This window comes from Diadema setosum, chromosome 15 (genome assembly GCF_964275005.1).
Source record: "Diadema setosum chromosome 15, eeDiaSeto1, whole genome shotgun sequence".
Lineage (NCBI taxonomy): Eukaryota > Metazoa > Echinodermata > Echinoidea > Diadematoida > Diadematidae > Diadema > Diadema setosum.
In genome coordinates this window covers 32,060,541-32,132,629 of record NC_092699.1, presented here as the reverse complement: position 1 = coordinate 32,132,629, position 72,089 = coordinate 32,060,541, and the positions used below count along the sequence as shown (strand labels likewise).

The window sequence follows — 72,089 nt, the reverse complement described above, 5'->3', positions numbered from 1 at the left end:
TTGACCTTATGACATGAAACTCTCTCTGGAGAATCTTTACGCAGTAGTACATGTCTACACTAAGTTTCAAGAAAATAACTGCGGGCATTGCATAGATATGGGGGAAAAAGCAACATTTTTAGCATTTGACCTTGACCTTTTGACCTTTGACCTCTTGTCAATGTCACCAAAATCTCCTCAACTAATTGTCCCATCATACATCATTTTTGGACCAAGTTTGGTGAAAGCTGCTTCATCCAGTTTTGAGTTATCACGTAAACAGATAAATTTTAGGATTTGACCTTGATCTTTGACCTTTAACCTCTGTCTGATTTCACTGAAAAACTAATCAAGTAATTGTCCCATCATACATCATCCTCCAACAAAGTTTGGTGAAATTTGCTCCATCCAGTCTTGATTTATTGCGCAAACGGATGCAATTTCATGATTTGACCTTGACCTTTAGTCGATTTCACCCAAAATCTAATCAAATCATTGCCCTATCATACTTTATACTTGGACCAAGTTTGGTAAAATTCCAGTAAATATTACTCAAGTTATCGCGTAAACGAAAGCGGACGGACGTACGTACGTATGGACGTACGGACGGACGGACAACCCGAAAACATAATGCCTCCGGCACCACTTCGTGGCGGAGACATAAAGAGTGCTTGAAAAAATCTTGTTAGTTTTGAATCAATCACAGAAATTAAAGGGATATTTTTCCCTAAGACAATGTTTGCATGTAAATGTAATGCACTTTTCATTGTCCACTGAGGATCTGAAAGAAAAATTGTCTTGTTCATCTTTTGTCTTTGTTCATGCTTTGTTCATGCTTTATTAAAAGTGCAATGCTATTTTTAACCATCCGTAACAAGTCACAAATTTTCTCTGACATACGTTACCATGTTTTAAGGTAGTATTTTGTGAGCATTATAAGTCAGATATTTTGTTGACTTTTAACCATTTTCTAATTCACATTTACAAAACTGTACTTTTAAGCTGTGTAACGTAGGCCTACACTGTATGCTACTGTGGTTGGTAGTTTTTCAGAAGAGCAAGTGCATCAGACCTTACCTTATATTTGGTGCTAACTTTAGAAGGTAACCAACAGAGAAACAAGAAAAATACCAGCTTTATGCGTTTAGATATGACATTAAATAAAGATTTCGTAACAAATATTACTTTCAACATGCATACATGACCAGGCAATTTGATACATAATTCTTTTAAGGGGTCAAGGCCATGCTCAGTAACGACTTTGAAATGACACTATACAGGCTACAGCCACACATGTCTGGCTGTAACATGTGTCATTTCATTTTGAGGGTTTTTGTCATAATTTGTTTTTCTTTACTGCAAACTATCTTTTAAAGTTTGAAATCTAAATATTAGTTTGAAAAGATAAAAAAAAATGCTAATTCATTTTTTTTTTTCAGCAGCAGGATTTGCTTGATTTTTTCGCTTTCATCCCTCACTCCCACCATAATGCATTCCTCTGTCTCTATTTCTAAATCTGTTTCAATTTCAATAGCACACCCACTGAATAAATGAGATGCAGGAATCATGTTCTACAGTGTACAATGTCAAATACCTTGAATGTAGGCAAAATTGTCAGAATTGCTGAAAATGCTGAGAATGCTGAGATAGTGGGTTTGACCCTATAATGACAAAAGGTTAACCTCAGTGGGTGCCAGCTTTCTGTGTTCTATAAATGTGTAAAGAGCTGTAAAAAAAGTAAGAATCAATATGCATTATTCTGACCACCTTGAACTGAAGATATATAGTCCATGTACAACTTTTGTAGTACAGATAGTTTCATGCCTGTGCTAAAATCAAACATAAAATCAAAGTAAGAGCGAATATGATCGTGAGTGGGGCACTTTTGAGACAAAATTATCTTCTTTTCTTCCATATATCTTGCCTTTGAAATTCCATGAAACCATCAGATATGGTACATCTTAACATTTCTGATAGCCACAAGATATTTCATTGACAAATTACAGTAAAAAATGGTGCCAGTAGATCGAGAATTCTGGACACCAACGCCGGACAGTATCGTCTGTACAGTGTACTAGTATCACGGAGTAAAAATTCGTACAATGCTTGCATGCACTGCATTCACCATGCTCAAGCTGCACACTCATACATACATGTACAAAGGTACATGCAAGCTGTTTGATTTCACTCCAGCTATACAAGAAGTGACATGTAACCAACTAAGAGAATTTCTGATTAAAAATCTATAACCCCCCCCCCCCCCCCCAATTCTGATAAAATTTTCTGGACATACAGTACAAAACTTGAAGATGGTGTTGAATGCACTTCTGCCTGAATTATATGAATTAAGTTTTATCTAGTGTGTATCATAAACATAGTTTATGCCAGTTCTTGTTTTGTGTGTGTGTGTGTGTTTCTTTTTGTGTTTGTTTTGTTTTGTTTGTTTGTTTGTTTTTTGGAGGGACAGATTCCCATTCCAATAATAACCAATTTAGCAACTTGACACAATAATCAACATGCACTTGTTTAATAGCCAACTTCATCCAATGCTTAAACTAAAAGAGTAAAGTCTGACACTACCAGTTTAATTTCACCTGGACATTCCACGAAATGAAAGTTATGGAGTAAAAGTATATTTGAACAAAGCAATGCTTTTGATGCAGATTGATACATAGTGTACACTTATAAAATGCAAATTGTAATACTGAGCCAATGTAATTGTCCCACAAACCTCTGATTTTTGGGGTACATCATTTTAATGAATTTAACCTGTCAACTTCTGAGCCTATCCTTTATTCTCTTTTAGCAGTCATCATTAAAAACTTTGCTGCATGGATACAGTGCATTCTTCTTGAATTTCAGAAAGAGAATTCTGTTTGAATGCTAGGCAATGAGAGCCTTGGTGACCTACGACCTCATCTAATTTGCATGTGATGGCGACCAATTGCACTGTTTCATGAATCCCACTAAAATGTTATTCACTGTTTGGCAATTTCACCGCAAGAAACATCTGTACATGTTACATGCTGATTGAGTGAATGCAGCAATTTTTCACACATCAGTGAATGTTTCAGGAAAATCAGAAAATTAATTAAAAATTGATGAATTTTGAAGTTGCGGGGCTGCCATCGCTGGATGAGAAGACTACTATAGTTTGTGATGTCACATGTGTAAGACGGTAAAAAAAACAAGAGACCCGCGGGTCTAGCGCTCACCTGAGTTTTGCAAGTTCCCCTTTCAGGCAGTCACTTTAAGAATCTAAATTACACACAGCTCTACCAAAATTTGACCAGGCATTCTCAAGTAGAAGATGAACATGTACAATTAGGGCCCAAATTCGGACACCCCCCACTCATAGCATTAATTCTAGCTCTATCACTTCTGGTTCTAGAGAAGAACACTTTTTTAAAGATTCCTTAATTTGGGGGGATGGGGGGCAGGAGCATGGTGCCTATTTTAACAAATAGAGATCCTAACCCCCTAGGGATGCTACCTGCCAAGTTTGGTGAACATCCATCATGAGGTTTTCAAGAAGAAGATGAAAATGTACAAGTTAGGCCCCAAATTAGACCTCCCCACCCCTCCCCCCTGCCCGCAAAAAAAAAAAAAAAACTAGAAATGTCGCTACGGCGACTGATGCCTCCGCCATAATGCATGATTCTCCCAATAGGTGTATAGTACAATGTCTTGACAATGTGTGATGACAGTTTCACATACAGTAACTGGCAAAATATCGAAATAACAGGTTTGTCAGAAATATCTTGAATGTTCACTTTCCACGAACTGGGTTTGCTATAATTGTCTATTAAAGAGTGCAGGTACACATATTTGGGGAATTGAAAATTTTTACTTGACTTCTGACCGACCTTATTATAAGTTTATGCATTGAGTATAATTTTCAAGGTATGAAGAAAGAGTGTAATTACAGTACAAAATATTTTTTTATCATTTAAACCTGACCTTTGACCCTTAACCTTTGACCTTTGACCTTCTGGCTGGAAATTTCCAAGAGAATCTCCATCAAGTAATACATGTACATATATTAAACACTTTTAAAACTAATAATGCAATCATTGCATATACTAGTATACATGTATGAGGGAAATACAGTAGTAACATTTTGAGGAGTTGACCTTGACCTTTGAACCCCTGACTATTGACCCATGACCCCTAAATTCCCTAGATAATCCCTGCCAGTCAGTACATGCATATGTACCATGTTCCATGAAGATACATTGAACCATTTGCGAGAAAAGTGATATTGCAACATTTTCACCTAACCTTTGACCTTTTGACCTTTGACCTTATGACATGAAACTCTCTCTGGAGAATCCTTACGCAGTAGTACATGTCTACACTAAGTTTCAAGAAAATAACTGCGGGCATTGCATAGATATGGGGGAAATAGCAACATTTTTAGCATTTGACCTTGACCTTTTGACCTTTGACCTCTTGTCAATGTCACTAGAATCTACTCAACTAATTGTCCCATCATACATCATCCTTGGACCAAGTTTGGTGAAAGCTGCTTCATCCAGTTTTGAGTTATCACATAAACAGATAAAATTTAGGATTTGACCTTGATCTTTGACCTTTGACCTCTGTCCGATTTCACTGAAAAACTAATCAAGTAATCGTCCCATCATACATCATCCTCCAACAAAGTTTGGTGAAATTTGCTTCATACAGTCTTGAGTTATCGCGTAAACGGATACAATTTCATGATTTGACCTTGACCTTTGACCTTTGACCTTTAGCCGATTTCACCCAAAATCTTATCAAATCGTTGCCCCATCATACTTCATACTTGGACCAAGTTTGGTAAAATTCCAGTAAATATTACTCAAGTTATCGCGTAAACGAAAGCGGACGGACGTACGTACGGACGGACGGACGGACAACCCGAAAACATAATGCCTCCGGCACCACTTCGTGGCGGAGGCATAAAAAGGGGGGGGGGGGCACCCCTGGATCTGCTTTCAAACAAACTTGAAACTACAGTCATTAATGTACTAACTCATAGTATCAACTTAGCTCAATCACTTCTGATTCTAAAGAAGATTTTTAAAGATTCCTTTATAATTTTGGGAGGTTTGGGTCCCTTGGGGCCCTCCAGGTGGGACACGGTGCCCATTTGAACAACTTGAGATCCTACACTCCTAGGGTTGCTACCTGCCAAGTTTGGTGAAAATGGGTCATGGGGTTCTCAAGAAGAGGATGAAAATGTACAATTTAGGCCCCATTCGGACCTCCCCCCGCCCCAAGGGAGGCACCCATGGATCTGCCATGAACAAATTTGGAACTACAGTCATAATGTACAAACTCATAGTATTAACTTACAGTGTAGCTCTATCACTTCTGGTTTGAGAGAAGAAGATTTTTAAAGATTCCTTAATAATTTTGGGGGGTTTGGGGCCCTCTGGGGGCTCCCTGGGTGAGGCATGGTGCCCATTTTAACAAACTGAGATCCTTGGGATGCTACCAGCCAAGTTTGGTGAAAATTGGTCTTGGGGGTTTTCCAGAAATAGATGAAAATTTAAAAAGTTTACGCACGACACATGACGCACGCCGGACGCCGGACGAAGAGCGATCGCAATAGCTCATTTGAGCCATTGGCTCAGGTGAGCTAAAAATAGAATTCAAATCTCTCATTATATCATTCAATCACTTTCAAGCTACAAATAGGTGTCTTGAGCTAAGAGAGAACAAATAGGTCTAATGAGAATTGTCAAGAGGAAAGATACTATTTACTTACCGGCACTGCCTTCCCTTCGACACGTACAGCGCAAAAGGCACACAAAACAATAATGGCCATGCCAAGTTCAAGCCAGGATTTTAAGATCTTCAAACAAACAAGCACACAAAAACAAAATGGATAATGCAAACTTGAGAAACTAAGCAAATTTATGTGATTCAAATCCAGACAAACTACAACTCTTTCCCAAAAGTTAGAATACACGATAAGATATTGTAGATTGCAGATATAAAATGCAGATATAAAATGCAGATACTTGTACCCAGACATCCAAAACTGAAAAAAAAAAAATGAAGAAATTCACCCATCAAGTTGAATAAGCTAGTTGACAGATTGTACATTCATGGATAATTTCTTTTGAGACCAAAAAATTTAAGTATCAATAACAAGCCATTCAAAACCCGTACATGCCTAAATTTCATTCCAATAATTGGAATCCAGTTCTGGTTGTAAAAGAAAATGCTTTGATATGTTTCAATACACGTATGCACAGTAGATCAATCCATCACAGCATTTAGTTAAATACTATTAGAAACAAAACACAGGATGTTTCTGAAATAACATTGGAAAGACATTTAGGAACAAACAAAAGCAAACATATTACTCAATGCTATTGATATGCTGAACCATTCATAAAAGAATGAAGATGCTGTTTGTAACATCAGTGGCCTGACATGCACTGAAACAAAATAAAAATACAGAAATAAAATGGCTTTGCAGCTGGGTACTTGCTTTTTGGGTCAAATGAGTTCTAAAGCATCATTCTGGCAGACATTTTACATTTACAAACCATTCCTAGGACATACAATAATTATTGTACAGGTACACCAATGGTACCAGTACTCTGGGTTTCAACTTGACCTTTAGGAGAAGTGAATGTCACAAGTTAAGAAAATTCTTCGAACAGGATACTTCATTTTCAAACTGTTATGCCTTTTACTGTTTGGTTTTTGTTTATGGATGACTTAATTTGAGAAAAGTCGGTCATTTATCAGTTATCAGTGTATTCAGCAGGCTGGACTTGCAACAGGAAAGTTAAAAAAAAAAGGTACTTTACTATTGTATTCAATTTTTATTTGAGAAGAGCATAAGGTAAAATAAGATTTAATACAGAAATTTCATTTCTCTTCAGTCACTCGGCTTCCTTCACTGACGATCAAGAATTTTATCTTGACAGCATAAAACACTGATATAAAAGTCAAAGCAATACCTACTCCATTTCATTTTTGTTTTCCTCAGAAACATGAGCAACACTTCAAGGCTACATGCTACAACTGATTGCATCGATGGGGGATTTAATCCAGATATTTAAAGAGATGGAGTGCAAGCAGAAATATTGGAAGTATGAACAGGGAAGTTCAGACAATCCATTAAATTAAGTACAACAATGTCACAACTTTTAACAGCTAGTCCGATTATCCTTCAACTTTGCTGATGTGTACTGTACAGCGTACTACACATAGACTACTAACCTTGGTATGCTTCCTCATAGCCATATCAAATACCAAGTAGGCATACATTCTCCTTTAACATTAACAGAGCACAGACTTTGGCACAATGCCTCTCTAAAAATGACTTGAACCCAATGTTCTCTTCTGCAAGCACAGACTTTGGCACAATGCCTCTCTAAAAATGACTTGAACCCAATGTTCTCTTCTGCAAGTACAAGGGATGATATTCAGTCTCTGCTTGTCCCATGTTTGTGACAGGTGCAGCATACAAACCAGAAGCGATTATCATTTTTTTTTTTTTTTTTTTTTTTAATGCGGCATAGGTTATAATAATGGCTGCAAGTGGTGGTCGTGAGATGGACTTTATCCATAACGTGTTGATTATATCATGTTTATCACAGGTTAACATTCTGGGAAACAAAACATTCCTTGTAAAATGTCAAGAAAGTATTGTAATCTAAAGATGAAAGCAATGACAAGATGATTTGAGGAATGGACACAGACATTCATCCTACTGTAAGTACTACAGAAATATGATATTTCAGAATACAATTGTATAAAGCATGTAATATAACTTACAACAGATGCCATCCTCTTTCTGTTATCTGTGAAATAAGCATTCAGATCATTCTGTTAGTCAACTATGATGATAATGATAATAACAACAATAGTAGATACTGTACTAAGTAATAATAATGATGATGATATAATAATAATAATAATAATAATAACTATTATTTATTATAACAAATTATTATTATCATCATTACTATCATTTGTATCAGCGGCGGCCTTCCGCTATACAAACAGCGCCACTCGTATCGGCTGGCATGTTAATACACCTCTGCTCTGCTAATGTCATTTAGCAATACATGTCACATTATCCAATGTCATGTTTTCATTTGTGCAATAGCTGATGTGTTCAAGAAAAATGGGTTCAAGAATGTAGCCAATAGGAAGCGCTGAAATGAGTCACGTGGGCGTTGTTTATTTTAGTCCCATTGCACTTGCGTGTTATCCTATGGTAAATTGCCGATCGCCTGTGCGCGCGGCTCCTTTGAATTGCATGCAATGCTTATATGCAAAGGTTGATATCGCGATATTGATTGCCAGCGAAACGAACGAAAAAATGGCTGCCTCCAGCTCGGATCCGTTGCAGTCGCAGTTTGAACTGTTGAATGACAAGGAATTGGATGAATTAATCAATGGAACTGATTCGGCGAGCACGAAGCGATCTCTGAAATTCGGATGGCAAGATTTGAGGACTTTGTGAAATTTACCAAGACTTCATTGACGGATATTTCCCGTGAAAATTTGGATCAGCTACTGTCAGCAAAACGTAGTAAATACAGTATTCAGACAATCAGGTATGCAGTACAGTACAGTACAGTACAATACAGTATTACAAATGTAGATCTACTGTTAGTAGTACTTTATTCAGACAATCAGGTATCTCATGCAGTACAGTACAGTACTGTAGTGTTAGATCTACTGTTGCAGGTGAAGAACATAATCATAGACCCATTTTATAAAACAAATGATGCACAGGATTATTTCGTGGCGTTAGTGAAGGTGCGGCGCACTCGAGAGTATTGACAATGGTGCAACATGACTCGAGAGTATTGACAATGGTGCAACATGCACGAGGCTGTGCCTCGTGCATGTTGCACCATTGTCAATACTCTCGAGTGCGCCGCACCTTCACTAAACGCACTCTATCCTGTGCATCATTTGTATATCATTTTATTTTTGTAATAAACATCTGAAAAGGGAATCTTTCAATTTTTGTGTAAGTCATTCATGTTGTCAATCCACATAGGTTTTGATAAGGAAAATAAAATAAATAAGAATTTGGTCAACTCTTTCGTGCACGCAAGCCTCAACAAACACATGCATTCAATCACATGCACATCCAATTCATCCAATAACCAAATTCTCCTAAATAGGAAAAACATGAGAAAGACAACTGGACAGTAACACCGCCATGCCTGTTCGCGGACAGTGCAAGTCCGCGAGCCCTTTTCACATGCTTTCGCAATGGGCCTTGGCACTTTAACGCAACGTTCGCGAGCCAAAGCGAAGGCGTTCAGCAGAAGATCGCGGAGCACACGCGTATTGCATAGGAATTGTACATCAGGCCGCGAACCGAACTACAACCACGGTCACAAACCGGCGGACGCTGTACCGGATCGCGGTCGCGTGGTCTTTTTTTTACTATCGTGATGGTCATTGGTCTTGCGATTTTGACAATATTGTAAACTGGCAAGTGGTAAACCGTTCCAAACGCGTTTTGAAACGTGATTCGCTCTCTCAAGTTAGATAAACGCAGTCTAGATCATACAGTCTGTAGATGGGAGTTTGTACACGGGAGTATTCACTTTTCTAGCATTATGAAAGAGCACTTGACTATAACCGTTTTCAGAAAGCAGGGGAAATATTTGCTACCCTTAACATAATATGTCAGTATCAAGTTGATGGAATTTGTAATTTTCATGATAAATGAATTTTTGTGGAATTTTCTTTTCTTTGTATTGTTGTCCACTTATACGCCATAACCTCTAGTAGTCTCCTCATCCAGCGGTTCCAACACCAATAATTTAAAGATTCATAACTTTTGCATCGATTGTCCGATTTTCTTCAAACTTTCGCTGATGTGTTCTACTAATGTTGCTGCTTTCACTCAATCCACATTGCTCTTTGGGTTTGCGTTCCCTTAAAGTGTATTTTGCCATCCCCCCTCCCCCATTCTGAAAATTGTTCAGTCAAGTACATGTATTATTTCAAGTGTCTATATAACTCAATAGTAGCTGCAAAGTTGGGGTGCTTTCTGCAGGATGATTGACCATTTGTGTACTGAGAGACCTTCCCAGCTAGCTACATGCATTCACATGCAATATATTAATGAGGATGTCCCATACATGTACATAACGCATTTTTCCCATACGTAACATTATTTAATTGCCTAATAAAAAATATTTCTTTTACTATTATTTCTTCTTTCTATGGTATCTAACATCTTTAAACAATAAATTAGAACTTCCCACTTAACAGAAGGGCACTCGAATAACCTTAGAAATTTCAGAAAAAACCTACTACAAAATAACCTTTTGACTAATATTACGTATGGGACATCTCATGACAGGACACGAGCTGCATTTGAATTTGCATTCATGATCATTTGCATAATCCCTAAATTTTCATACCAAGTTAAACTATTTGATGAACTTATAAATGCAATCCACATATTTATCAAATATCATTTGCTTTCCTTTGAATAAATATGAATTTTTATAAATGTTCCATATGTAACGATGTATTTCACATTTATGCAAATAAATCCCTTGAAATTTACATAAATTTACATAATATAATTTTTTTCCTCCAGGGAAATCAAAACCACAGCTCATAAGCTTCAAAATAATACCAAACATGTCAAATAATATTGAGCAAAGATGAATTTTTGCCTTAGAGGGGACCTTATCTTAGAGTCGGACTTGCCCTGAACTGTCAAATTGAAGCAAATTCAAGTAGATCTAGATCTAGACTATAATGGTTACTATAAGTATAGGTTGGATTCTAGTAAAGCGCAACACTACCAAGTACGAGACCAAGAATTCGACTATCAACAGCCCGAAGGCTTTGCGTTCGGGCTGGTCGCAGTTATCCCTATAGTAATTAACCTAACCTCGCTTGCTATGTAAAACGCACGGATGCACGCATGCTGCGGTGGGGCCGATTTCACTATTTTGCCCCAATATAGCCTGACCAAACCACTGTGCAAAGCAGTGCGAAGCACAGCAGTCTGACATCTACTAGTGTTTTACGTTGTATACGACCGTCGCTTTTGAGGGCAAAATCACATAAAAATGTCTTTTATTTTGTTTGATTTCACCAAAAAGATGATTTTTACCACTCACCTACATCGTATTTTGCTGATGGTTGAGTTGAATTTGGTGTTTTGTTGGTATCCAGACCTTATTGTTGAATTTTTCGGAGTGGATTGTGTGATGATTCACAAAATCAACAAACTACCATGAACGCTCAACCGGAAGTACCGTGGTAGCATTTTACGTACGCCCATGCGTTTTGTGTGTTACGTAAAGCTTGTCGTCAGCTACGTACATATGTATTTCCGCGCGTGCTGCTCTCATGATTTGACCTTTGCATGGGTCACTTCCGCTCCGACAAGGTCATCACTTCCACTCCGACAAGGTCATGAACTTTTCCGACTCGCTACGTTGTAGTATACAAGAGTGATTGCCATTTAAATAACATGCATAAGATGAGGAGTGAAGCAATACGGACGCTTACAGACCTGATTTTAATCACCGATTTCGGTGGGTTTTTGACATAATTTAAAAAAAAATTGCATACTGATTATGCACTTGTCAATGTAATGACTCACCTCACTACCCCGGACATGGGTGCGTCATTTCCTCGTTTGGTCCGTCAAATTTGTGACCCAGGTGTTCGTCATTTTACTAGCTTTGTCCGTCAATTTTTTGACCGAGGGGTGCGTCATGGTACGTCACTTGGCTATGGAAAATAACACGCATTTTTGCACGCTACCAGTACCGGATACACGTACCGCGAGTGAAATTACAGTGAGCGCTTTCCCGCGGCAAGTGAAAATCAAAGTCGGGAAGCGTTTTGGAATAAGAGGGAAAAATGCTTGCCACCCTTTCTCCTTACATTTTCCCTCCAACAAACCCATGAAATCATGCATACTCAATCTCAAACCAGGGACTGTTCAGCGATGTAACAACTTAGTTCAACCTTTACTGTCGAACACTTAGTGCCTATTGTATTGCATATTGCGATGCAACACCAACACACATTGCTATCGAAGAAAGTTCGTTTACATTCCAATACAATGTGCATCTAAATGATGTTCTGTGGTGACGAAGGCGAATTTTTGACAGTAAAAGAAGCGGCAGCAGAAGAAGCTGCCTGCCGCATGTCACTGGGCTGTATGTAATTACTCGCAGGAATGCCGTGGCGTGGTGTGTACCTGCGCTGCAGCAGTATGCATCCACCGGACTAGCAATGTCCGCGCACACACAGCGCATCTGCACACATGTGATTGTCATGTATGGATTGCATGCACAGAATACATACTACTGTACGGAATATCGTAGCAGCAGCATGATGTACGGTGAATGACGGTACGGTGCTTACAGGGCCATGGTAAGGGAAACTTGCCGAAACTTTTACAAATTATGTTTACGAACCAAAAGAAAATGAAATTGCTTAAATAAAACGTATGCAAAAATCGTTTCAGTATTTACGGGGGTGCGTCAAATGTACCGAGGATGTCCGTCAAAAAAGTGACCGAGGTGTGCGTCACTTTCAACGTGTTGTCCGTCAAAAAAGTGACTGTGGTGTTCCTCACTTGCAGCGTTTTGTCCGTCAAAAAAGTGACTGTGGTGTCCGTCAAAAACCCCGTGTGGTCAGTCAAAAAATGACCATGACGAACCCATGTCCGGGGGTAGTGGGGTGCGTCATTACATTGACAAGTGCATTATTGAATGATAGACTATGGGGATTCCTTATATTTTAGTTTTTTACAATTAATAAAGATATTTATGAAGGAAACATACACCAGGGCTGCCAACCAACACTGGAAACTATAACGTTAGTTGAGAGTGAGACTCCCATAATAGGCCAATATGCTATAATTTAGGAGTCAAAATGAGTGAGATCAATAGAAATGCATGCAAATGAAATAAAGTTTTAGAGTGAGAAAGGACCAAAATGCGTGAGTCTCACGCTCAATGCGTGAGAGTTGGCAGCCCTGCGTACACCCACCGCTGAAAATGACGTCTACGAAGAGGGTAGACGTGCAGACGGCTGCGTGTATAGTTAGCCCCAACACAGAAGTCATGATAGGTTTGAAACCCTTTAGGCTTTTATTAGCATATAGAACTCTAGGGCCCGAATTCACGAAGATGATACAAATGAAACCATGGTCTAAACCATGGACAAAAACCATGGAGCGCCAAGTGCCGAATGGAATATTTCATTACGAAATTGGTCATTTCGTCGACAAAATGACTGTTTCATTAACGAAATTATCATTTCGTGGACGAAATGTTCATTTAGTCACAAAATGTTGTCATTTCTTTACAAAATAATCATTTCATAGACGAAATGACTGATTTCGTAGCAAAATATCCCATGCGACACTTGGCATTCCATGGATTTTCACGATTCCACGATTTCATTTGCACCACCTTCGTGAATTCGGGCCTAGGGGTCTAGATCAACTGTACTGATTAAGGATTTACGATTAACGTTTAAATAGTTACAGCATTCCATGCATATACACGACACTATGAATAGCAATGCCATAAATGAGGAAACTACAGTAATTCAAGGGTACCGGTTTTCGACACTTTAGCACATTTCCTTGTTTACCATCAATACTGCACCGTTTTACCTCGGAATTTCGATATGAAGTTGAGCTACAAAGGCCAATAATGATATGCCTTAAAGAATTCCCATTTGAATGCACTCGTGTTCAATTTCTAAGCGATTTCCGTCACGCCGTCGCTGGCATCAGATTTCGACACCCAGCATCATTTTTCGACACAATCACAGCGCGCATCACACATAAATCACATGGCGCGTACAGTACGCGTACACTGCACTGTGGACGCAAACCAGCAATCATACCAGCGCAAGAACTTGTTTCCTCTATATGTGTCTTAATATTGGAATGTCGAAATCTGGTGCCACATTCTCAAAGCCAACTCTTTCTACAAGTTTGCTCATTTATCACGAATTCAGCCATGAAATTACTAAAGACGATTATGAATTCAAACATCAGGATTTGGCAAACAAACTGATACTAAAGTAAGATAACCGGCACGGGTGAATTTGATTTTAAGGTGATGTATATACAAAATGCGTCATATTGTTTTGAACCCGTAAAAATGGCTGACATTAACATTTCTGATGACACTGTTACTTTTCTCCTAAATATTCTACCGCCGGATTTATGATTACAAGTGACAAACGGTGTTTGTAAGACTAGAAATGTGATTGATAACTTGGTTGATTGTTGAGGTCAGACATTTGTACCCGAGTATTAAATTTAATAAGAATTATCTGCTGGGTGTCGAAATCTGGGTCCTGTCGAAAACTGGTGCACTAACGGTACCACTGAATCTCACTGCACTGCAATTGCTTGTGCGACAAGAAACCTGTCCTTGTCCTTGCCCTTGGCCTTGGCTTTGTTATCGAATCGGTCAAAATTTCTTTTGCTTTATCATTATTTGGTCATCACCGAAATTGTGAATTGACCGATTCGGGTTCGTTGAGGGCAGCAGACATTTTACGGCACAGGGCGCAGCCATAGTGGGTGTATCAGCCGACCCCCCCTGCTCTCCCCCACCCCGGGGCAACATGTTTACACGCACTTGTAACAAAGGTTCGCGCACTAAGCAAGCATTCGCGCACTCAGTACGAGACGCCTATTGGCTAAAGCAGTTTTTCATTCTGCGCGCGTGCTAATGTAGGGAGAGGGGTGGGGGAGTGCGGAGGGGGGGTCGGCTGATACACCCACTATGGCTGCGCCCATGCCAAAAATACACATAGCGCGTCACAGAATCGGTCAATAGGCTTCACCGCAGTGCGCCAGATCCTCACTATCACTGCATCATGCTCTAATTAGAATCTTTAGCTCTAGAAAAGATTAATCGCACACTACACTGCCACTGGTTCCGACAATCATGAATATTACTAACGTTAGTTTAGACGACGTAGGCCTAGGCCTACATGACACCTGCCAACACCATATCCGCCACCTGTCGATCACTTGTTGGCATGCAGCCTAGCGCGGTTATCGGAAGCCCTACCTATACTGCATACATGTATGTACGCACTGTCAGCTACTTAGTAAATTACTGCACGTGCGTAATAATCACACGTTTTTTAATTTCAGCTGTTTGCTGGCCAAAACAAAAGAGAATCATGCACTTCAGTACAGGCCTAGCTTTACTTTAGGCGTGACGATGTAGCTGCTACATCGAGTGCTACCGTACGTCATGTACGTCGTGCTCTTTGAGAATTATAGGCAGGCCGAGAAATATCACACACCGTATCCCGGAGAAAACAGGCGAAATTAAACGATCTCAATCCTGATATCCCTCAAAGTTGCTCACTCACGACCGATCCTCACGATCACAGTCACAGTGCAGTCGATCGATGCGTGGTCATGTGGACGTACCTCTGCATGCAGTGGGTGATTTCAAGTTCGGTGCTAGTGCTAGTGCTAGTGCTGAGATAGCACTAGCACCGGCGATAAAACTGAACTTGAAATCACATCGGTGTTGGGGGTTGACCTCAAAATTATGACGTATTTCCGGTTGCTGGTGCTGGGCTCGGTGTTGAATGTCGTCTGCTGAACCGAGCTCCGCCGTTTGTGTTGGCGATTTACGTGCTTTTTCTCCATTGACTAACACTAGCCCCTAGGGATTATCATTTTCGTCATTTCAAGTTCGGTGCTGGTGTTAGCGTTGCCGTGCGAGACTCATAATACGTCCATAAGTAGTTACACGTTTTACGTGCAAAGTCTATGCTAATGCAGTGGTCGCCCACGTAACGTAAACGAACACCATCGACATGGCTTTATAAATCTGAGCCTATGAGCAAAATTAGGATAACTGTGTTCTAAAGAAGGGATGGAATTTGTGGCATTTTAATCATTCTTCCTCGTTATGTGTCCAAAACTAAATAGTCATGGCTACATCTTTTTATATTTGACTTTGACTACGCGCTATCACTTTTTTCGTCGTGCAATTCCCGCGGAGCTCGCGGTGCTGTGATTCCAACACCTAGTGCTGGTGATCGATAATTTTGATCGGTATCGCCTCGTTAATCTGACCGTCGGTGTTGGAGCTCGATTTAACGCTGTTATTCGGGGGCTAGCACTAGCACTAGCACTAGCACCGAACTTGAAATCACCCACTACACCACCACCAAAGAGATTATACCACAAGAGGGCGTAGTCCAGTGGGGAGGCAGCCGCGCGAGGGAGCTGCCATTTTGCGTTGTGGGAGCCGCCATTGCACGGATCCTGTACAGTTATTAATCAGTAGGTGGCAGCGCACTGTGTAATGCGCTCGACTTCAATATTCGGCGCAGTGACCTTGCGTTGTTTTATTGTGACGTCACAATGGTCATGTTGAAGCGTCATAATGGTGCTGATGTTGTTTGATTTTATGGCGTGAGTGGGAATGTACGCGAAACAAACGTCATAATGCTCAAGTACTGTCTAGTCTACACCCAAGTTCCCACTGTTTATTTTGGGAATAACAAAAAGGTCTGGACTCTACCAAATGGTTCAAATGATATGATATCATCGTAGAAACTAATATTTAAACAATTAACCACATTGTGATTCTGGAAATGAAAATGTGTAATGAAGAATAACATATAATTCCAGATATGATATGAGAAGATATGACTTGAACGTAGACTTAGGGTGCGTTTATAAGATTTTTCTTCTGGCCAGAAACATTGTTTTGAAACACTGTTTCTGGCCAAACAGTGATTCTAGCTCGAAAAAAATTCTTATAAACGCTAACCGTGATTTGAAACAGTGTTTTGAAACACTGTTTGTAAACGCACAAAATAGTGCGTTTACAAACAGTGTTTCTGTAGAATCAGTGTTTCAAAAATCTTATAAACGCAACCGCGATCACAAACACTGTTTATGTGACGTTACAATGCCTTGCGCGCACCCTGTTTGATCTTTTGCCGAGGAAAAACTGCGCAGAGTGAGTTGCGCAATGGCACAGTCTGAGCGAGAGCCCCAACACGCTCGGAGAAAAAATCTTATAAACGCTCTCCCGACGAAAGTGTGATTTGAAACAGTGTTTCAAAACAGTGATTCAAAACAGTGATTCTAGGCCCGCAAAATCTTATAAACGCACCCTTAGATCCAGTGCCAGGAGCTGAGTGTGCGCTCCCTCTTCAATTGTGGACGCACTATTTGTACGCACGCGTATGGCGACTACTTACTCTATTGACCGATTCGGGTTCGTTGAGGGCAGCAGACATTTTATGGCACTGGGCGCAGCCATGAGCTCAAATTGCGGTGTCTCAGCCGACCCCCCCTGCTCTCCCCCACCCCACGGGCAACATGTTTATCGCGCAACTGTAACAAAGGTTCGCGCACTAAGCAAGCATTCGCGCACTCAGTACGAGATGCCCATTGGCTAAAACAACCATGCATCAGTTTTTCATTCTGCGCGCGTGAGAGGGGTGGGGAGAGAGGAGGGGGGGTCGGATGATACACCGCAGTAATGGCGCTGCCCATGCCAAAAATACACATAGCGCGTCACAGAATCGGTCAATAGGTATAATCTCTTTGACCACCACACACACGTACGTACTGTAGTACACAATCATGCACATTGCACACACGGGATCCGATTATCGAGTGCGCACGTTGTTTTTGTTGTTGTTTTGGTTTTAATGGTGTGCTGTTGTGATTGCTAGTAGTCTGGCGTCCAGAACAGTAATATACAATCAGTTGCTTTTTTGTTTTGTTGTTTTGTTTTGTTTTGTTTTGTTTTGGTTTTGGTTTTTTGTGTGGTTTTTTTTTTACTGCTGCAGTGTAAAATACTTCACCTCTTTAATATAACAAAACGTAACAAGTACAAAAGTACCTTGTAAGGCTCTGAAATCAACTACATACTGTTACAAAACAAGAAAAAAGAGAAGAGAAATGAATTAACAAACACAAACGAGTTTTAAGATAAGCGACAGTGTGAGAAAGAATTCCAAGAATTCCAGGGGCCTGTCTTATAAAGACTTGTGATAGAAATCAATCACAAGTTTTGTGTGTGCTGCAATGCAAGTTGCCATTGATTTGGGGACTTGTGATTGATTTGAAGTCTTTATAAGACGGGGCCCTGATTTCACCACAGGTAGAACCTGTCTTATCTAATTGTCAACGGTTCATTAATATGACATCACACAAAAAGTACAATTATCTGACAAAGATACAAATTGTCTCTCTGGTATGACTAGATTCAGTTTTGTTACACATAGTACATACAACTGACAAACAGTTCTGAGCACAAGCTCAACGAACAGAACGTTTCTCGGATCTATCACTATCTATCATACATGTCCACATGAATAATGAGAGCAGAACAGAAACTTTGGCACAAAGAATGAACAAACAAACCAAAGTCGTATAACCACATCTTGAAATACTAAACTACACATTTTCACAGAACAGCCTATAATTCCATCATATTTTCTTTTTTTTTTTCTTTACATTTTCCCCCCTCCTTTTTTTAAGGCCCAGGGCGTAATCAATCTAGATAGACTGGTTTCATATGGCACTTTAGTTACTGAAGATTCATGCTGAGAGAAGTGAAAGAACAAGGTACATGGAAGCACCATCTTGCCGTATTGACACCATTTTACAATAACTACTTTTCATCAGGCACAAAGCGCATCGAGGCAATACACAAGCTGTGTCCTAAGCCACCTACAGACTGAGCAGCCTATGGTGTTGCAAATACATTGTAATGTTCTTACACCAAGTCAACACCGCATCGGAGTCAACACCACAGAGTCAACACCACTTCGCTCTGTCAGTCCCAAATCAGTTGTTGAGCGAGCGTGCAGTGAATCATACTATACATATAAATATGTATAATTCGAGCAACGTTTGTCTGTCTGTCTGTTTGTCTGTCTGTCTGTCTGTCTGTCTGTCTGTTTGTTCCTCTCCTCGCAGGTCCTTATAGTCCGATCTCCATCAAACTTAGAGGAGCTTAGAGGGTGGATGCAGGTTCACCGCGAAATTGCCCTTGAGGAGTTCATTTTTAGAAAGGTCAAGGTCACTGGGGTCAAAGGTCAAATAACTTCTAATCTTCGTCAGCTGCAATACTCAGACACCCGATAGAGGGCGCTATATTGATTTCTTACTTTTCCTACCTTGGCTGCATTGGTACTAACATGCGGTGGCACCTCAGTATGACATATTCCCCCCAGAAATATCCTCAATGGGGATTTCCCAGGTGTAGGCCTACTTAAAGGGTGTGTACAGTTCTGGTCGAGGTGAGGATTTAGCTTTTAACGTTTTGCGAGATATTCAGAAACCACTCTATGAGATGTCAAAGAGCATGCAGTTCTAAGGGGTATCAAAAGTTTATTCGATGAAAATCGGTTTTGAAATGGCTGAGACATCCAAAAACAAGGTGAAACAAAGAGATCCTAATAAAGTTGTGGCATGTCGCCTTATATTATTAGCACTTTTTTTGGATATCTCAGCCATTTGAAAACCAATTTTCATCAAATAAACGTTGATTCCTTCTTAAAATTACATGCTCTTTCATATTTCACAAGAGGCTTTTTATTATCTCACTTAGGAATGTTCAAAACATGAATCCCCACCTCAACCAGTACTGAACAGTCCCTTTAAATGCAGTATGCTTCCAGTAAGTTTGGCCAAGATCGGACCAAGGAGTAGCGCGAAACAGTTAATTGACCTCCGTTGACCCAGTGACCATGACCATTTCTTGGGAAATTCCCATAGAGGATTTCTGGGCACTGACTGAAGCCAAACAAGCATGATAGGCCTACATGTACTTCATCATAGCCCCCCCCCCCCCCCCCCCACCATGCCCCACTTCGGCTGATTCAGCACTCCACGGGTACATTGACCAGTAATAATAATAATAATAATAATAATAATAATAATAATAATAATAATAATAATAATAATAATAATAATAATAATAATAATAATAATAATAATAATAATAATAATAATAATAACAATAATAATTATAATACATTTATATAGCGCAATTTCCATAAACATACATGTTCAAATGCGCTTTACCAGTGGATTATTGATATTAACGGAACAAGTGAATGTGGCCTCCGGAGCTTCTTTCCAGAATAGAAGTTCACATAGTAGGCCCTATACCCAACAACGAAAGAACTATACACTATACCCGTAGCAGTTTGAAGACTTTGTCGCCGCTTTAAATTTTGAAAGTTTTGAACATCAGACTCATGAGTCTTATGTCAATACTAGTGAAGCACGGGTTACTAATTCATAATTGTCAATAAGTAGGTACATGATAGGTAATTCAATAATACAAATTACAAACAGATCAATTTACGAATTGCTTTTAAAATGCTTAATAACCACGATAAACTAAACATTAACTCGTGAAATACAATTGATAAAAAAGGCAAAATCTACAGATATCTATAGGCCTATATAATTATTTAGTGAACACAGAATGTACTGAAGGAAACAAGAGAGGCGGGAGGAGGAGAAATAGGGGGATTTGGGAAGAGTGAGAAGGATGTACAAAATTGATTACAAAGTACTTACCAGCATTAGTCATGGCATATTGATATACAAATTGACGATAAAAAATAGGAGGGATATCTATAACGCAGAAAAAGAAGAAAATGAACAAAAAAAAATACTAACAAATTTGCAGAAATAAATACAGTGTAGGGCATACATACGATATTGAAAGTGAAAAAAATTAAGTTTTGTGAAAGTGAAAGTGTTTTTGTTGAAAGTTAAGTGGAAAAAAGGAAGAAAATATGGAGACGAAAGCCAGATGATGAGAAATGGAGGGGTGGATTTTGCAGGGTTGTATAGACACTGGGTTGCTCCTGCAACAACACCTCCCCCGGGAATATGGTCCTAACTGCCGCAAGCCAAACTTAAATTCTACCCACAAACATAATCCTAACCCTCACCCTACTCCTCGCATCAAACAAAAACCTAAACTCCTATCGCAACCCTAACTCTAAGTCCTGTGGAGAAAATGAGACCGAATCGAGAAATATTAGGCCTAAACGCGCAGAAGCAAAGTTGTGTCACCTTTTGGGTTAGGGGCTCTTGTTGTAAACGATGTCTGAAAACCAGACTATGTAGTGAAAGAGTCCCCGCCCCTTTCCATTCCTCCCCCACCCCCCCCCCCCCCCCAAAAAAAACCCAAGTATCGTAATCCCGTTTACGGAGCTCACTGCATGATACTAGAAATTCAACGATCTGATCCACACTTTTGATGGAATGCTCGGGAAATTTAAGAGTAAAAATGAGTAAAAATATATGTTTGGGTGAAAATATGAATCCTGGGTAAATCGTCTAAATTTGTAACTTCTTGTTCCACGTAGTTTTGCGTGTTCACAAGATGAAGGGATCGAGTGGAGATAGATATAATGCCATGTGCATTCTCACTACATCATGGTCGCAGGAACCGTGGGGGCCGTGGGGGCTTGGGCCCCCACACTTTTTGTGCACCATACTAAGGAATACATAAGGTGTCATCACTTTGGGCCCCCACTTTTTTTTTTTTAAAGCCGAAAATACGTAAGTAAGCTCAAGAAACCGGGAAATGGAAGGGGAGAGATGAGCTGAGGACCTTTTTTTATTTTACTTTTTAAATTTTTAATTTTTTTTTTTTAATATTATTATTATTATTTATTTTTTTTTTTTTTTGCTTGTTGCCTCATGAAACCTGGAAGTGGGCCCCCACACTTTTGAAAACGCTCCGCCGGCCCTGTACATAACGAAAAATGTCAGTTGGCAGATATGGAAAAAACACCTAAATTGATCTACTGATCAAAATCATTTCAAAATCTAACATGAGAGTCTAGAAAAAAGAGGGGTGGGGTTGAAAACCCTTATCCTCCCAGCTGCATTGTAGGTCCCAGGGCCGGCGGAGCGTTTTCAAAAGTGGGGGACCCACTTCCGGGTTTCATGAGCTAACAAGCGAACAAAACAAAAAAACAAACAAACAAACAAAAACAAAAAAAGGTCCTCAGCTCATCTCTCCTACCAGTTCCGGGTTTCTTCAGCTGACAAGCCAGAAAAAAAAAAGGTCCTCACCTCATATCTCTCCCCTTCCATTTCCCGGTTTCTTGAGCTGACAAGCATTAAAAAAAGGGTCTTCAGCGGAAAAAACATAACCTTACCACGCTCACACTTCAAGATCTCTATCTTTTTCTATTTAGTGCCACTTACATACTTCCGGGTTAAAAAAAAAGTGGGGGACCAAAGTGATGACACCTTGTGTATTCCTTAAATTTGTATGGTGCACAAAAAGTGAGAGGGGGCGAGCCCCCTCCCCCCCCCCCCCCCGCCGGCCATGGGTCTTATCATTGTATCAATCTGAAGGTAGCAAAATAACAATTGATTTCATGATTGCCCTACCACTTTGTAGGTCCTAATAGTAATGACTTTGTAGTTTCTTTGTATGTTTGGTACCAGCACTTAGATATTTTAAATTACTTTGTTTATGTTATTTCATTGCAGTCCTATAATGTATTTTATTTTTTCCTGTTCGTGACATACTTGCACTGAGCAAAAAAAAAAAAAAAAGTAAACACTTTTTCCAGTTAAAGGGATCGTACAGTTCTGGTTGAGACCTAATTTCAGGTTTCTAACATCTTTAGGTGAGATAATGAGAAATCTCATATGAAATATGAAAGAGCACGCAATTTTATGAGGAATTCAACGTTTATTTGATAAAAATTGGTTTTGAAATGGCTGAAATATCCAAAAAAGAACGATTCTAATAAAGTGTGGGACCCACACTTTGTAACGATCGCTTTGTTTTACTTTGTTTTTGAATGTTTCAGTTATTCCAAACCAGATTTTCATCAAATGAACTTTGAATTCCTCTTAAAATGGTATGCTCTGTGCTATATCATAAGTGTTTTCTTGGTATCTTGCAAAAAATTCGAAAGCCTATTTCTCATCTCAACCAAAACTGTACTATCCCTTTAATATTTTTCATAGAAGATTTTGATGAAAATCATTGTGTCATATACCATATTAAAGATTATTTAATTGGCTATCAATCTGGTAGGTTTATACAAAGGAAAGCCTTACTCATGAGTGAACACATTTGTTTTTGTCCTTCAAGGCAGAAAAGTAAAAATTGCAAAAATTGATATATTGATATTCATTTGCAAATGCCCTCCAAGATAGCAATGATAACAAAATACAAATTTAATGCAATGAGAGACATGAATGCAATAGCAGAAATAAGTTTCCGTTCCCTCGTTTCTCTTTATATTCTAAAACAAAAACATAGTGGGGATTCTGAAGGTGGAACATAAAAGAATTTTCTGTCATTAAGCCGCAAAGGTGATAAAATCAACGGAATTTCTTCACTTCACCTTTTAATTAAGAAACTTAATGATGCATGAAACAAATTTATGAACCAAATATTATTTCAAATTGTCTTTAATTTGGAATAACCCTTTATATTCAACCTTCTTTGTTACCATTACTTTTTCTCTTATGTCTTTTGACTCTATGGAATAGACAGAAAATTATTTCATTTCTTCCATTATTTTTTGTCTGTTTTATCTTTGGAGGGTTACAGAGACATTGTAGAGATCATAGATTGAGTTTGCAAATTAATTTACATTTTAATTGTGTTGAATTTGTCTTCTGTTCTCATTGTCATATGGAAGAGCATACATGCTTAAATAACAACTTGTCCATTTTTGCAATTTTTACTTTTGTGCCTTGGAAGAGAAAAACGAATGTGTTCACTCATGCGCAATGTTTCCCTTTTTATTGATCTATTGGGTTTATACCTAACTGAATTACCTTTAACATGGTACATAAAACACCATTATTAGCCAAACAGTCTATGAGAAAGATGAACTCAAAAAAGTGTTTACTTTCTTTTTTTGCTGAGTGTATAATGTGAGCAGAGCTGTAGATCAGCTAGCAAACATTAAGGGTTAAATATACTTTGCTGTTAATAAATATAGATAGATACTTGTACATACAATAGATACAGGATTATCATGTAGGATAAATGAACAAACGAAGAATAAATAAAAATTGAAAAATTAATAGACCTTAATACATCAATTCATTAATCAATACATTAGTAAATGAATACACAAGGATGGCAATGGTTGAGTTTGAGTTAGTGTCAAGATATTTTGCTCGGCTGTTCACTCGGAGTCAAGACTCTAAACAAGAAACTTTGACAAAGTTAGAGTGGGAGGAGAGTTTAAACATGCTAAAGTTCTTTATATGGATTTTGACTGTTGTTTTTATTTTGTGTGTGTGTGTTTTTTTTTTTTTGGGGGGGGGGTAGAAATTCTTTTGTTGCAATTGGAGATTTGGGAAGAAGTTTCAACTTATTTTGTTATTTTCTTTCAACTGCTAGCATACCCTGCTCACCACTGAGCAGGGAGGGTAAAGGGGCATTAGATTTGTTTGACTCCACCCCCTTTCCCTATATCCCTCTCCTCAACTCCCCCTCCCCCCCCCCCACCCTCAAAGAAAGGGCACTTTTACAAGCACTCTCATGAATACTTTAGGATACTGACATCAATGAAAAAACATCAGTCTATAATAATCCTAAGCTCAACATAGATTTTCTCATTAAGACTTTGAAAGAGATGATTTGTAAAGATTTCTCAATTTGGGGGCTTTGTCTGTTCCACTCCCCTTGCCCCACCCAGGGTATTGTGCTCCAAGGGGCCTCCTGGTGGGGAATGGGGCCCATTTGTACAAACATATATATATTCTATCATCCAAGCACTAATATGTGCCAAGTTTGGTAAAGATTTGACCATGCATTTTCAAGAAGATAAGAATGTAAAATTTAGGCCCAAATATGCATGCCTGGACCGACTATGAACAATAAACTTGAAACTGGAGTCCTCAATGTACTTACTTAAAATATCAACATGGGGTTCTATAAAAGATTTTTAAAGATGCCTTACTTTCTTTTTTATTGGGTGGGGGGGGGGGGAGCAGCATGGTGCCCATTTGAACAAATTGGGATCACATCCCCCTAGAGATGCTACCTGGCAAGTTTGGTGAAAAGAAGAAGATGAAAATGTAAAAAGTTTACACATAATGTGTGACACCCATGATGTATAATGCTCACCTGAGCCTTGTGAGCTAAAAATCTCTTCTTTAACCATAAATTATAGAGTCAAAGCAATTTATTAAATAAGTACTGATGACTACAGTTTCAAGTTTAATGGCGGATCCATGGGTGTCCCCCCCCCCCTTTGGACTTGTTACAAAGGAAGTCACTGTTTACAATACTGAATATCACATCTAGTTCACTATATTCCTACAGTTATTAAAAATACAAGCTTGTCCTATACTACATATCATATACAGTATTCAAAATTTTGTTTTCTACTGTATGCATTCTTGGCATGTGAAATTGATGACTTCACTAGTCTGTACATGCACAATATAAAATAGCATTTATCTCAGCTTTCACGTTAATTGAATGTACTGATGTTTTTCAGGTTTTACAAATTTGCTCAAAACATGACTCATTGAAGAGGTTGGTTTTTTTTTCGGAAAAAAAAAAACCACACCCAAGTGCATTTGTCTTGCAAAAATAGTTTCCAGCAGTAGCTAGACTTTTCATCATGCAAATATTTCTTACCAAAGTTATGCACTGGACTTGGAAAGGGTTGCTACCTTTATCACAAAAAAGGAAGAAGAAGAAGAAGAAGAAGAAGAAGAAGAAGAAGAAGAAGAAGAAGAAGAAGAAGAAGAAGAAGAAGGAGAAGAAGAAGAAGAAGAAAGGCTTCAAACACACAAACAAGAATGCAAAGACTAAATTTTTGCTATTGCAATGCCGTACAGTTTAATCACACACTATACATTTCTAGGAGTAAACACAGTTCAGCATAATATCCTATGTAATGGAATCAACCACATTTCGAATGGTGCTTAGAGATCCAAAATCATAAGAGAGTAGATGCTGATTCCAGTAATTCATTTGCTTTTATCACACATCCTGCCAGAATAAGTAAACCAACACCTTCGTAGTCTGCATCTGGGCATACTTGTATGAAACAGAAATGTCTTAGTGTGGTCCCTCAAAGCAAGTTAAATGCAATACACATTTATTTTTTGGTGACAGAACAACAAGTTGAGCAAAAAAGACTTTACTAATTTCGGACAAGTACGTAAATATTTGACTCCAATTTCTTTCTAAATGTGTGCACAATCTTCAGTGAGACAAAATCATGAAAGTGTGGTACGTGGGATGGGGTATGCACGTGTACATGAAACAACATGGATACTGGTGTGTGGGACCACTTCATTTACTTGCCCTCGAGTTAAAAAAAAACTAGAAATGTCGCTTTGGCGACTGGTATGCCTCCGCCATAATGCATGATTTTCCCAATAGGTCTAGATAGTACATGTGGACAATGTGTGATTACATTTTCACAAAATTGGCAAAATATTGAAATGACAAGTTTGTCACAAATGTGTCGAATGTTCACCTTCCTTGACCTAGGTTTAATTGGATGAATAGGAGAGCATGTATCTAGGGATTTAAGGACTTTAACTCGACTTTGACCCATTCATACATTTAGGCATTGAGTAATTTTCAAGGTACAGGTGTGGAGAAAAAGTGCAATTTCTGAATTGAACAGTAAATTGTTATCATTTTCATCTGGCCCTTGACCCTAACATTCATAAGATAATCACTTTCAGGTAGAACATGCATAATATATACTAAGTTTCAAGATAACTTGAGCCACTTCCGAGATATGGAGGAAAAAGTTAGTTCAGCACTTTCACTTGATCTTTGACCTTTTGACCTTTGAGGCAAAAAAAGAAGAAAAAAAAAACTTTCCAGAGAATTTCTATTAGGTTACACATGTATGCATACACCAAGTGTAAAAAAAAAAATAACCCTGCTGGCATTGCATGATAGGAGGGAAATAGTAAAATTTTGAAGTGTTGCACTTGACCTTTGACCCCTGACCTTTGACCCCATGAACCCTACATTCTCTAGATAATCACTTCCAGTCAGTATATGTATATACTATGTTCCATGAAGATACCTTGAACAATTTTCCAAGGTATGGAGAAAAAAAAAAGTTTTAATATTTTTACTTGACCTTTTGACCTTTGACCTCATGACCCAAACTTTCACCAGAGAATCTTAATTGGGTAATACATGTATACACTAAGTTTCAAGAAAATATCTTCAGGCATTCAATAGATATGGTGGAAATAGTGAAATTTTATGTATTTGACCATGACCTTTTGACCTTTGACCTTTGACCTCATGACCCAAACTTTTACCAGAGAATCTTAATTGGGTAATACATGTATACACTAAGTTTCAAGAAAATATCTTCAGGCATTCAATAGATATGGTGGAAATAGTGAAATTTTATGTATTTGACCTTGACCTTTTGACCTTTGACCTTGAGCATGTGCACCCAAAAGTTGATAGGCACAACTTCACCCCCTAATACACATACATGCCAAGTTTCATTAGGATACCTCAACGAGTTTTGATAGTTACCTTGTCCACAAAATTCATTACGGACGGACGGAAGGACGGACGGACGGACGGAAGGACGGACGGACGGACGGAAGGACGGACGGACGGACGGACGGACAACCCGAAAACATAATGCCTCCGGCACCACTTCGTGGCGGAGGCATAAAAATCAAGAACTCTTGGCAGCCCTTCTTGAAAGAATCTGAGAACTTTGTTCAGGTTTACTCAGCCCACAAGTTGTGTAATTTTTAGATCAGAATATCTTCCAGTGCAATAAGACATAACAATGCTCCGATTTGAAATTGTCTGGGTGTTGAACAACTCCAGTAAAATCTTAATTCACATGACTACAAATGTTGAGATTTGAACAAACCACAAAATGTGATCATATTTAGTTTAAGTGGTAAAAGTTTAGTCTGTGAGACAGGGTGAGAATTGGCAGTAAATCATAAAAAGGCACAAATGTGCAGAAATACACAAACTTGCACAGAATTCACTTTTGAATGTGTCAGCTAGTGGAATGGCAACTTCTTGTTTTAAATGGTGGAAGGCATTGACCATTACAGGGTATACTACTATAAGACTGTGTTTTAATGACACAAAGCTGTAAGTCTACATTTGTGCATATACACGTAGACACCAAATAAAGAACTCAAATAGCACTTTATAAAGAAAGAAAATACCATGTGACAGAATCTCCCCATGGTCTGAATACAGTCTTCAATATTCACACAGGGTAGCCTCTTCAGCATTTGAACAGATCAGCCAGCAGCACAGGTGTCTATATCATATTTTGCAGGATATAAAGCACCAAATGATATATCGTCACTGGGGTGACAAGACCTTGTACATGTATCTGCAATTTTGGTGAAAATGACTTTTTTGGATTAATGGTCAAAGAATGGGTTAAGTGATGTCCTGTCCAAATCCCAACTGTCTTATTCCAAAAATGAAGCCACCACGGCATGTCAAAGGAAAGGCTATCCCATTCAACACAGTGCTTTGGCCGCCATGTTTTTTGGCTCTCCTGAACATTTGACATTTTGTAGAAACGAGGTCTTGTCGCCCCAGCGACGATATACATGTAGTACATATTCTTTTCACCAGAAACCTGCTGCTACTTATAAATCATAATTACATGCTTAAAAGGCAGTTTGTTGAAAATATAAGAGGGTTAAAAACAAAACAATACATTATATATGGAGCATAAAATTCTATGTGAAGTATTGAAGCTGCATAAATACATCTTACAGATTGCATACGCCAATTATACAGATATAAAATTGAGTGTAACAGTTGATACATTTTACGGACATCATCTAAAAAAACTTCCATCTGAAATATCGAGATTAAAAAGCAATACATACACAGAGGGCAAACGAGAAACTTGTGGAATATTTCAGCTAAAGTCGTGACCAAGAATGCACAATTTGAATGATGACAGACAAAAATGAGTTAGGATTCTGGCATTTGAAATTGTACAGCTCATTGAAACAACTTCTGCAAGAAATGGTGACAAGTTATAGGAAACAACAATAATCTCATAATATAAATGAACAAAATGAACACTGTTTCATTAATCTTTTGACTGCAATATAGCCCATATATTTCTTTCTTGGTATTCAAAGAAAAAGACAAAATCAGAATTGATGGACCTTCGTCGAGGTACTTGCTTCCCTCTCAAGGTTATTTCTTCTCTGCTACGCATATCATCTGAAATTGTTTGTGTGTGTGTGTGCTCTAATGGCACATACATTACTCTACGCACCAGATTTTTGCTGCCTTTATGCATGAAGAGGTGTTTGTCAAACACAGGAATGCAAAGTTAAGTTAGGATTCTGCAATATGTTATTCAAAAACAGCTGAACTAACCACCAATAGCAGGAGTCACAGAGAACATTAATTTTATAGCGACAGTCTTTGTAACAGATGTTGGTCATCTTTCAGCCCACCTGCTTGTAAGAATACTTAGTGCATACAACAATCTTGCATATCAGTTCAAATTTGAGCACTGAGTTTCGCCTCGTGAAAGGTATTCTCTGGGCAAGAGGATCTAGATCACCTGCTCATCATCATGCAAACTGTTGGCAAAAATCTGAAAAACGATATTTTACACCTGCAGGCCTGTACAACTGCATGGTGCAGACTGCCGGCCCTTTGAGCGGAACCTACGTTCAAATTTTCAATTCCTATCAGTTCTGAAATGAATAACCACTCATAAATCAGCAAATAATTGGGGTTAACAAAATTGAATTCAGGGTCAGAAGTGTATCTGGATTGTTGTTACTGTTGCTGTTGTTGTTGCATTAATAATTCTGTCATATATCACGAAAATTCCCAGCAAATGGGACATTCAACAATAATCAAATATCATATCCTCAGTGCAGTCCATATGTTTTCATTTTCTCCCAAGAGTGAAATAAATAAAAAAAAAAAATTGAGAAAGAGTGAATACCAATCTGAAAAAGCAAAACCTTCCCCTGAGCTGTACCCAACCACTTGATCCATATAGAAAATCACCAGCCACATGCTACCAATGAAGTACTGTATCAGCAACCAGGGAAAAACCACAAAGTTTTTAAACGCAAATGCTGCAAGAGTCCACTGACTGCTGATGCATATTACCGTTCAAACAAAGGCTTGTGCAAGTCAATCATGAAATGCTTTTCATTTAATTGATAGTGGGAAAATGAGGAGAAGCACCTTGTTTTTTCATTTGTCTCATTTTTCCTTCAAGCAGCAATTCAGACACATTTGTATTATGTTATCACGCAGCATGGTAAGAAATATCATATAAGAACTTTCGTTTCAGTAAATGAGGTTAGAAAAAATAAACGAGGATGTTTATAGACAGATCGACATGCCTGAAATGGTAAAATACAAAATAACAAATAAATATGATCTGCAACTTAGAGTGTAGCCTATACCATTAGCCTCGTCATAATCCCAAATCTCTCTATTCCTTGCTCACTACATGCATCTGATTGAGACTTCAAGAAAGGGATTAAAAAACAGTAAAAAGCACAAAATTGAATATCCCTGTGTCTGTGAACCACACAATTTAACCCAAGGACAGATTAAAAAAAAAAAATGAAAAAAGAAATGCTGCAGTACTGCAACCGACTTGCATATGAACTGTGACACATTTTCGCTGCATGATTATATCATATTATTTTGGAGTCATAATCACGAATTCACATCAAGGATGCCACTTCCTAGAAATTGCATTACCAAGATTACGCATTTGATCAGTACAGAGCAGGCTTTGATGAACCAGCCCCACACACATGACACCAAACCAGTCTGCAGAGGTCACTGTACTCTACAAGCCCTTACAAGGCATACAGATAGTCGGCTGAGAATAATAAGGGCATTAACTTGCCACTAAAGCCATAGTGTTCAAAGCACCTTAAACACCCTTATCATTCTCAGCCAACGTTATGCAACATATCATAGCACATATTTACCCCTTTGTTTTAATGATATCTTGCTTCGACAACCTGCATGCAACACCAGGAAAATATGGATACATTCATTTTTTACATACTGAAAATAAAGGTTATGCCATTCTACATTAGGTGTGAAATAATTTCTTAGGAACCACTGAGAACATGCAATGAATCTTTGCAACATTTGTTGTCAGGGGGCATGTCCTCCATAATAACCGTAACCACTGGGATACTATTATAAATCAAGCCATTCTGAGTTGCTCAATGTCACGCTCTTGGTTGGCAATCTTCAAATACAAGCACGTCTTTTTCAATTTTAAAAGACGGCTACAACTGAATGTTTACTTCCATTACAATCAAACATACGACCTTATCATACAAATAATGGCACAACTCCCGTCTGATCATTATCAGACATACACCTCCTCCTTCAAACACAAAGTGATTGCACTTAACTTTCATTGTAAATATTCCAACACATTCTCTCTTGCTTCCAACAACCAACGGGCCAAGATAAAAATGAATACTTATGCACCCTGATCTTCAGGCTTTACAAATACCATGCTGCCACTTGAAAATGGCAACTAATTTTAAACAGAATTCATTTCAGAAATAACATACACACACAAAAAGTCTTTATATCTGTAGTTCCCATTCACCTGAAGAAATTGTTGATATTTGCTCTAAAATGGACACACATGCATAAGAAATGCATTAAATCTTTCTCCATTGCAAATTGTAACTTGCAACTTTAATAAGGACAAGATAATTTCAGCAGCAAAAAAAAAAAACAAACGTTTATTACCCTAGAAGTTGATGGGTCAAACAATTTTCCTATTTAATCATATTATGCATATACTTCTAAATGTTAAACAAGAGTAAAGCTGAATAAAAAATGAGGGAATATGATCATACAGAATTCAATTCAGCCTAATATTGCAGAAGATACATGTGTAACCCGACAACGTAGTTTAGATTAAAAGCAAGTAAATACCTTGTTGCATATTTCAAGCCATATGGGTCATGGTCTACGATATGATTGCACAATAACTAAGTCTTTATCACCACCATATCTCATTAATCACACTTAATACAGAGTTTGTGCAATTTGCTGGAAGAAACCTTCCGCACTATGAACGTGCGCTCTTTTAGTTCTTCCCACAAGAAACTCCCACCGCCGAGGCAAGGAAAATGGGGCAAATGTTGACAAACGAAAAAACAGAATCAAATACACATTACACGGTAGTAAAGCTTCACTTATTTCTCAGGTGCGACTGCACCAACAGTGACCCAACTTAATGGCCAGCAGTGTGGAGAACTGCAGTATGGCACAAATTGGTGTTTGTATGTTTGTTTTTTTGCAGTATCTTGGTCCATTTCTCCATGTTGCAAACCATACTACACTGGCAATAGTATCATTTACATAATTCTGTCCCTTTGCTCAACTCCCTACCATTGTGGAAAAACTAAAGAGAGAGAGAGAGAGGGGGGCAAAAGGGAATGTTACATTGCAAATTCTTCAACTTATATTTCAGAAATTTAACAAGGTAAGTTTTGTTTGTCTCTCCTCTATAATGAGATGACACTATGAGTTGTTGTTTCATCATCTACACTCACAAGCTACGAAACTGGATATACCATGGACATTCATTTGTAAAGATACAGGTATGCAGCACACACAATATTCTGTTGGACTACTTTTATCCCCCGTTCCTACTTGAATTGTCAAGGAGAGAACTCCAGCATTAGATTTTCTGTCAGAATCACAAGCAAGGTGCCCATTTCTCTAGTTGTGCTGAGCATATGATTGTAAATCCATCCCCCGGACTGATATCTTTACACAGTCATCATGGCAAAATCAGCATCCGCTTCTTCCCAAGGGAGATTGATATGTAAAACAAATAAAAATGAAAATCACTCTGACAGACATCTGCTAAATCATTTCATTCCCCCGCCCTAACTGATCTGACCAAATAACTGAAAGCCAGATTAGGTAACAGGGGTGGTATTCTGAGGTCATAATTAAGTCTGTAATTAACTTCGTGATTAAGTCGTGAAGTTAATAGGCCCTTAATCATGGGCAAAATCGGTATTCTGAGGACGTAATTAAGGTATGATTAAGTCCCCTGTAATTATCTTAGGTCCCTCCCATCTAATTGTTATTCCATCCAATCAGACGCGTTGTTAGAAGCCAAAATGATGATTACACGCGCAAATATGCCCTCAATGCGCGCTCCTGCACGCCCCCTGTAATTACAACCCAAGACCTCCGTGCGCACACTCCGGTATTTGATCACAACCCCTCACCTACGCACGCGAAGATCTCAACCTCTTTGCTCACATAAAATGACAAAATTCCTCGAAGATCGGCTATATTTCTTTTTTTCTCTGAATTCTACGGATACCATGATAACAAGGTTCAACCGCTCCTCGGTTACCGAAGACGGTAAGCATCGTTGTGGCAGAGAAAACACGATGTAATGCGTGATATCGGAGTAGTTAATGACATTCTTTGGTATCATTAAGTTTTCCATTAACTTTCATACTTAATTACACCCTCAGAATACCGATTCGTAATTAACTCTGTGATTAAGTCCTCTCAGAGGTGCACGCGCATTGATACGCGCAAACGCGTAGGTCCTTCCCGCCAAAACGCTTGTTGCTATGGTAGTTAATATATCCACTACTTAATCATGCTCTCAGAATACCAATTCGGTAATTAAGTGCTAATCAGACACTTAATTAGCTCTCAGAATACGGCCCCAGGTAATAATTCACTAACATGTCAATCATGAACAGTTCTAAAACATCGAGCCTCATAAAAAATAAAATGTATTCTCTGCATAATAACTTAAGAAATGAAATGAAAAATAAACATGTAATGCGTGGTTTACTATTTCAAAGAAGTCATATTCACATTCATATCTGTATTGCATGATAACAAGCATACATACATACACACACAGCACAAACACGCATCCACAAATTAAGAAATCATCATTACTTTTCTATTTCATTCCCACATCTGATGCAGGTTTAAACTCACACACACCTGCAACAGTATCCTGCCATTCACTCAACCTCTGTGGCAACTAAATACATACAAGAGTAAACTACTGTATACGCCATAGATTTCGCGAGGGTTTATTTCCGCAAATTTCGCGAGTCTGATGCTACTCGTCAAATCAACAGTGCACAAAAAAATATGTACCTCCGTTTTCAATGCATGAATGACACATGCATATGTAGTGCAGGTGCAAGGTGAACAATATGATTTGTTTTATATTGACTGACTTTTCCATTCAGTTCAGTGCTCTCTTTCAATGCAAATTTGACAACTCATGAAAATGTCTTAAGAGTTCAGATTTGCAAAAAATCAGACTCACAAAATATATGACGTATACAGTACACAAACACGGCATTGATGTCATATGAATGGTGGTAACAACAAATATTTTTAGAATGATCATACTTTTTTTTAGACATTTCCAGCCTTGCTTCTGTTCACAGGCTTCTTTTCTACAGAGCAAGGAATCATGCTGATGATATCAGTCTGAACTCGACTCTCTCTGGCCGTTCACACGTGTGATTGGTCTAGGTTGGATACCAGAAGGGAATGATGGGGGTGAAAAATGACTTGATTCGCACAGATCTAGTGGAGAAAGCCTGCAAGTCACTGCATCTATAACGGGAGTGTACCCTTCACCTCACATGGGAGAGGGATCTTGATGGGTAATGGCGGAATACACAAGGGATTTCAGACATTCACGAGCTCTTGTTTGTAATCCCTTTCCTAGTTAAGCCTTTCTGAAGTGAGTTGTCGACCACTAACTGCAAAAGACCATTCTTTACAGTAGCTGTACCATTGATAGTGAGTCAAGTCTGACTCTTGATAACATGACATGCAAAAGTATGTAAGTATCAACATGCAAGCACCATGGCAAAAGCAAAAGCACGGTCAAGCTAGGTTCTATCTCCTAAAACATAGTGTAGACGTTGAGTCGCGTAAATTACAAACGTGAACCCAGATTTGTGCGTAACACAATTAACAAAGACCTCAGCACCAAGCATGGCCAAACATGATGTCAACAGCATGTTTTGGGGGAATTGTAGTTTAGGATTGTTTTCAGACTTCCAAAACTTGCTCGATTAGAATGAAACGTGTCTCTAATTATGAGAGAGAGCGAGATTTATCCAGGTGAGCATTGAAGGGGAGTCTGGACAAAACCATTTTGGTGAGGATAAATGCAAAGCACCACTTGCCAAAATATCCTCACTTTTTGTGTCAATAAGATCACGCCCTTGGACTGCATCACCATAATTAAGTCCATGGTTAACTGATCGAAGCAGGCATTATCCAAAGAGCGTATTCCCCGAGGGGCCCGGTATGGCAACTCCCCTGAGATGCAAGCCATACAGCGCCCCGACGCCGACGCCAAAGATCGCGCCGACCACGAGCACCGTGACGGCCAACCAGCGCCAGCTCCATCGGTACCGGGCCGGCGCAAAGCACCCGAGGAACGCGGCGCAGGCCGTCAGCGTGTAGGCGATGGACACCAGCGTGTTGAGCGCCACGATCTGGCCGAACTTGGCGAAGAGCTGGACGGTGGTGAAGCAGAGTGGGATGGCGGCGATCACGGTGGTGAGGGCGCTAGACAGGATGGAGACGCCGATGGTGCTCATCGAGTGAATTGCTCGCTGGCGACGTATATGACTGGAGGACTGGAAAGAAGACATAATACACATAATTTTGTTCAGTTCTGATCTCTTTCCAATCACTTCCACATCACTTTTGACAGATCTGTTCTTTCTTTTTTTTCCTACCTTTGACATTAAGATAATACTAGCTGGGGAAGTATGTATAGCTAATTTTGATAATGAAATCTGAATTATTCAGCTGTAATGAAGAGGTAATCCTATCAGTGGACATATCAAGTACTGAGGAATATATCATTTATTTCAACAACATGGTAAGACCAGCACTCATCTGAACTGGAGCAACATGCTGTTAACAGACAATTCAGTTCAATGCCAGTCTATTGCACTGAATTTAATTCAACTCAGTTTATTCCACTGAATTCCAATTTAAATACTGCTTTTACTACTTCCTATACATCTTGTTGCATAAGGATTTCGATTACAATAAACACGAGTAAATCAAGTCTAAAAACACAATTTTAGGTCTTGGCCAACATTGCACTGTGGTGTATATAAAGATATCAGCATTCTGCATTGCAAAACTTGAATTACAAGCCACAAACAAGCTGAGTGAAAGAAAAAAACAGAATGTTTATAAAAACTGTTGAAGTAAGAAATAGGCACTTCAGCATTCTAATCCTAAAAACTGAGACCCTACTGTACATATTGAGACAACAAACAACAAAGCGTGAGGGATTTTTTTGTTACCTTCCCCGAATCGAGTTTGACGTGGTTTGCGGCCACGCGGTAGCCCTCCACCAAGTGGATGCAGTAGTCGATGGAGGATCCGACGAGGATGGAGAGCGACACCGCCTCCACCGCGCCCATCTGCCATCCCAGCAGGTAGAAGAGACTGACTACCACCAGGATCACACCTGCAGAACGTTCCAGAGACCATTAGAAGGGTAGTCAAGGACCGGTGTCATGGGCACACGCAAGAAGAAAACCCAGTCAACACACCATAGTACATTACCCCTTCCTCAAACATTGTTATGTTGTCATAAAAACATTCTTGGGCTTCAAAAGTCAAAGGAGACTGAGTTAGATGTCAAATGTTTGATTTTTCATCAAATAATCATATTCTCTTTCAACTCACCGTACTTACGCTTTGCAAATTTCTCGGCTTTAACATCAGTGACATTATCTGGGTACTATAATGATGAGTCTAATCTTACTATTTTATTTCTGTGGCAACTCCTCTTCTGAATGACGTACCTTTGTGTGAGAATACTAGTAACATTCTGCTTAGTTACCTCTCCAATACATTGCCCAGTGAATAATTTACTTTAACTGTGGCACCTATTTTTTGTTCAACTAAACCTTCTTCTTGAGGCAAATAATTAACGACAGAGATTGGATAGTTATGTATTACTATCCCACTGCGCTGGAAGACATAGCACACAAATTTCTTTACAAAGGCTGAGCCCAAGTTCTTACTTATCCCGGCATCCAGTTCTGAAAATAGATGGGTATAGACCCTAAGACTTCTTCTCAGCACTCTTGTTCAGGGCAACAGAATGTACGAATGATGTCACTTCTTTCATTGAAAACATACCTGCGATGGTCACAAACGCTATGAGCAGAATGGTGAGGTGGGCAGTGAAGAAGGCGACGGCCACCACGCAGACAATCAGGGAGAAAGCGACACCGTATATTGCACTGGTCACTCCTGTCAAGATAAAAAAAGATGTCAGGCAATTATTATCAATGAACATAGGAAACCAGAGCACATGATCCAATCTACTGGATATGGATAGACATCTGAGGTAGCAGTATTTTGCATGTTTCTCCAACATCTTTTTGCAGCTTGAAGCTGTGGTATAGGATGTCACATAATTATTATGACAAGTGTATGCAAATGAATATGAATGACTACAGATCATTCTCCACAGCAGTTTTTATTACAGTAACCTTCCTACATTGAGTCTCCATGAAGGTAATCCTACTTTAAATATACAGGTGCCATGATATAAAAAAAAAAATCATCATTTGAAATTTGTGCTGATTTCAATCACAACAGCACACCCTTGTGAAATCCTAGAGACAGCAGATTTTTGGTACACTAAAGTGTGCAAATAATCAATTTCAAAGGAGTTACTGGACAACACGCAAAAGATTCTACATGTGAAAAGAATTTTCTATCTCACAATCTCAGTGCTGCATGCTTCACGTATGGCCTGGTCTACATACAAGCAGCTTTTGTGTCAAGGCACAGTATCCTGCAGCACACACAGGACCACATCGCGAGGTGAACCACCTTGCCAAGCTCCCTGGCTCGGTTCCGCGTTGCACAGCTAACTTTGGGAATCTTCAGTTGCCTCTGAAGGCATGTTCTAACTTGCTCCATGTCGCTCTGGCGCGCTTTGACAAATTTGAGACTGACTGAACACCCCCCCGAACCCTCCACGTGTTGGACACCTCACCTATAATCTCCATGAAGACCTGCTCCCAGTAGTCACAAGTCTGGAAGGCGGAGTCAAGTCCCACCCTCTCCTCCTCCGTTAGACCCTCCTTCATCTCAGTGATCGCCTTCTCCCAGGCCAGGTAGTCCCTGTATGCCTCAAAGCTTGACTTCCCCTCGTAGATTTTCTGTTGGCAGAGATCAAGTTTAGAGGAGTGGTAAGAAAGATTGGCAGGATCTGTCAGTAAGCTTTTCATACTGATGCACTAATTCATTTTACCACTAGCAGAGTACAGGAAAGTCAATGTCATTACAGGTACATAACATATTGTACATGTGATAAAGTTTGGGACCGACCACATAAATCAATGTCATCATGAAATAATCGTACTATTCACTTCATTTGCTTGGCTTGAACAATATGGTGATCAGTATAACATGTATGAAAGTTATCTATTCTCACAGTAAACTGCATTCATTTTGCATCAACACCTTAGAATTTTAAAGACAATGTATATGATTTGTAAATTTTGTTTCAAAGTGCCACAGACTGTAAAAAGAGTTTCACAAGGCTTAAAACTTATAAAGCAGGGCTGCCAACACTTTAAGATCAGATCAAAGACATTAAAATGCATGGTAAAAACAAACAAACAAACACTTTCAATCTAAGAATCATAGTTCAAAGTCATGGTTTAATCATGGTTCAAAGATGAGCAAATTGCACAGATCAAGCATGTTCTTTCAAACTGCAGGGGAAAAAACATCTCAGATTCGAATTTCCTGATATTTGAAGAAGGCACAAACTAAATATATGAAAATGTGCCATGGCCTAAAATATAAATAGGGGCAACTGTAGCCTCACCGATTCAAAGGCCATGGCCAACCAGACTGCCCCTTGACTGGACAGGCCCATCTTGGCATGTGACCTCTGACCCACTAGCCGCTTGGTGGCTGGGAGGTCACTGCACTCTTCCGGTAACACCATCCCCGCTCTCTGACAGGTGGGTAGGTATGCTGAAAGAATCCAATTCAATGAATCGATCTGTTGAACTTTCCATTCATGCACGCACACATTCAGGAGCTGCACATGAATCGGAAATTGCTAACTGCGAAAATGTGGGCTGTAAACTTCACTAAACTATGATGGTAATGCAAATCAAGCTTTTTAACACAACTTCTTAGTACCTATCTTACAAGCTCATGATTTATACCACACAATAAAGAAGGCACCCCTAAGCACAACCAGAAAGAAAATTCCTGAAATTTTCATTTTCAAATCGGCAGGCAACTCATCAAAACTAGGGCAAGTTTTAGTCTAATGCACAATGCTACTGTCAGATTGATATTTTGAGGATACTGGGATGGCTTTTTAGTGCATCAATGAAAATGACATTGATGGTTGAAATTACACCGAGTAAAGTCATCATCATCATCGTCACTATTACCATCATCAGCATTTCCATTACTATCATCATCATCACCATCATCATCATTATCATCACAATCATTATCATCATCACCATCACCATCACCATCACCATCACCATCACCATCACCATCACCATCACCACCATCACCATCACCATCACCATCACCATCACCATCACCATCATCATCTGGTGTAATTTACCAATGGTTACCCCTTCAGTATAAATCACAGTTCTCAAACATAGCCCTCTACTTGCAATTACAGATGTAGTGAGATATAAATAAATAGACCCTCTGTGAGGGTGCTCTTTGTGCAGCACTTCTCACCTGGCGGGAAGCACTCAGCTCCGCCGTCTTTGACAAGGTCACCATTGTTTCCGATCATCTTACAAATCTTGCACAGCGCTTTCACTGTCTCCCACTGCATTGGTGAAAACTCAGGGTCATACAGCACGGTTCCCTGGAGAAGATGATAAAGCAAAGTCAGTTTGACATAAGGTCATCATTTGCCTTGGGCCACAAACCACTGCTTGACCAACCAGATATGATAACCCAAAATGCTAACACAGAAATGCACACGTGGGAGTGTGATCTAAGACCATTTTTTTAAATTTTTTTTATAGGTAACAGGGAGTACCTATACATGTGGTTAAATTTCTCTTCTGAGTTCAAGTCCCATACATATTACATCATTGCAGTTTTAAAGTCTCTTTTGCCTACGCTTTTGTGTCTGTGTGTGCTTGTGTGAAAGGCAGAATACTTTAAGAGGAAAAGAAAATATCACATGAAGCATGCCAAACTATATGAAAACTCCACAGTCCAATCAAAAGAAGATACTGCCATCATATCTTTACTCACTTTGTCTTCATTGAGGACGTGTCCGGACGAGACGTTGGTCTTGTCCACACCGCTGATGCCGAACACCATAAAGACCATGGCGGTGCTGTCCAGCAGGGGACGACTGGCCGCCTTCCCGCAGTGGCCGGTGGTGGCGCACGGATCATAGCCCTTGCCCGGAGAAGAGGGGTCAATGGCCTGACCCGACGAGGAGTCATCTCCACCATGGTGGCCACCTTTACCAGGGGTGGGTTTAACTTTGGGTGGCTCTATTGTCACAGACAGAGAGAGAAAGTACAGGGTAGTAAGTAAGATAACCAGGGAAAGAAAATTAGGTATAAAAGGACTGTCAATCTCTTGTCATTATGTCAGGCATGAGATTCAAGTGCCACGTTGATAACTTCACTTCTGAGGAAAATGTTCTCCTGGGAAAGTCAATGACAATATAATATGTGATATGAGACATACTTGGTTATTGATTCTAGGAAGATTCAAACTTTAAAAAATGCACTCTTATTTCTGTTCTATGATAGATTGATCACCAATCTAGATACAGAGAAAAAGCTGTTTTGTTTTTTATTTTGTTTTTTTGGTACTTACTTACTCCTTTTACATTTTCTATATTATGCAACTGACTGAATGAGTTTAGGACAAATTATACAAAAGACTGGCATGTCAAATGTTTATGCACTTTGTTGCCACTTGCAAACCCATTTCATCAGAAAATACTACACTCTCCTAATAAAAGATGACAGCAATATATGCTGGACAGTCTACTCGGGTGTTGAACCATTTCACAGTCAAACGGATCATTCATCGAGATACAATGGGGATTAACCTTAAAAGGGCCGGGGGGGGCGGAATCCGCCCCCCCCCCTCGACGTTTCGCGCTATAATTCTGTAACGCGAGAAGGCCTCATCGCGAGGCTTCTTGACTTTCTTCGCTCAAGTCTCGCGCAACTTTTGAGACCAAATTTGCAACGTCCGCGCATACTTTGGCGAAGCCACGCCCATTTTTGTAACGGAATGTCGCTCCAAAACGGGCACAATTTTGTGATTTTGTGTACATTTCCTATGGAAAACAGTGCTCTGTCATGAAAGGCATAAAAACCTGATTATTTTTACAATTAATCACTTTCATTGATTAATTTTGTGCTAATTATGGTAGAAAAGTGGTCAGTGACAATTTCCAATGAAAACACAAAGAAAAAAACAAAAGTTGAAAAACAAGGAAATATATAAGAAATTCTGAAAACAATAAAATACATAAGAATTGAAATGAGTTTTGGAAGTTTTTGTGATGTACAATTGTTGAATATGCTAAAACAGATTTACAGATCAAAAATTAGACTCTCAATGCTTTTAATTAAGCTAAAATATCACCTTGAGCTTAATTTGCATAATTAATTAATTAAAATTAGAAATTGATTGTTTCAAAAAATCTTATGACACAATCTTGTAGATTATGACGCGGGTCTCACGCATGCAAAATTTCATCGCGATCGCACCACCGATGGCCGAGATCTCAGGGGGGGGGGGGGGGGGGGGGGGCGGAATCCGCCCCCCCGGTCTGAGCATAGCCAAAAAAGCCCGGCCCCTTTAGGGTTAAGAGGAATTGTTATCCCAATTCATTCATGTTTTTGATTATCAGATATTTGGTGCCAATTGTCCAAGAAAGCAAGCAGGCATTGCAAATCACACAAATCAAAGGGAAACTGTCCCTAAGCAAATTATGTGAATTCAGTGAATGGAGAGACACTGGTGAAACACTCAATGAAAGTTTGAGGAAAATTGGGCAATATGTTAAACAAAATAAATTTTAAGTTTTGATGTGTTGGTTGAATCAATGTGCCACACCTTCAAGATGCGAACTCTACATCAATTTGTAATGTAAAAGAAGTACAACAAAATTACAAAAAGAGCAAAATATCTCATTACTGTTCACATTTAAGGAAAGCACACATTCAATAGACCTATTACTAAGACATACTATGGAATATATTTTCCCCCGTGCCTCCTGTAGGAAGCTAGGTCAAGTGCTCTTTCAATGTCCTGGAGTCCTAAAAAAGGTCCTGAAGTCCTAAAATGAATATTGTTAAAGTTTGTTCATATGCTCTTAGAATGCCTCCAAGAAACAGCAAGCCTTGTGAAGCACACAGTACCTTCACAAAGCCCAGCCTTCGTGACGTAGATCTCGCGCTTGTCCAGGCACGCGTACTGCTTCATCTGGCAGACGTTGCCGTAGGTACGGCCATCCGAACCACACACTGGCGAGTAATCATCCTGGTCACAAACCAGCTGGCAAACACAGCGAGGGCGTTCTCCTGTATCAGTATCCTGGCACACTGCACCAAACTTGCACCTCAAGCCTGTCGTGGTACACGTTTCCTCTGACATGGAACAATAGAAGTATAGCCAAAATAAGGGCATATTCGACCGCCCAGCTCAAAGCCTCAAGACGTAGACCAAAATGAATTTCCACTTTTTTTCTTAGCTTAACTGGTTGGGGACGAGTCCCAAGTATACTCGGGCAGGTGTCCATAGGAAATTATGCGTGTTGTAGCAAAATCAAACCGTCCTCAATGGGTTAAAACAGTAAAATTTAAGCTTTACGACGATAAGCTAGTAACTTGTTAAACTCATAACATTCTGACCCATTAAAAAAAGTGATTGAACCAAGAGAGAGCTTGAAGGTGCAGTTTCATCAAGAAGGGAGATAAGAGGATTTTAAGATTTGGGTCACTCAGGCACTAAAGTCACTTTGGGTGGTGTACAGCATAATTTCCCAGGAGAGAAGTTGTTCATATCTGAGGTTAATTATGGTTAAAGGGGAAGGCTAGTAACTGATCAGTGGGAATCAGTGGAAATGCTGGGAGATGATTGTTCCAATCCTTATGGGATTCATTCAAGAGTTCATTGTATATCTATTGTTGTGTGAAAATGATTTGCTTCAGAATGGTCTCATATTCAAGTAATGTGCAGTTTAATGCTTCCAGGCTAGCGTCCCTGGTCAGTGACGGAGCATTAATCTGCACATTACTTGAATATGAGACCGTTCTGAAGCAAATCATTTTCACACAACAATAGATATACAATGAACTCTTGAATGAATCCAATAAGGATTGGAATAATCATCTCCCAGCATTTCCACTGATTCCCCCTGATCAGTTACTAGCCTTCCCCTTTAACTGTTTGAATGACATCAAATCGTCAATGTACTCACTCTTGGCCGGAGGGGTTGGAGCACTTTTGTGATGGGTGGTACCATTTGACTGGGGTGATGAGGAAGCTGTTGGGGAGGACACTACATCTCCTCCTCCTCCTCCTCCTCCTGTTCCTTTTCCCCCTTTGGCAGGTTGAGTGGTCGACCCCACTGGGGGCCAAAACGTCGTCTCTGGGCTGTGCGTCGGCAGCTCTGGTCTCGGCGTCAGAACCCCTGGGACGGGCACCAGGGGGACGATGGGCGGGGCCGGGTGGGTCCCGCCCTGCTCAAAACCAGAGCAGTCCCGGCAGGAGATGTCCTTCCCGCTAAAGTTGTAGGCAAGGTCCAGGAGACGCTGGAGGTTCGTGTCGGGCCGGTAGAGGGCGGGAGGACGGCTGGCTGGCTGGAGCTGTGACACCAGCGCGATGGTCACACCCAGGATTATGCAGAACAGTACTGTAGTTCATGATAAAACAAAAATGAAATGAGATACAGTATTTTCACTCAGGGCAAATTGCTCCATAGCATCATATACTCTGCTGCAATATATTGGACAAATTATGATTTGTTAAAAATATCTTTTTCACCAAAAAAAAAAAGCCAAGATACGCTTGACTGTTTTTACTAGAAGATGACAGAAATGCATGACTTTGATCAATTTCTTTTCTCTCTCTTAGACATTTACAATGAAACCTTCATATCTATGGAATTACTAAAGCAAAGTGAGGCAACATTAAAAGATGCCAAAATATGACAAAGCCAAATTTCATCATCACAGAGACAGACAAACAAAATGACGAAATGATAACATATAAAATTGACACAAATGCTATGGATGTATTGTTGCATGTTTGAGAGACTGTGTATTCATATGTGTACATGGTTGTCAAACATCCCTTGCTGTGTCTTATTTCATAAGAATGAAAAGTACAAATGAACAAACCAGCTGCAGCATAAAATTCCACTTAAAATAAAAGTGACTGTATTCAGTGATGTGCAACTAGCTGCAAAATAATGATTAAAATCTGATCACAGTATTGACATATCTCGAAATCAATATTCTCTTTGATATTGCTGTTGTGTTTGGAATTGAAGTAAAATGGTCAAGTGTCCCCTTGACCCACCTATAATGGCCCATCTGGCCTTCATGACTGGGATGGCCACGTAGCCATGGAGGAGCCGCTGCAGGCCGGAAGTCAAGCTGGCCGCCTCTCTGTTCTCTGCAGGAGCCGCGGCTGGAGGAGTGGAAGAAACCAGGAGCAGGGGAACATCATCTTCGTCATCTGTCAGGAGACCTGGTATATGCAGAGAAAAAGGGGTACCAGTCTGTAGTGAAGACGATTCCGGGAGGGAGTTAATCACATTGTACCTCCTAGAGGCCAGTCACAAAGTGCAGAGCACACTGACTGTAAAGATATGTAGAGCAGTGTATATCGAGATGTAGATTCAACATTCCAAATAAATATCACATACAAGTGTAGGAGGAAAATCACAGATTGCGCGACATGTCTGTTCAGTCCCACATGCTGTTTATTATGTATGGCAGGGGAGATAATACACCTGTTACTGAAAGTGGCAACAACGCAGAGCCTGTTCAGAATGATCAGTGATGTGCACGTCAGTGTACATGCAAAGAAGACATCATCCAGGGCTGCACACTAACCCATTTTTTCTGCCGGTCCAACCTGTCTCTGTCGGACCGGTAAATGCCCCGTTTTACCATTTTTTACCGGTCCGAACAGAAAATTTACCGGTCAACAACGACAACCTAAAAAAACATTAAATGACTTGCAAACTTATTTTCTTGTTTTTTTTTTTTTTTATGGACGTACCCCCTTACCCATGTACATTTTACAGATTAATATTATTTTTTTTAAACTTGCATTATTTATTGCACAAGAAATAAAAAAAAAAAAAAGATAGGAAAAAATAGAATGTTTGCTTGTGAATTACAGTGTAAAATGATAATGAACAAAATCAGATTGTATCAAATACGTTTGTGACTTTTTCTAAACATCGGCGCACGAAATTGCTGCGTAACCTGCTCTTGGTGGTCAGTTGGATTGCGACGATTTAATGAATTATTTTAGCTGTGATATTTTCTGATGCACTCACTACAAGGGGTTCTTTATTTTTCTCCCGATAATCTATTCGCATTTGTGCATGCGTTCTTGAAAGGTACACGACATGCAGGGCCGAATTCGCAATCCTTTTTGCACCCATTTCCACCTCAAATATTAGCGGGATTGTGACGATTTCATAAATTACTTCGGCTGTAATATTTTCAGATGCAAGCGCCAAAAGAGGTTGAAAATGTGTCCTTTATTTTTCCCGATAAACTCTTCGAATTTCGTAAGTGCGTTCTTAAAAAAAGATGCACCACATGGCCGAATTCATGATACTTTTTGCGCCTATTTCTACCTCAAATATCAGCGGGATTGTGACGATTTCATAAATTACTTCGGCTGTAATCTTTTATGATGTAAGCGCCAAAAGAGGTTGAAAATGTGTCCTTTATTTTTCCCGATAAACTCTTCGAATTTCGTAAGTGCGTTCTTAAAAAGATGCACCACATGGCCGATTTCATGATACTTTTTGCGCCTATTTCTACCTCAAATATCAGCGGAATTGTGGCAATTTCACGAATTACTTCGGATTTAACTTTTTGTAATGCACGCACCGGCGAGAATGGTTGAAAATGCGTTCTCTATTTTTCTCCCCATAATCTCTTCGCATTCCGTACATGCGTTCTTGAAAGGTATACGACACGGCCGAATTCACGATCCTTTTTGCGCCTATTTCTACCTAAAATATCAGCGGGATTGCGATGATTTTATGAATAACTTCGGCTGTAATCTTTTATGATAACGCGCCAAAATGGGTTGAAAATGTGTCCTTTATATATTTTTCCCGGATAAACTCTTCGCATTTCGTAAATGCGTGCTTAAAATATATACGTCACGGCCAAAAATCATGATTCTTTTTGCGCCTATTGTTTCCTCAAACTTCAACGGGATTGCGATGATTTCATGAATTATTATTCGACTGTAATCTTTATGATGCACGGGCCAAAAGGGGTTGAAAATGTGTCCTGTATTTTTCTCCCAATAATCTCTTCGCATTTCGTACATGCGTATACGACACGGCTGAATTCACGATCCTTTTATCGCCTATTTCTACATTAAATATCAGCCGAATTGTGGCAATTTCATGAATTACTTCAGATGTAATCTTTTGTGATGCACGCACCAGCTAGAATGGTTGAAAATGTGTCCTTTATTTTTCCCCGATAAACTCTTCGCATTTCGTAAATGCGTTCTTAACCCTAAAAAGACGGGGGGGGGGGGGGGCCTAAAAGGCCCCCCCCCCCTCAACATTTCGCGCGATTACTCTGCAACACGCAATGCTCTCGCCGCGATGCTCTATGACTTTTTTCTTTTGAGTTTCCCGCACATTTTGACACCAAATTTGTGACGCCCGGGGGTACGGTTCTGAAGTTACATAACTTTTTGTACATGCACGTGAGGCCGAAAATGGCTAAAAAATGTGATTTTGTGTATAAAGTCAATGCAAATTGAGTTTTTTCACATGGCTCATATAAATATGCTTATTTTTACTCTCAATGGCTAAAATTAATTTGTTTTAGCAGTATTATGCTTTAAAAAGCGTCTGCCACAAATTTTGTTAAAAAAACAACAAAAACAAAAGGTCGAAAAAACAAAGAAATACATAAGAAATTCATAAAACAATAAAATAGATAAGAAATTAATTTTGATACCGAATTTGTTTTTCAAGTACATTTGCTAAGAATGCCACTAAGAATAATTAGACCAAAAATGAGCACTTTTGGAGCTTTATTTACTGATTTAGATCAAAGAGTCTGATTTCTCACATAAATTAGCATAATTAATCAAAATAAAATAAAAGAATACTATTTTGTAAAATTTGAATATACGATCTTGTAGATTACATCGCACACTACCATTGTGCAAATTTTCGCGGCGATCGCGCGATCCACGGCCGAGATCTTAAGGGGGGGCCCTTTAGGCCCCCCCCCCCCCCCAGTCTTTCGAGCTACCAAAATACCCCAGTCTTTTTAGGGTTAAAAGATACACGACACGGCCAAAAATCATAATTCTTTTGCGCCTATCGTTTCCTCAAACTTCAACGGGATTGCGATGATTTTATGAATTATTATTCGGCTCTAATCTTTATGATGCACGGGCCAAAAGGGTTTGAAAATGTGTCCTGTATTTTTCACCCAATAATCATTTCGCATTGCGTACATGCCTATACGTCACGGCCGAATTCACGATCCTTTTAGCGCCTATTTCTACATCAAATATCAGCGGGATTGCGATATGTCATTAATTATTTCGGCTGTAATCTTTTGTGATACATTCACCAGAAGGGTTGAAAATGCGTTCTTTATTTTCCTCCCGATAATTTCTTCGCATTTGTGCATGCGTTTTCAAAATTATACATTGCATGCAGGGCCGAATTCGATATTCTTTTTGCGCCTATTATTGTTTACTCAAATTCCAACGGGATTGCGAAATTTTCATGAATTACTATTCGGCTGTAATCTATATGATGCAAGCGCCAAAAGGGGTGAAAATGTGTCCTTTATTTTTCTCCCGCTAATCTTTTCCCATTTCATACATGCGTTCTTAAAGGTCCAGTTTACCTTTGGGAGCAGTGATTTAAAAAATGTTCCAGATATCACATTTGATGCATATGTGTAGGTCTGTTGCATCATAAAACATCCTACCATATGAAATATTTGCAATAAAACCTAAAATATAAGGAGATATCAGGGTTTTTCTCAATAAACCGTAACTGTATACGGTTTAGTCTGGAAACATTTTTATTATAACTATTGTTCACATTTTGTGTCTTTAACAACACTTAACATCGATTATACGGATTCAAATTTCGACAGTGGTTGTTTCTATCCCTAACTCACATTTTAGAACTATTTTAAAGCACTAATGATTTCATCTGCAAATGGTAAATTATGCCTTTAAAGGTATACGACACGGCCGAATTCACGATCCTTTTTGCCCCTATTTCTACCTCAAATATCAGCGGGATTGTGGCGATTTCATGAATTACTTCAGATGTAATCTTTTATGATGCACGCACCAGAAGGGTAAAATGTGTTTTTTATTTTTCTCCCGATAATCTCGTCGCATTTGTGCATGCGTTTTTGATAACCAACACGGCATGCAGGACTGAATTCAAGATCCTAATTGCGCCTATTATTTCCTCAAATTTCAACGGGATTGCGTTGATTTCATGAATTGTTATTCGGCTGTAATCTTTTATGATGCACTCACCAAAATGTGTCCTTTATTTTTTTTTTCTCTCTCCTCTATAATCTCTTCGCATTTCGTACATAAGCTTTTGAAAGATACAACGCGGCCGGTCGAATTCATGATCCTTTTTGGGACGATTTCTACCTCAAATATGTAAGCGGGACTGCCATGATTTCATGATTTTTTTTTTTCCTCCCTAGTATTATCTCTTCACATTTTGTGCATGCGTTCTTAAAAAGTACACGGAAGAGCCGATTTCGTGATCCTTTTTGCGCCTATCTTCATTATGAGACCATTCTGAGCGAATGAAAATATTCATTTGTGAAATGACTGTGTAAAATGAAAATGAACGCAATTAGATCCATTTACTGTATCGCTGAATATCGAATGTGTTTTTACTTTTTCTAAAAATCGACACAAGTAAATTAGTTCTAACATAACTGCCACGCTGCTGCGAAGCCGGGATCGGATCGATCTTGCGTTAAAAAATCATGAGTAAAACGAACCAGAAATACGTGCGCTTCTATCAATGCTTCTTGTCTGGCATGACCGCCGATCGCAAGCAAACGAAAAGCAGGACTTTACATTGTACATGCTCTGCATGTATTGCATTGCATGGCAGTGCGTGAGCAGCGCCAAATGCGCAAGCGAGGGCGAATAACTGGTCGACTGCTAGTGCTCAAAACTAATGTATGTTTACTGTACAAAGTGCACCGGTAGACATAAACGAAAACTTGCGTAAAACTTGTTTAACAGTGCGATATCTTGCATTCTGTTTCTCCCTGATCGGGGCTGCTCTTTTTCTTTCTACTGACCCCACCAATGCTTTTTTTTTACTGGTCATGTCGGACCGGTAACTTGTGGATTTCCTGAAAAGTTACCGGTCCGACAGTGACTTTTACCGGTCTTTGACCGTCGGACCGGCGCCAGTGTGCAGCCCTGCATCATCGAAAATATATTTTCGTTCAGTCCCACATGCTGCAAATTGGGTATCAGAGAAGAGAAAGGAGAAGAACTGCTTTAGCTGAGATTGTTTAATTTCAGAGGGCCGACAGAAAGTCCTACCCTGTTCCTCTTGTTCGTCCTCGAGATCCAACATTGGGATGTCGCTGTCATCCAGAAGGTGGTCCGAGGGCACCACGGTCATCGGTGGGCTGGGAGCTGCCTCCAGCTGTGCCGGACCTCCTTGGTTCTCGTACTGGGCCAGGACCCGGTACAGGCTGGTGCTGCGACGATTGGGGCTGGCTGAAGACCTGGCCTTGCACTTCTGCATTCTGTAAAGGGGAAGATCACGACAGAAGTGAAAAGTCTTTTCCTGACTACACCTCTCATAAAGCCAGTCTTAGTATGGCATCATTTTCTCTTCATCCAGCAACAGATGCCTTGGTGATACTTTCTACCAATTAGGTCAAATCGTCCTGGCAACATGAGATTACAGCCGGGTTCCACTCATAAGATCCAAGAGTGGAACCAACACATTTAACTCAATTTCCACCCCTTAGGAAGAAGTGATGAGAGAACTTTTGCCTGTAGGAGTTGCATCTCCTTTTCATGCACACTACCCCCAGTTTATGTCATATTTGAGAGACAGAACTTTGAATCTGATCAGAAGGGACATTCACATTACACAGAGCACTGGTTCAGCTAGTTTCACTAGAAGGAGTATTCCTACTAATCCAATAGTCCTCCTACTTGCTGTATGGGCCAATTGGCAAAGGGTCCCATACTTTTGACAGTCTCATTCAAATTACTAGCCCAACCATGGAGTCTTAGATGTTGCGCAGACACACTGCCGACTAAAGCTGCCAGCTTTGGTATCTGGACAACTACCTTTGGATAACTACCACCCAGACAGTTCCCCCCTCCCCCACACCCACACAACAATTACCCCCAGGACAAAAACCCCCAAGGACAACTTCATCCCCTCTCCCCCAGGATGATTACTCCCTATGACAATTACCCCCAAGGACAATAACCTCTTACTTGTCCTGGGGGATAATTGCCCTGGAGATGGTTATCCCAGAATTGCCAGCCTGCTGCCCTGCCCATGATTGGACTATACTGCAACAAGGACAGCTTTCCCTAGCAATCAAATTTTGGACTCACAGGCGCAGCTCGCAATTGAGATACCGGTGCCAGAGGTTGAGAGCGGGGGGCATGAGGGCGGCCACCATGACCCAGCAGAACACCACCAGCAGCATCATGAAGAGACCAAAGTCGAAGATGGCCGGAATCTACAGTAATTCGAGGGAAGAGAATTGAAGTGAACACAACAGATTGCATCATTTAACAGATAAAAACCAGACATATGGATACATAAACAGACAAACGGACAGACAGATACCTTGCATGTCTGACACAAAAGTCTCGATACCATAATGATATGAAAACCAACATCCTCACATATAACAGATATTTTGGCAATGAGGGATGCAAGACACTAGTTTACCAGTTACTGAGTTTGTGACTGCCATACAGAAGACCATTCATCCTTGTCACTCATCTTCATCAATTGTGTGAGACATTTTTCCTCCTGTCAACATGATCTCTTCTCATTTACACATCTATCCAAAATTGTAACATGAAGCTTTGCAACATCTGTTTGATATCACACAAGCTGGTATTAAAATTTTGAGGCTGCAGCTGATGAGATTACATAGCACAGAGGCAGTGCTGGTTCCCATAGCTCATTCTAATGCACCACGTCAATGTCCTGGCTACAGCAAAGGATAGTGATTCCAGGCAAGACATGGTATTTGAATGCATGCACAATGCCAGTTCATAGTTACAACCTGAATACGTGCAGAAAAAGGTCATTAAAGATCTAATCTTGATTTTGACTTGTAACAGAGGTATTTGAAAACCTGAACATATGGCTTCATGAAAAGTGTGTTAAAGGTATCTAGTTACATGATTGACATAGGTGCATGTATGTATGTATAAAAGTGTTCATACCAGCGTGCATGAAATGATGGCACAGCACTATGAACAGAAATAGAGATATATATCACAATAAATATAAGAGACAGGTCAAGACAGTCAAACAGCTTAAATCCATCTCTCTTTTGTTTCCAATCTTTTATTAAAGATTGGAGATAATCACTTGCATTCTGTTCAAAAACCATGGCTCAAAATCTTATTGGAAAAGCCCCATTCATCTCACTTGGGACGAGAACAAAAAGTGGAAGAAACGATGTCGCAAGAGTCAGTTCAATTTCACAGCCATACCTGGGAAGCCATATTGGCCCCAAACGCTCCTGCGGTGGTGACCGAGGTGAAGAATGTGGCGGCCCCCGCCGTTGAAATGGTATAGCCCATCCTGACGGCGGGGTCTTTGATGGCCTCCGCTTGTCGGAAAGTGTTGACAAAAACGAAGACATCATCCACACCTGAGAGGGAGGGACGGAGTGAGTGAAATGGGATATAAATAAACCGGTATCAATCCGTTTCTCGTGATCTTTATCTTTACTGCACACAGATGTGAAACATACAGTATCCCCAGATATCGAGGATACAATTCTAGATCTCTGATTGCAGAATTTTTCCACAGTAGGAAGATTTTCAGTAACTATGCATGAACATCTAGTCTAATTCTCATTAATTCTGCTGTTTCAACAGAAGGCAAGGACACTTTTGTGCAAGACTGACTGTATTAGTCATTTACATTTACTGCATGGACCACTACCATTGTAATGGCCAATATGGTCTTGTATTTTCATTTGTTGCTAAGGTATGATCTTCATTTCATTAAACAGATACTATTCGGGGAAGAACTTTTTTGCATCTCACGGTGAAAGACATGATATGCATAGTTGATCTAAAATTTCTTCCAACTTTAATATATCTAAACATTTGCTATACTGATTTCCGTCAAACATCAGACTAATGTCACATCATATTTTCACGGAATTGGAAGGGACTGTGGGTCAACCACAGCGGTCAAGAGGGCGCGAAATGAGGGAAAAACTCACCGATGCCGATGATGACGAAGACAGACACGACGTTGAGCAGGCCCAGGGCCTCGACGCCGAAGAAGACGCGGTAGGAGAAGTAGGCGCAGGCGAAGCTGCAGATGATGCTGAGCAGGCCCCAGAGGGTCAGCCAGACGGAGAAGGAGGTGAAGACGAGCAGGAGGATGAAAATGGCCAGGAAGGTCGGGATGGAGAGGAAGACGTCGTGGTAGATGGTCTCCGACACCTCGTGGTCGAAGATCTCCGTCCCGCCGTACAGGACGTCCACTTTGCTGTATTGACGACAAACATCCTCTGTATCATCATCATCTGATTTGAGTAATACTGGCTTCTGTCTAATCATCAGACATACAGTACTGTATACGCCATATATTTCGCGAGTGTAAATTTTCGTGAATCGGGAATTCCCAACGATTTCGTGAGTGGTTAAATTCGCGATCGTGGAGCCCTGTACTGAACGGAGAAGAGTACACGCGTACGTCGCATTCACATTGGGATCAGGGTCAATATTTTCATGTGTCTTTAATTTCGCGCATAGCACCCGACTCACCAAATTCGCGAAAATAAAAACCTCGCGAAATATTTGCCGTATACAGTATGTGATTATCAGGTATTTACAAGCAAGTCGGTTCTTCTGTACATACAATACAAAGTGTTACAAACTATTTTTCAGTGATGCAATTAACATGCAGAAGGGCTCTGACTTAATGTGCCCAAACATGTGTACACTGCCGCAACTGTAACTTGCCATACATTTCCATCACCACTCAGTTTCTCTCTAAAAACTTGACCAAATTGTAAGTTGGCCAGCCCACTGAGATATATATGAGATAATGTGCCTCATTTCAACAAGATGGCCATGGCGACACAATAGGGATTAAAGGGGATTAGGTAATCTCTATTCATGGACATAAATTGTTTCCAGACATCTGTGACACTCAGTGAAGAAAACACTTTATCATGAGTGTCAATCAGCAAACAATGCACAGTTTAGGTTTAAAGGGATGGTTCAGTTTCAGTTGAGATGAGGCTCCAGGTGGCGCGGTCAGACTGGCAAAAGATCGCAAAGTTTAAGATCGCGATCTTTAAGATCTCGAAGTTTTGCCAGTGTGACCGCAAACTTCCCGCGAAACTTCTCGCAAAACTTCTCGATCTGTTTGCGGGCGTTGTCTCCGAAGCGCGAGGCCATTGTCATGTTCAGATGTGCATTGTTACATCACAATCACTAGCCATCGGACGGCGCACTCTTTCTTGCGCGCGTACGAATGGCCCAAACTTCGCGATCTTAAACTTCTCGATCCTTTGCCAGTCTGACCGCGCCTATTGAGAAACCTTTTATGAAAGTGCATATTACTCTCAGAGAAATTCAAAGTTTATTTGAAGAAAATTGTTTTTGAAAGGACTGAGATATTCAAAACAATGGGATCCTAATAAAAGGTGGGTCCCACTTTTTATTTCTTTGTTTTACTTTGTTTTTTTTTATACATATGTATACTCAGCCATTTCAAAACCAATTTCCATAAAATCAACATTGAATTCCTCTTTTGTATGCTCTTAAACATTTCATAAAGTGGTTTCGAAGTATCTCGCCAAAGTTAAAAGCTGAATCCTCGCCTCAAGCAATACTAAATCATACCTTTAAGCAAGGCTTAGTGTGCTTGCAAATGAATGACAAGTGGGTGTGGATAAAGAAAAACATGCCTAGAAATGACACGGTGAAAATATCAAATCAAAGCGAGTGACTTGCACGACTGAAGGGGAAGGAAAGTCAGTGTAACTTAAACTGAAAGAAAAACAGGATAAAGAAGAATCTAAGGCATTTGGATTATCTACCAGACCATAATATTTTTGTTTGTATTTTTGTTGCTCTAAAAAACATTTCCTGGCTAAGGTCTTTGAACTCCAATGACTATCTAATATTTCACACATTGACCCAACTGATGGAACAGAATGGAGGGGAGCCATCAAGGAAATGACCTGTCCAAAATAACATAGTGGGGATGAATGGACTTTTAACCCGTTGAGGACGGGCTGATTTTGCTACAACACGCATTTCCCATAGATACCTGCCCGAATATACTCGGGACTCGTCTTCCAACGGGTTAATAATTTGAATAATGCTGAAAACTGGCTGAGGACTGCCAACACCCTTTCAAGATTTCTCTGTTTTTATTCTATATAGAATGCAATGTCTGTGAACAAATGAACAAAAGAAGTTAACATAGGACTTGAATTCCATTTGATTTTGGTCACGGCCGTTCGGCCTTGCCTCTCATATCTTTGGAAGAGGGATCAGGGTCAGTTTAAAGGGGGCATCAAGGCCAAATTCAATTTACTTACAGATAATGTTTTGACTTTCGCCAACAATGAACATATATCTGACTGGTGTTTCTTTGTCTGGCAACAAAATGTTTGTTTTGTTTTGTTTTGTTTTTTAAGGGTGGGATACAGTAACACCTTGGTATCTACTATCAAGCCAGCTAGCTAGATCAAGCTTGCCGCTAAAATGAAGTCAAACTTCAAGTTGTACACATGCATTATACATATCAATAAAATATTGGGGGAAAATTGTGTTTTTGTCTTCAAAGTTATTTGATTTTCTAGTTACTTTCAAAGAAAAGGGTCACAGCTAGTAGTGGCATGAAACTCCTTGAATCTTAAAGGGGCAATACAGCCAGTTCAAACGGCATCATGGTCATTGGCCTTATGGTCTCTGTGTAATTTGAGTGCTGGGAGTATGTCTTTGGTTGCCAAACCCTGACTACCACATTTCCTTGCCCAAACAGAAGCATCAGATTTTGGGAATACTGCAGGAAAGATGTTCTCAACTCTCAACTGAAATAATCAAGAAGAGGAAGAGGGCAGACTGGGATTTAACAGTTGATAGGAAGAAGGTTAAGTTGTCTATTAGAAGTAAGTTTGTCTGGTAAACATGTACTCACATGCATATGTTGCATCAATGTTTCCACTGGGGTATGTTTCATGAAAGTCTTATGAGAGACTTTTCGCTCATGAGACACACTTATGAGAGACTCCATGAAATAGATAAGTCTCCTATAGCTACAGGCATGTACGTATGAGCAACTTTGGCCATTCTGAGATTTCATGAAATGGACCCCTGGGCCCTACAAATTCATAAAAGATGTTAGAATAGCAACTCTTGCTGGAATGACAACTTCCAATAGCAACAGCCAATCAGGAAGCTGGATTCTTGTTGTTACCATGACAATTGCCATTCCAGTATGAGTTGCTATCATATCAATTTTTTCTGAAATGGGGCCCCCCATGTCTGTCTGTTGCCATGGCAACTTGGCAAACTCACTCTGTTGATGCCTTGTCGAGTAGTTTGATATAGGTGAAGACAAACTCCTTGTAGGCCTGGTACTCCTCATGTCTCCCCATGGATCCATCCCCAACGGGGGATCCAAACCAAATCTGGGGGGGGGGGGGGGGGGGGGTGTGGGGTGGGGGGAGGGGGAAGATGCAAAATTCCATGTCAGTTTTCTTCAGCAATAGGAATGCTTATCTCTACAAATCAAAATACATAATGATACACACTCGACGCATACAAACTGTAAAGGCACAATCATATTTTTTAAGAAAGGAGAAACTCCACATATGAAGCATATATTGAATAAAGGACCAGGCAAAATATGTTTTCATTCAAAAGATTTTTTTTCCCACTTTTTTGTAAAGAAGGTAAAACATTTACATAAAAAAATACAAGGTATGAAATGTGTGATCTACAAAGAGCCACTATTATCATCATCACCATGATCATCCTCGTTATTATCATTACAGAAACACAACCATACTTGCTATAGTTGTATCAACAGACTTAGCTGCCTAAAATGCCATGACCCTTACCTCACTGCGAATGAACTTTGACCTGCGGTTAGTGCTGGTCATGTTGGTGTCAACGAACCAGTAGAAAGTCGGCTGGTTCATGGCCATTGTCAGCGTACCGTTGATGTCGGCCAGTTCACTTCCCATGCCATCGTATCGGATCTTGGTATAAAGGAGGAAGCATGATATCAAAGGGTTAGGGTGTGCAGAGAAAAATTAGGACATGTCATCATTACCTATGCATTTTTCTTTCTCTGTCATTCATCAAAGGTCAATGTTGGTTAATTGAATTCTAGGGGACCTTGTCTTTCAGCTTTACTTTTAAAGGGATTGTATTGTTTCCGTTGAGACCTAACTTCAGATTTCTAAAAAAATTGTGAGATAATGAAAAATCTCTTGTGAAATGTGAAAGTGCATGTAATTCCAAAAGGAATTCAACATTTATTTGACAAAAATTGGTTTTGAAATGGCCGAGACTTTCAAAACAGATTGTTTTTGGATGTCTCCACCATTCCAAAACCGATTTTCATCAAATAAACTTTGAATTCCTCTTCATAGTCTAGTACAGTGTATGCTCTGTACTATTTCCTAAGTGTTTTCTTGGTATCTCGCAAAAAGTTAAAATCTCAATTCTCATCTCCACCAATATTATACCATCCCTTTTCATAAAAAGTTTTTTTGTTGTTGTTGTTTTTAAATACAATGTAGTCAAGTTCTTGAGTATGGTAAGTTACAAGTACTGTTAGATAGAGTATACTAGCTGGGAATACCAACTGTTCAGATATACAGTAAAATGCAATAACACTGGCAGTGTACTGCATTAGCCATTTATATTTCACAAGATTTTTCATTTTCACAAATTTGCAGAGTTGGGTCCTGATCACAAATTTAGCAACACGCTGATTTACCCTGATTTCAACTTGAATGCGAAGTGCACACTTATACATTTTTCCATTCATTATTGTACTCCACGATCAAAAATTGAACCACTCTGGACCACTGTCATCGGGTGAGACAAAAACAAATGATGGACCAAGAGAGAAAAATATGTTTGCTGCTTGTAAAAACAGAGAAAAGCAAGATTTTAACTGTCACAGCAAACTGCAGAAAAAGTGTCAAATCAAGGTGAAGGACAGAAAACGGTACTGAGAAGACACAGAGACAAAACAGACAGAGAAACAGACAGACAGGCAGACAGATCTAGAGAAACACAAAGAGAGAGAAATATATTAACATATATTGTATTGCGTATATTTCCTGTAATTTTGGAGACAAACGAATACAGAAAGTTCTACATACAAATATAGAATTCATTCTTCTAGTTGACTGGACATTACGAGGGCTACAATGTATGCCTGGCGCCACTCTGGAACAACTAGAACAATTTGCAACTCTTTCCTTTAAGATAAAGAAAGTCACATCTATATTTAAATAGACCGCAATATTGTGCCTGAAATCAAACAGCCGTAAAAAGACAATGCGAGAAGGCTGACATTCAAACAAACATGTTTTAATGGTCTGCAACACACATCACTGCAGCCAACCACTGCTTTGTTTTAAACCAGTCACCAGACATACCCAATACCGTTACCACAAAAACCATAAAACCACAGGAAAATATTGAAATCAAAGTCTGATTTGCAGACTGGACTGCAAAAATGTCAATCAAAAGAAAAAAAAATAAAACTAGTCATTGTTCTGATTGACTGAGTATAATTAAAGTTCCAATTTATGACTGAAAGTGCAGACATGCAGAAATAAAGCAATAAAGATATCAGAGTACAGAACTACAAGTAGCAAGGCTATGTTCTCTGAACAAAACAAAACAAAAACAAAATCTCAAGCTGCATTTTTAGACACCTATTTCCATTGGAGCTTTATTGTACACTAGAGCCCTTCTAGTGGGGGAGTTCATTACTTGTCATCAATATGAAAGAAAGTTGAAGTTTTTCTGAACTTTTCTCTTGTTATTTTTTCCAAACACAGCATGTTGCCTTTAACTCTGAAAGAAGAAGACATATCCTCATAAGATTGTGTATTCAGGTTATGGTGTTAGTATTGCTTTCTCAAAGCTAACATGTGTGGATTGGCACCCTCCCAAGTACAGCCTGAAAGTGAAATAAGAGAAATCCTATTCATTTTCACATCATCAGCCGGGACACGTCTGCTTCTCACAAAATCATGATAATTGTCCTTTTCATATACATGTAAGGCCCTTCGTTTACATTTTGATAAAGTTCATTGATTCCGACCGTGAACAAAGGAATGACCAGTTTGCAATTTGCAAAAATAAAAAAACCTAGCCAAATATTTGGCCCATATAGTACCGTACTGTTAAAACTAAACTGCCCCATTTCAGTGCACAGATATGTAGTGTTTTATTATGACACTTCATAAACATTGGCACTCTACACTTCTTCAAAACATAAAATATGATGCATGGGAAAATGGCCCACAAGTTGACACTTGATAACTCTAGAGCAAGTGTGACCTGGGATTTGGTTTTCCTTACGAGGTTCGAAACCAAACTGGCTTGATATCAAAAGCAGCTGACAAAGAATGACAGCTTGCTTGTCACAGTTGTGGCAAACTGTCCATGACTGACTACAGTTGCAGCTGATAATAACAATGTTCTCAGATAAAATGTGACATTTTTTGTGAATGAAAAACACAATCCATCAAACATGTTTTATTAAAAAAAAAAGAAGCTCTCTGAAAACACTACCAATACTTCTCATGTTTAAGTATGAGGACACAAGATTTCTCATGTTTAAGAATAGGGACAGTGTATCTATCAACACCAACTGGAAATGAATTCAGCAGGAACATTTAATAGTGAACATTACAAACTGTTTTTTTTTTTTTTTTCATGAGATGCAACAAATGGATCAGAATTTTTAAAAATGGAGACTGGGTGTCCAGACTTGACATTCTGAAGATTTGTCTTGCTAATCACAGCAGTCTTGTAACAAAAAAACAAGAGATAAGTTTTTAATATACAAATGATGCACAGGATAGAGTGCGTTAGTGGAGGCGTAGCGCACTTGAGGGTATTTACAATTGTGAAACATGCACGAGGCGAAGCCGAGTGCATGTTGCACTACATTGTAAATACCCGAGAGTGAGCTGCGTCTCCACTAACGCCACGAAATAATCCTGTGCATCATTTGTTTTTAAAATGGGTCGAAAACTAACAACATTTTTTACGTACCTTTGACGTGGATCAAGATGTCCGAAGATGTTCGTCCCAAACACGTCGCACTCGGAAATCCCGCACATATAAGTACTGTACGTATTGAGTATACGTACGCCACACAATGTATGTTATGCACACAAGAAAGGCCGGCCGGCAGCCCGAACTAGAAGTTGTTTACAGGATTGACAGCGCGTATAGTAGCGCGCGACGCACTTGTAACAACTGATTGAGTGCGCACTGCTAGTGCAAACATTGTGATGTCGGCCGTGGATCCGATCCGGATGTTAGTGAGAAATTAATACAAGCACACGTGACTCATTTCAGCGCTTCCAATTGGCTACATTCTTGAACCCATTTTATAATCAGTATTACTGTCAATTCTCGAGAGAAAGAAGTCATCATCAATCTGACTTGAAGATTCTTCTTGCTAGACAACACTCTTTAAGCACAGAAAGGAAAAAAGGGACTTACCACATCATCAACTTGAGAAGGAAAGAAGTAAGTCATCAGTGAGTTGGGAGGGAGGCAGTGGTCAAACTTGGAGAGGGCCGGATCGGTCCAGGAGTGCTCGTTTTTGGCGCAGAATTTGGTGAAGTCGGGGTGCTCCATGATGCTCTGTTCCACCTGCTGGATGGTGTTGAGTCGCTCGGCCGTGAAGATGTTCTCGTCCGGTCCTCTGGCCATGTAGACCAGCTGGATGCGCCACGACTGGCTACGTCTGTGGCCCCTTCTTGTTGACCGCCGATGGACGTGGTTCAACCTCAATCCTGCCTCGGCTTTATTCAGGGTTGTGCCTGCTGAATTGCGCTCTGCATTTGACAGGGCATCTTTGTCAGTTGTGTTGTTAGACAAGACACTTGGAGAATCTTGTGGGTCACTTGTCCTTGAGGCAACCTGGTCACCTCCACCTAGACTGTTGTCTGCTAATGCCATTAGATGGTCAACTGGGAGCGGGTGAAATACATCATCCTCGGAGTAGTCCCTAGCACGAGCTTTGGGCCTGCCACTTAGCTTGGCCTTGATGGCCTCTATGGGTGTAGTTCTTTGATGTTTCATGTTTTCATGGCCAAACTGATGCGCCACGGCACTGCTGGCAATGACTTCTTCCACACTGCGCCGCGGCCGCCGAGGGCTCCCCCTATCCTTCTGGGCCAACTCAAACATCTCCCTTCGGATGGTGGACGGATGATTTGGAATCTCAAAGGCATCGAGTGACTTGTCCCACTGTGGCTCTGGCTTGACAACTTTGATAGCCAGCGCTCCCAAGAGGACTGAAATAGAACTCACGCTCACGAGCAGTATCACGCTCACGGCAACGTGCGCATGGAACTTCCCCAAATATCTGCACACAACATTAAGCTTGACCTCTCCACCACTTGTTGACCGAACATCCTCTGGGCCTGATTGCGAGCGCAGTGCGTCCAGGACTTCATTGGCATGGTTGCTGTCCTGGAGAGTCTCAACATTTGCGGACAGATCTGAAGTGCTTGAGCTGGAGGAAGCAGATGACGATGAAGCTGACGAACTGGCCAGGTCTCCCAAGGGCCGCGGTCGATTGACGTTGGCCGAGTAAAATGTGACCTCATCGTCCCCCTCCCACTCCTCAATGGGAGTTTTCAGTCTCAGCTGCCCCACCATGGTGACCTTTAACCCCAACCCACTAGGCCGTGACCTTTTGCAAGGGCTGCAGAGACTACCACATCACAGCTCTTCCATACTTTTTGATCCTGATCGCACATACATCACAGTCTCAACTCCACAAAATATCCCGTTGTCACAGACAACTATGTTCAACTGTTCCATGCACGAGCTATAACAATCTGTGTTACTTCCTGGTCCAATGGGTATCTAAAATCAGTCAAGTATCTATAAGCGGCAGCTGGCATCACAAGCTGAACATCATAAGCAGAGAAGCAACCTTGCTAACCAGTACTTGTGATGGCACTCATCACTGCAGGGGAAAGAGAAGTTGAAACAGACACAGAATTACATCACAATGATTCAGAGTGATACAATCTAATCGACAATCTAGACCATGCATGAAACCTAACATTATCTACACACAGCAAAAGTCTCCCTTGAAATGATACCATGCACAAGGTGGATTATAAACAATACATGTATGTACAATGCAGGTTGAATGGTTTTTGTTTCTATACACTACCTGATAGAATATATCACTACATTACAAATCCAAAACTAAAACAGCCCAACTCACATGAAGGCTACAGTGCGCTGAACAAGTACTTTGTACAACAAACATGTACATCCACTAGCCTGTTAATACTCTTATGTATACGCGCATATTACACTTTTCGTATCTAATTGTCAAGATTGCCAAATACACTACTGCCAACTATGACATGCATACAGAATGTTGTAAGCCGTGCATGATGATGCCACTCGAATGCAGTACAAATATACATCAGACAGAAGCAAGATGAGAGAGGCCCCTTAGTAATCCACATGAGACGCACTCGCAACGGACTTGGCATTTATCCCCACTGCTAATGCCACTTGAAATATCAATAAAGGAAGAAATAGCCCTGTAGAAAATGCATGGCAGAGTACTTGGCAAAGTGGAGGCAAAGGTTCTTGGATATCAATAATGCAGAATTTAATATCAAATTGTTTTCAAGTAATATATAACTTAAATACAAGTACATGCTGTATTTATATTGAATGGTTATGCCATCCTGAGATTTATGGATATTACTTACAGCTTGTACAATTCAAAATGACTGTTTTGGCCAATGCTCACCCAGTTTCACATACACAAACGTTTTCACAGTATTTGTGGTGCACTCAAGACATTCATGTGCTTGCAACTTGCAGAGGGTTATTTTTGAGCACACAAATCCCTGTTCATTCAGCTATTTATAATCCAGATACCTATCTCTAATAACTAATTTTGGCAACATTGCACAGAGGGGCTCTGTGAAATCTATCTTGCAATGCAAGTATGCTGTAGAACTAACACCCAGCAGGTATACATGTAGCTCACGCTGCGTGAGAGAAGGAAATAGGAAGAAGAAAGCGGAGAAAGGGGGAAAAAAAAAGATGGAAAGAGGAACATCTTGAGAATCCATCTTGTTCATCTTCAAGCCGTGATGGTACATTACCCATTTCTGATGTCAAGTCATTTGCAAATCATTATGGGATGGGATGGCAGAGGCCCGGACATCAAAAATTAATTATGGTGCGTATTAAACAAGCATGAGAGAGACATCATTTGCTACAGTGTGAGTACCTGGGACAGAGCCGGGCACTGAGTGCATACAAAATGATTGCGCTTGAATGTGTAGGGTCATACACGCACGGTTGCACACAGAAAAAAAAAGAAAAGAAAAAAAGGAGTCATTTCTTTACATCATACACGATGAATTTACCAGACTCCAACCCTAAGCACCTCTTACAGAGGAGCTCCTCCTGCCTTGGACCCCCTGGAAGCTGGAGATTCTGACTGCAAGAACATTTATGTACGTACATATTTAATGTACAATATTGTACATGTCATGTACGCTGTACAATGTGCAAGTGTACCATGCATGCCCAGCGCATCACAAGCTTTAAAGCGTGATGTTCCTTCCTTGCAGCAGGGGTTCAGGGCCTGTTTAAAGGCCTTGGAAGCACAAGGGTTTATATCCTTATTTCTGAAAATGTATGCCAAAACTGAAGTTGAACAGGGAAAAAAAGACATCTGCAGTGGAACAAAGCCAGCAAGGAAGAAATTCAAGCTCAAGCACGAGATTTCTGCAAAATTACCTCAAAGTAGGAGTAACAAATTTTCATAACTTGTTTTGTTCTCTTGAACTTTATCTAGGTTACGTAGCAACATATAATTTTTGTACTCATGACATGTCGTAAGAAATAACAGAAGACTCCTAATACCCCTGGAGTATGATACCGGTACTCCCCATTCATAGCTACAACATCATAGCCTCACTGTATGAAATGCCCACTCCCTTTCATACCAGGGTAAGTTGTAACAAAGAAGTCACCAGACTTGACAATTGCACCTCTTCTCATGGCAAACATAGAGTTTGAGAGATTTTCTCACTGCCCAAGCTAAACACTGACCATCTTATTTGACATAATGACCCATATTTTTCAATATCAACTTTACAAACATAATATGACAATTTGAAATGATAAAGAATGCACAAGAGAGATTTGCTATTGTCACAGGAGACTTTAATCTGAATGTGGGGAACGAGAAGCCTCCCTGCGACTGGGATCTTTTCTATAGTCAAAGGTTGACTTTCTCAAAATGCAGCAGATTGTTCAACAGACCATTCATTCAATCAACTCTTTCGACTTGTGCAACAAGTATGCCTCAAAATAAGTAGCCAATCTCACTTTATTCGTACAATATAACATCAAGGATATATTATACTGGTCTCAAAGTTGTGATGGTTTATACAAGCTTAATAACATTAACATAGTACAAACTTGAGTACAGATTTCCAATTCGAATCGATCTCGAGCTTGGTTGCTCTGCTTGTTGGTTAATTCTACAAAGCTCCTGTGCTTGGTTGCTCAAGGTTGTCGACGATGCCTTGCCTGAAGTAGCGGGTCGTCTCCCCTTTCTGGTCATTGGCTTCCCAACTTCGGTTCTTGTCTGAACCCCAAACTGTGGTCCTCTCTGGAACCCTAAACACCCTGTTAATTTAATAACATGATACCTCCCGTATAATTTGTGGTCTTTTGTTATTCCTGATTCTATTCATATAAAACTTGAATTAACAAAACACATTTAATTCCATCCTGTTTACCACAAATAATTTCCATAATAATGTTTCACAATGTATCATTATCTTTCAATGTTGAGTAGGGGTGATTAATCAGCTCATTAAAATCTAAGCGTTGTTCTAGGTCTCTATTTCTTCCACAATGCATTAAAATTCGGTTTGACATACAAACTTCACACATATACAATGCCATATCAGGAATTACATAGAAACTTACAATGCACAAACAACTTTCAATTAAATGGTCTGGTACTTACAACAGTTGTTGGTTTTTAAACATGAATCCTCCGAGATTCTCTTCTGGATGGTCAGGCTGTCAAAGCCGAAATGCAACAATCCCTGAATCACACTGATTTCAATTCTCTGCACTCTGCTCTCTCTAACTTCCCAATCTCGAAGTTACGTAGCCTGGTCCTGAGTGTTCCACAAATTATGTGGCATCTAAATTTTGCACCTAAACATTGTCTATTTATATTGTTAAACATAGGTCCAACAAATGTGTACATCGTGAATGACGTCCACATTCCAGATAGTATGAGGCATACTACCAGGGATACCCTTTCCTTGTATTTTGATGTCACATACTGAGAAGGGCTAATCATCCTAAAAACATTCCAAATCACTGTCTTTTACTTTCATTGTGCATCGCAAAATCTCCTTACATTTGTATAATTGGTCATATTGATGCAGGCTTTTGTTTTTAAATGCATGTCTTTTCTAGCCATTACAATAACATCAATTTCTTACATGACCTACATGATGAACATTATCACAAAAATGAGACAAATTATTGCGTGACAATTACAAAATATGTCATACCATGACAGCTACACATATTTTTTTTTCTAAAATTTCACTTTTCTTCCTGTTAAAGAGCAAAGAATCACCTTTCTAGAACCTGCATCCAAAGTACAGACCAAGCACACAGGAAGTGGCCTGTAACATTATAACATGTGTACTACAACTTGTACATCAAAAAGCAGTGAGAAATTACAAAGAATACACAAGAGAGATTTTGCTCTTCCTTCTTAAGATTTTGGTTTTTCTTTCTCCCTAGGAAAAAGGAAACCATGTTTTGATAAATCTGTGACCTAGACAAGGACTGAACACACAGGAAATGGCCTATACTATGTACATCTTATAAACAAAATCTGCCTGCAGTTTGTGATAAGATGCAGAAAGGGGACAGTTAGTTGAAAAAGAAGATATTCTTGTTGCCTGGAATAGGAGCTGAGGTCAACATGCTGTATTTACACAATGCATTTATCTAATCTGTGACCTCAAATGTGAAATACAGCAATTTCAGCGAAACTTAAAGGATATTTAATTACATTCTAATAAAGGGTTCATGTTAAAAGTATTAAAATGAAGTAAAACAGTTTCATACCCTGACCAATGTAAAACTCAACAATACTACAATGAAAAAAAAACAAACAAACAAAACCTGATGAAATTTATTTTGCTGCTAACATTGACTTGGGGAACTGAAGGAGATTACACACAAGGAAAGATTGTGAATACTGTAAATCAGTGATTATTTCATACACCTGGATCCTTATCATTCTTTACTTTGCTGAGATGAAAGATCATTTTAACATCTTAAAAAAAAATACAAAGTAGACTCACTTACACTGTATGAATACACTTAATAAACCATGCATTATTCATGCAAATCCAAACACACGGTACACTCATATCAAGGAGGGTAAAAAACATGCCATCAAACTGAGTCATGCAGTATACAGTTTGTACAACTGTAAATGCAATTTGCATTCATGATATGATACGAGCATGGTTCCAGCAGAACAAATTATATCTAGCTATCATCATTCTTTTATGGCATATGATATACAGTATTTTCAGTCTTTGCTTTGATAGTGTAAAGTGCCTTGAGCATTTAATCAGAATGGAAATGATGCTATAGAAATTGTAATGTATTATATTGAATATGAATGCACTGCATGTATCAGTTGATGACAGGAAAATCAAGATTACAAGTATGGCATCTAAATCCTATCTACGCTGTAGGCTACATTTCTTGGAACAATCAACGAGGCACTTGCGACAAAGAATCTCCGATTATAGACATAAGATACATACATGTATCAGAAGCAGGGCAGTCTGACCTCACGCTGTCCCTCAACTTAAGTCTAAGAAGAATGACGAAGGCTGACGAAGGTTGCGTCGAGATAGAATGGTCGGTTAACTCTCTGGAAGAAACGCACCAATTCATGTATTACATTCTCTCTTCCTCCCTTTGAAAAATACATACACGCTACATGTACTGTACATGCACTGTATGTACACTGTAGGTGATCTTATTTTTAAAGACAATTTGTGTATACTTCAATATTGCATAGGATGCAGTGTAGTGCTGTATGATTCATATTAAAGCTGGAGGTGACCATCCAAAAGTGCAATTCTGAGCTGAGTTCTTATCGCATCCACTGTATGGGCCACATGTCTGCAGTTTGCACTGCATCTTTTCAGCTTGATTTCTACAGTGAGTCTATTGTGCTTTATTTCAACAGTTAGGGTAAAAAGGTCATGTAATGTATTCTTTTTTCCTAAATAACAATCAGAACCCTACAGCCATTAATTCTACTTTTCTACAGTGTAGATATACAGTAGTTAGCACGATATTAGCTGTACATACTTGATCTTACAGCGTACTTGTTAGATTACTCCTGAAATCTGAATTTGTGTGGCCTACTGCAATATAAATTTAAGGTCATCACAAACAGTCAGTAATTCCCTCAATGATTTGTGATAATCTTAGCTCTGCTCTGCACATCAACTTGATAATTGGGATTTCCTGTCTAATCAGCCCATTCATGCAGTAGAGTATTTAACTATTATGTGCCAAATTCTATAATTTGTACACAAATTAATTGTGGCTTCATTATTCAATGTCAACATCAATACTGTACACGTACATAGTGTAAAAGTGTAATCATATTCTCACTATTCTTTTGTTTGGCATTTCAAATACCTATTCAAAGTGCATCAATAGATAAAATGGCTAACATGTACAACAATGCAAATTTGTTGAATTCTCCTGTATAGTAGACTTTTAAAGTATAAATAAATATCACCAATTCATATAGAGTAAATACAACTGTAGATCCATCAAACATCCATGCCATACATACATGTAATGTATGAAAGAGTGTTATTGTTGCTTTTAACAATTTACCACAGAGTCTCTATTTGAAACATTCAAGAAATGACATTTTTAATTAGTCAATCTGACCTAAAATCTCTCCAGTACTGTAGAAATACACTGGGACAATCACTTACAAATTGTACGTAAAGGATGTTGTCAAAAAATTTGAAAGGCATTACAGGTACTTACGAGCAAACTGTACATTGTATACAGTTGTACCTCACCTGTACAACATATGAAGAGTTTGTTTGCAAAAACCGATAAGTCCATTTTTGAAGATTTTGAAATACGATATCTGTCATAAAGTACAAAATAATACCTTTTAAATGATATATTGATCACTACATATAAAGGTATATTTTTGAAGTTATGGTCAAAAGAAACAAAAATTTTCTTATTATTCTCTTTGTTTTTCTTGACTTTTAATCGCAAATATCTCTATTTGACAAATATCAGTCAGGACCACTTGTCGATAACGGCAAGGTGCATATTTTGCCAGAAGTGGCAAGAATTTCGCACTGCTGCCCGTTAACGATACTACCGACGATACCACTCTTAAGAATGTGCGTGCTTCGTCTATGGAAAAATATTCTCCGGGAGGAGTCATTGTATATCGCTGAACAATGTGCGCAAAGTAACGGACAGTGCATTTCAAAATTCTCAACATAGTATGCTACATAAATAAACTCCTTTCTCAATCATTTAGGGAAAAATTACCGCTGAACCTTCGGCGAAATCGTTTAAAAAGCATGGTGATGTTGAGAAAATTTTTTCGAAAACGAAACGGTCGTTTTCCGAATAGTCTTATTTGCCAGTCGTCTATTGAAAATATGCGTGCGTCACTTCTTATCGTATGTGTGGTACTGGTGGGTGTTGTGTGTGTGTGTGTGTGTGTGTGTGTGTGTGTGTGTGTGTGTACCACCGACCACTAACAGACGTACACTCATGAAAGAAACAGTTGTTGTGCACTGGGTTCGCACCACAGTAAGAGTTCTGTGGTTCGCACCGAACGCTCGTGTAGACAAGATTAGTGTGTGATGCTCGGCTAGTCGACAAGTTACAATGGGGGTGGTGCCTTGCCCAGCGCGGTGCGGTACTTGGAGGGACAATTTTGTTTACCTAGTTTCCCACGACTGCATGTACGTAGTATGTTGTTTGTGTATGCGACAGAAATCTGGTCAAATTTGCAGTTTAACTTTAGAACTTTACGTCATCACTATCAAGCAGTGTACAAGTGCAAGACTGCACAGCATGGTGGCAAGCGACCATTGCACTCATTTAAATAGTCCATTATTCACCTATGAAGGAAATGCACCAGTCCGGCTGTAAGAAGAGACGGAAAGTGGAATTTCTGTGGTTGTTTCTGCTCCGAAATATAACCAGTTATTTTGGTCATCGATGCTAACCAAAGCAATGTCTCACATACATAAGTAGGTCCCTATTTGGATGGACATTAACTCGAATGTATTTGATAAGAAATAAAAGATTGACAAGAAATTCGCACTGTAAACCTATTGTCAACGACTCAAATTTTTGTGATGGGCAGTCCCGTCGTGAAATAGTTCCGTAGGCCCTCTCCTCTGGTTGTACACATTTCATGTGCCAGCAATCGTCACTGTCAAGTGCGTCGGACTGCTCGACAAATGTCACAAAAAAGAAGAAGCAGATCGAATCTCTGCTTTCAGAAACTGGATACCCCAAGTTCGTGCGACCTTATGTTTCCGAAATATGCCATGCAGAAGAATTGGGCATGTTGGGAGTCAGTAAAATGTGCTCAAATTTGGACTGCTTGCTATAGACAAATCAAATCATATAGGTACCTTTCTGATCAAAAAGTGCGTCACCGCTATATCTTACAATAATTACATGTGCATTTAGATAAGGCCTGCAGTGTACACTTTTATAATCTGCATGGCCATCACAATTGTGCCACTTGAATGGTATAAAAGTTATAGCAGATTTTGAGGAGAGATGCATTGATTATTCCACCATTTTATGTGTTCAACTATATTTCGCTTATGGAACTTATAACGTGGCAATCATAATGGGCATGATGCTGATGCAACTAAAGATGGCATTGCCACATTATGACATAATACATTATTGGATCATGGGAGCAAGTTGAATCAAACTACTCAGTCTAGTCCCCATCCAACCCCCCCCCCCCCCTTCCCCGTTCTGCGGCCACTGAGTATCACTAGCTTGCATGCAGTCTGCCATGCCTGGCGATGATGATCATCGCACCCTCGGCAGCAGTTAAAGGCTGCAATCACTCAAAAGCACTTCTGTTGTTCTGAAAAGCAGGGCAACCTAAGCTGCAAATCCCCGATTTAATCAATAACTCGTGGTACAGTATTTAACTCTTTAACTCTTTAATTTTCTTGATAGTACAAGCGATAAATGAAAACGCTCATTGAGTAGCAAGAATTGTTCAGGAATGTTTCGATTTGCATCCCGAGTTTTGATTTTGTAGGATCACTTATTCAGTTTGAAATTTCATGTACTGGTTCAACGTCATACTTTTCATTTGTAAATGAATAAACAATTATGTATATAAATAGCCCACCCTAATAGAACAAAAGTTGACTTCTACTAGTATGTCAATCATCTGCAGCTCCAAATCCATGTGATCAAAGCTACTGTGTATCTATGAGATTTGATACGGCCTGCGCATTTGCTGTAAACAAAAAAAAAAGTAATTGGGGGAGCTGCCTTCACAGCTGACTTGCATATGGTCAGCATCAGTGGTCAAGAGCTGTTTGGTGGTGGGGTCGTGACCCAAGTCGCTCTTCCCGCCCGCGCCCTTTTGGAGTTTAACCTTCAAGCCGACCACCGTGACCACGATGACTGAAGTGAATCGCCGAGTATACGTTCAGGCACATTTACTATCAAGACATACAATGTAGTTCATTGCATGGAAGTGTCGCTGGATATGCTGACAATCAATCACTGATGATGCTTTCGTGCAGGATGCAGAGATGATAGTTTTGTTTTGATTTGTTCGTTTGTTTGTTTTTTTGTCCGTGGATTGATGTTGTCAGGGCTCCATCGGCATGATCCTTGGGAAAGTAGGAAGCAAACTTGGGATACATGTGTCAGACTGACTGGACTTCCTTTGTTCTACACCGAATGTTATATAATAAGCCCCACTCCACACTCCCTCCTAGCGTTAGCGTCCTCTCGTATGCATTCTCACTCTCTTGGAAGATTATGCGCGGGATGTTTACATGTGGCAGACTGACTTTTGGAGCATCTTTGTTTTACATCTAGTTAAAATAGGAAGGGGTACCTCATCCTCCTCTCCCATTCGCGGAGGATACATAATAGTAGTGTGATGTATAACCTCCACATGCAGCCGACATGGATTATAAAAGCTGCATAAACAAGCTCGGATCACATGCATATCACTGTCAATGATGGGAGAACACGCACGTACGTCACTTCGATTTGCTTTTATTTTTCGCCATCTACTTTTGTAATTGCACTATTTTCTGTCATTAGTTTCGTTGCCTTCCACGAAGAAGCCGCGCCCTTTGTCGAACCACGTTATGAACGAACATTTTTTTTTTTTCGAGGTTCAATGTCACAAGTACTTTATGAATGGAAAATGTGCCGTGATTCTATTACCCAACGTCTAACGGGTGGTTGTTCCACTGACCTGTTGATCATTATCATGATCATGTGGTGTTCACACACGAAGGAATCGTCCAATCATCATCGATCCCTGATATACATGGAGTGTTTTGAGATCATGGATGCTCTAAATCAAGGTAATGAAGTCATTTATACAAAGTTCTTAGACTAATCCTCTTCTAATCTCATGCTAGTAACTGCATACTAATCCTACCCGATACGATGACACTCGCTGGTGTAACGCAGCGAACAACGAATGGCTCGCACTGCGAAAAACCAAGCAGTGTGAAATCCCGTCGTACGTTGTTTTAATGAAACGACTGGACTTTTGTTTCTGCTACGCAGCGATCGTCGATAGCTAAGCGATAGTTCTGCGTCAATCGTCGCATGATCGCACAGCGCCGCCAGCGGCAGAATCCATTTACTTGCCGACAATAGCAAGATTTTCTCTTGCCGAAAACGACAAGTGGTCCTGACTGAATATGGACTTATTGGTTTTTGCAAACAAACTCTTCATATGTTTTGTACACTCTACAAATGTACTGTCCTACATCATTATCACTGCCAAGGAATGCCATGACTCTCAATACAAAATGGCAATAATGATTTTTTTTTTTTTTAATACCAGACAGATGATATTACATTGTGCAAATTTTACATGAATGACTGCACATTTGTCATAGCTAGTTGATCAAACTT

The 72,089-nt window shown here is 39.6% G+C and overlaps 1 protein-coding gene across 1 annotated transcript; it reads right to left on the bottom strand.

Moving 5' to 3' along the window:
• Positions 1–35,296: 35,296 nt before the first annotated feature.
• On the bottom strand, positions 35,297–61,478 carry LOC140238996 (protein dispatched homolog 3-like). Its single transcript, XM_072318891.1, has 17 exons — positions 60,312–61,478; positions 56,666–56,806; positions 56,121–56,233; positions 52,799–53,070; positions 52,056–52,216; positions 50,934–51,061; positions 49,893–50,101; positions 44,634–44,804; positions 43,531–43,965; positions 42,470–42,697; positions 40,329–40,576; positions 39,798–39,930; positions 38,905–39,056; positions 38,065–38,230; positions 37,197–37,310; positions 36,350–36,516; positions 35,297–35,665 (listed from the first exon to the last, which is right to left on the bottom strand). Exons 1-17 carry the CDS (start codon positions 61,476–61,478, stop codon positions 35,297–35,299), a joined length of 4,374 nt encoding a protein of 1,457 aa, XP_072174992.1.
• Between the last annotated feature and the right edge of the window lie 10,611 nt (positions 61,479–72,089).

Coding starts and splice junctions, on each gene's coding strand:
- LOC140238996 (XM_072318891.1), bottom strand. CDS start 61,478: ATGGTGGGGCAGCTGAGACTGAAAACTCCCATTGAGGAGTGGGAGGGG. Junction 39,057..39,797: donor AGCTGAGTGCTTCCCGCCAG/GTGAGAAGTGCT, acceptor GGATTCTTTCAG/CATACCTACCCACCTGTCAG. Junction 37,311..38,064: donor GGTCTTCATGGAGATTATAG/GTGAGGTGTCCA, acceptor TTATCTTGACAG/GAGTGACCAGTGCAATATAC.